The sequence below is a fragment of the Dermacentor silvarum genome, chromosome 9 (assembly GCF_013339745.2).
Source record: "Dermacentor silvarum isolate Dsil-2018 chromosome 9, BIME_Dsil_1.4, whole genome shotgun sequence".
Lineage (NCBI taxonomy): Eukaryota > Metazoa > Arthropoda > Arachnida > Ixodida > Ixodidae > Dermacentor > Dermacentor silvarum.
The window spans coordinates 109,520,413-109,592,501 of NC_051162.1; the positions used below are offsets into that span (position 1 = coordinate 109,520,413).

The 72,089-nt window shown below is 45.6% G+C and overlaps 1 protein-coding gene and 1 long non-coding RNA gene across 2 annotated transcripts; both read left to right on the plus strand.

The window, feature by feature from the left end:
- The first annotated feature begins 6,971 nt into the window (after positions 1-6,971).
- Positions 6,972-19,673, plus strand: LOC125940032 (uncharacterized). The gene is made up of 4 exons (XM_049655688.1): positions 6,972-7,103; positions 11,781-11,921; positions 15,497-15,616; positions 19,398-19,673. Exons 1-4 carry the CDS (start codon positions 6,978-6,980, stop codon positions 19,539-19,541), a joined length of 531 nt encoding a protein of 176 aa, XP_049511645.1. The 5' UTR covers positions 6,972-6,977; the 3' UTR covers positions 19,542-19,673.
- A 6,050-nt stretch (positions 19,674-25,723) lies between these two features.
- On the plus strand, positions 25,724-29,847 carry LOC125939779 (uncharacterized). Its single transcript, XR_007463147.1, has 3 exons — positions 25,724-25,757; positions 26,086-26,105; positions 29,694-29,847. It is a non-coding gene; the product is annotated as an uncharacterized LOC125939779 (long non-coding RNA).
- Positions 29,848-72,089: the final 42,242 nt, after the last annotated feature.

Sequence of the window (72,089 nt, forward strand, 5' to 3'; positions counted from 1 at the left end):
TATGCGTTTTGGATCATTGTTTTGGGCTTGTTCTGTATTGAAACGATTGCTGGGCTGTGTTTTGGATGCGCGATACCTAAGAATGGGTGCACTTTTCGGTTCAATCGCTGAGAGTGTCTTTTCCAGGCAGGACGACGCCTCCAAAAATACCGAGCAACTAGATAGAGGCTAAACGATTCGCTGCAATTGGAGTTGACCTAACGTGCAAACTGCAGAACCGAAGAAACGGAAGTGGGAGTGCTGGGCTTCAACAGAGCGTGGCGAGATAGATGTATACGACAGGCACACCCGAAAAGCTGAAGGGTGCGCGTATATTCGAAAATTTCATTTAACGAACCGAATAGTATATTAGTCGAATCGGTTTTTGAATCGAATAGTCACTACTCGTAAATGCGAATATTTTTTAGTATGTTTAAACTATTTGCAAGCGTCAAATGCACCCAAATAAACACTGAAATGGAACAAAAAAAAACAGTAAATTTTCACCCCCACGGGCATAGTCTAGACATAAAACATGAGCACTTGCGTAATAGAGCCGGTTATATTACATAGGTAGCCATACTTTGCAGGCTGCCCTGTCATCATTCGCACTCTCTCTCTCTCTCTCGCTTGCGAAGAAACTACTTCTTTGCTCCTAATGCTTCATTTGTGTTTTTAATCGACAACGCTTTATAGCGTACTATGTAATGAGAGAAACTTGCTAACTTGAAGAGTGCTGGGATGTGAACCTGGAATACTGGCACGGGAACATAGTTCAATAGATTATTGTGATAACGTATATTCATTACTCGAAAGATATTCGAAAGTATTCGATATTCGATTCGGTTAGCGCTTCTGGCGCTATTCGATTCGTATTCAATTCCGTCTCGAAAATCAATATTCGCACACCCCTAGAAGTTATTCGTAACTTAAACGCACAAACCGAAATTCCCGTGTGCACTAGAAAGTCGGCCATGCAAGGTTTGTACTGCAGCCCTATGTGTAAAGTTTGTCCTAAGTGGAGAAATATATCAGCTCTGTTGTGGAACCTTCGCTCTGTGTAATTAAGGTGACATGACAGTACAAATACATAGAGAATGATTCAACCACTCTCTTGAACACGCCAGCAAGTATAGAGGGTTCTAGCTTATAACTAAACGTATTATAGTTCACGCTGTAACGAAACACAGGAAGTGTTGAGCGCAGTGTCAGCGTTGGTAGTGCCATCATCTGACACTATTTAGGCTAAAACACACTTCAAAACATCTTGCATAGATTCACCACTCTTGCTGATGACACAAATGAAAAACAAATCCATTACCCGCCAAACATCGCTGTTGCTAGTCAGGTTACATTAGAAAGTAGGTAAACCGTCGTCGTTAGAATTATAGCGGCAGCACCTTGCACCATCAGCGTTTTCTGAAGTTTTGCGGCGTGAAAAATTTTGGTATGTTACTATATAAGGAAGCACCGCAGTTTTATCACTTTCTGAAGTCAGCCGGCATGGTGTTTTCAAGATCATGCTAAATTCTCCAAGTACATAGGTAGAGTAACTCATTTTGTTGAATTTCTGTGCATATTAATATGGCATGCATACTTTGTTGTGACTATAGTAATTGTTCTGTTTCATTTGCAGTTCATGAAAGATGTAATGGACATCAGAAGGTCAACACAAAAACCACGTAACGAAAAAAGGCCATATCTGCCGCCCACATTGGGCATTGGAATGACCGTGGAGAGCCGTGACCTCTTCGAGCCCATCTCAGAAGCCATGAAGTAAGCGTGTGGTTTTGTGGGCTACTATCCTTTGTTGCATTACTTGTGGCTTGCTATTACGTTTAACGACATTACTAAAGTTTTCTTCCCCCCACATCACAAATGTTTGTGCAAATTTGTCGGTCTGCCTCAGCCTCATATTTGTTGGAAACTGACAAGCTCGTGAACCGACATGGCAACTCAATCTTTCATGCGCATTACATACAATGTCTTTCGTTTCCCCTAAAAAAAACTAGCATCACTCTCCGCTGGCAGAAGTGGTATTATTATTTGAGATGTTAATGACAATCTTCAGTTTTCACTCGAAAGGACGGAACGGTGCCGAACTCTCCCGCTTCTCCCGTCTGTCCTTCCACATACGACGTAGTAATTATTAAAGGTGTCCTGAACCTTTCATTGCCCTGTAACATTGAGAAAAGCGCCGGTCCAGGTGGCATTCCTAATGAGTTTTTACGCCGGTACACTGAGTGGCTAGCTAAATACTTAGCTGTCATTTGTCAGCCATCCATTAGCTAAATTACTGTTCCTAGAGCTTAAAAAACATAAAGGTGGCATCACGACTAACGTAGGCAACTAACTACAGGCCCATCTCCCTTACGGGCAACTGCTCTAAGCTACTGGAGCGCATTGTGAGTAATCACCTCTCAAATTACCTCGAAACATATAATTTATTATCATTAATTCAGAGTGGATCGCGCAATGGTCTGTCTACCATAAGGCCACTTGTGGAATTACTTCGTAATCTCTCAGAAACAATCAATAACCGCGGACAGAAGGATCTCAATTTCTTGGATTTTACCACAGCATTTAAAAAGGTCTCCCACCCAAAACTGTTGCTGAAAATTGATGTTTTCTTTAAAAATTCGAATACAGCTAACTGGTTGAAATCTTATCTTCAATCACGGGAACAATACGCGGAAAAAGATGGCTGTAAACCAAACCTGCTGCCAGTAGAATCTGGGGTGCCCCATGGAAACGTACTGGGATCCCTACTATTCCTGGTATTAGTAATGATCTGTCATACTGTACAACTGTCCTACTGTAATTAGTTGCGGATGATTGTATTTTATACAATAGCACAAAAATACTCGGCGATCAAGCTGAATTCCAGGCTAATTCGTATTGGCATCGCCACGCTGACTCTTTAACTCCCTGTAATGCCAGAACTAACGTCTTTAAATATTCTTTTTTCCCACGCACTATTACGGATTGGAACAATTTACCTCAGTCGCTACTAACCAGCATTGGTTCCCTTGACAATCACAATAATTGACATGTTGCTCTCTTGTGAATTGATAGCTGAAGTTGATCTTTGCGTTATTGTTCTTTTACTTCGCTTAAACTGTATTGATGATTCATTTCTACGCAAGTTCTTTACTTTATTTGTTTTGGAAATTTCTTCATTACACGAGCAAGTGTTCTTTTCCATGCTTTGTACTCGCAGCTGATGGATTGGATTGGTATTCTGTGCACTCTTACTTTACGTCTGGTATTGTTATTATCTCTTATTATCATTGTATGCCGCTCCTGCTTGGGCCACGCCGAGGCCTGCAGTATTGTATAAATAAATGAATAATAATTTACAAAATATCAATTGGTGTGACCATGGCCAGATGACGCTCAACCCAAAGAAATCTTTGTGTATGTCATTAACGAGGAAAAAGGTAACACATGAATGCAGCTACAAAACTTGTGATGCAGATTTTGGAAAGTAACTGAACACAAATACTTGGTTGTGCTATTCACTGATGACCTGAGGTGGAACACACACATAGATACGGTAGTCTGCAGTGCAAGAAGAGCTCTGTGGAGCCTCAGATGCAACCTGCGCAGTGCTATTCCCGAAGTAAAGAACTTGGCATACAAGACCTTAACCCGACCTCTTGTAGAATACACTAAGATAGTATGGGACCTTCACACGGCGATAAACCGTCACAAATGAGATCGAGTCCAATGTCTGGCTGAAAGATTTATCTTCAATGAATATCGCCAGTGTCCCTTCCCTACAGAACTATTCCGCAACGCAAACCTCTATGCTTTAGAAAGCAGCCGCTTGGGGAATACGAACTCACGTAATCGTATTACGCGTGCGATGTTCATACCAATTGAGCTACCGTGGCGTTGTTTTCACATTCATTGAGGACTTGCCTTCACCTAGGGCACTAAGGCACCTAAGGTACGATCATATTTATTGTCCTGATTGGTGGTCATCGTGATGATAGGTACGCAGACATAGTCGCGTATCGCCTCTGTTATTAAATATGTGCGTTACTTAAGACAATGAGTGGCTCACACCCCCGTAAACGCGGCCTACCCATTACGACACAAGAGAAGTGAAATTCTGCGCTGGAATGATGAGTGGCAACGGAGCCAGCTGTGGAAGAAGACGACGTCGACGAACGCATGAGCAGTGGCACGAGAGCGTTCGCGCGGTTGTCATTCCCCAACGTTCTTGTCGGGAAAGAAGCGCATCAGCACATACACCGCCTTCTCCCGTCACTCTTCCGAACGCATGCCGTTGATTTCAGAGAGGTCGTTATCGAACCATAGGCGATCACATACGCGGCAGCTTTATCCGATGTTGCAATCGAGAAAGTCTCTTTGGAAGCTTGAGTAGGCGCCGTCGAATCCGGCCACCGTGTCCTCATCGCGTCGACGTCTCTTTGCGGCATTCTCGGCGTCGCGATATGCGTCGTCGGCTCACAGATGATAGAAGGGGGCGTAGGGAAGGGGTCGCAGGTATTCAGGCATTTGCTACAACGCGCGCATTGGCCCCACCGCGCGGCGCAATAACATATATATACCTCTTTTGGTTGGATAGGTCGAATTCAGAAAAGACGGTCTTAGCTGTGCGCAAACATCTCTTTCTCTTTTTTTTTTTTGGGGGGGGGGGGGGGGGGGCGGGCAGCTATGCCTAGTCGGGTATCTAAAAGCTTATGCTTTGCCCATGAGGCCGAATTAGTTTTACTTGGACTCGCAGAATTGAAGGCGTCTTTAAGGCTGTGTGCACTCTCACTGCTTTTCTTTCATTCTGTCACTGTTCCTTTGTAGGCAAGTATTCCTTCCACACATCTTCGTAAGCATCTCCCACCTGAAATACCAGGACGACACGCTGCCAGACTGCAGGATGAGGCCGCTCACAGTGCTGGAGTTCCCGCCGGGTAAACGCCCGAGCTACGGTCAAACGCTGGTGAGGATTCGCGCTTACCGAGCACCTGTGCCCAATAGTGCCATTAGGTATAGTTGAATAGCAAAGGCGATGAAGAGGGGCTCACCTTGTGTATATTCCTCGTGTTTTCTTTTTTCTCTTTTAAGCTTAGGAACAGTGCACATAGCACGCCGGAGAATGACGAGACAGTCAATGAAAAGTCGCACTTGTCGGTAAAGCCCAGCCTTGAGGACAATACAATTTCACTTGTCCCAGGAAAGTCCTACCACAGCGCAGGGGCTTCCAGAGGTACTTGCACGGCATGGTGTCAGCGCAACTTGTCGTGCAAGATTCTTACGCTATAGTGTCTCTGGAGGTCATTATGTTGTTGGGGGCCGTCAATCCCTTCACTCGGTCAAGTACCACGAATCTTTGAAATCTTGAAGTTCGAGCAAGGTGGCTGTCTGGGCTTGCTGCAAATTCATATAAAGCATCTGCAATGCAATAGGCATCACGGGGATGAAAACAAGCTGGGAGAAGCGCTCATCCAATCTCGTTTTTGATCCCCGTGTTGTCTCTACGCTCTCAAACGCGGAACTTTTTCGGCGAGTGCGACTTTTCTTCGCGTGGCTGATTGACTAAGATCGTACTCCTGCTTGTCGTGAAAACAACGCAAATCTACGTGGGTCACATTGTGATCATATTGGGGTTCAGGATCCCTCCAGGACTATATAGAGGCAGTAGGCAGAAGTACACAAAGACGTCATACTTGTATTAGACACTTTACACATAGAAACACCACACACGCGCGATGGTACCCAGAAGTAATTCCAGTGGACACGCGGCTATATATGAATTAGTCAAAGGTAATAATGCATCCTGCAGTTAATGTAGAAGAAGATGTAGCCTTGTTGGAAATGTCCTGTAAAGGGTGTCGGACAGCCAGATCGTACGACAGGCGTTGTCGTCGGGCCGCGTAGAGCTGAGGTGGCCCTGCACCAAGTCGACGAATAGGAGCGTCTGCGGGCCCGGTTTACCGACGGTGGGATTGTGCTGGGGTGCACACAGCAGCAGCCCACCGCATCGCTTCCAACAGCCGGCGAGGTAGCCCTGGTTCCGCTCTGTCAAACGCTCATTCAGCAAGGATGAGGAATGCCAGCCATCTTGGACCAATTGACCAGCAGGAGAACCGGCTGGGGCTGGTGAGAGCGTTACTTGGTGCACAGGCGTAATGAAGTGGGGGGTGATTACTCCTATAGGCCGGACGCCCAGCGCAGAAGCTCCGCCTTCCAATGCCGAATCTCTCGCACTGCACACGCCAGGAGACACGCTCTTTCAAGCCACGCTTCCCGAGCCGCCATTGCAGAAGCTTACAAATCGGTTTTCCCTAAGCCCCATCACGGCCCACTGTCATAATTTGTTCTGTTTAAAATGCGTGAGCATTTCTATGCTTACTCAACGAGGAAACCCGTGCGTCCGACACGTACGACAAATCACTATCAAGAAATTATTGTATAAAAGCGAATAAATTCGAAGAGAAAGAAACTTTGCGGAGGGCGCTTAAGCTTCACCTTTAAGATTGGAAACGATGTAACCGTAATGATTATCCGGACGCTAGCGGCGGATGCTATGCACGAAGGTGAGCTTTCTAGTAGAAACGCGGCCTCATACGTGGGCTGATCCCGGACCTGGTGCGCAGCCGTGCCAGTAGCATCACATGCTATTGCTTTTGCTGCGGCCACCGCCGGCGCTGTTCGACAGCGCGCTGTAGGGAGCCTACATGCAAAAACAGCGTTTACATGTAGGCTCCTTAGCACGCGCTGGCGCCTCACGATGGCCGTCTGCTGCCTATATACATAGCGAAGAGTGGCAGGGTAGCCAAAGAAGTACTCTCTAGATTGAAATGTACAAATTAGATGTCACAGTTCAGACACGAGTTAGGGCTTGTTAATCATCGTGTGCAGATATCATTAGAACTTTCAGTATTGTGCGTTAAAAAATGCTGTCTTATATTCCACAGGAGGAAGCGGTCACATGCTGCGATACTTGATAGAGAAGAAAATTGATGTCGTTTATGCGATATCGTTCAGCCTCGTGGGCCACTGGTACCGTCCACAGGGTGCGGTCTCTATGGCCGCGTTCAATTTCTTCGACTCATGCCAGAGCACACAGGGGTGGCTACGATATGGCTCCAATGAAGGTTAGCAAACGTAATATTCAAATCCCTTTGCGAAGGCTATAAACTTAGTTATTGCATGTCCTTTCATATTGACAGTCTATTCTGCCAGTAAGGTTGTTAAACAAGAGTTATCGTAAAATGCTCGGGAACAACTTTAATATGCCTACTGCCCAATACAAACTAAGTTGTTAGCTAAATATTGTTGACTAAAATGAACCATAAGCATTATATTTGGCAAGAACAGCCCAGCAATGTAGTGTCGTCTCTGCTTATGTCCCCGTGTTTGAATGTGCGCAGTTTTTCTTTCGCTTCCTTAGAGAAAGAAAGTAAGAAATGCTGATATTGGTAGTGGTTTAGACAAATTGATGGACCCAACTGTAGTTTGCTTGGTTGGTTAATATAAACATTATGTTTTATAGTGGTAACATTGTGATTATGTGCGGTACGTAGCAAACTTTTTGCGTTGTGTATTGTCTAGGAGGGGGGAGGTGTGAGGTAAAATTAGTAGCGTCTGTATGTGAGCACCTATGTCGGTTACCAATGAAATTAAATCAATCACAGTAATGTTAATTTTGGTGTTGAAAGAATTGACTGCGAACACGTCACTCCGGCACCAATGTCCAGTTTATTCTAAAATCCCGGTGCAGAGAAAAGTTCTGATCGCACTGTTCCCCGTTCTGCCACTGTGAACCTCTTGTGTGACATGGCTTCATGCTTGACAAGGTTGAAGTGTTTCCAAGAGCATGCTGCGACAAGTAGTTCTTGTTTCACTTTTTTGGAATTTGTGCTATTCTTCATGTATGCCATGCCATTTATTATCGCTTGTAAAGGTAACACGTAAAAAATTTGAGATTACTTTATTTACTTCAAAAATGACATTTTTAACGATCTCCTAGGTATGTCCTCGCATTGCACAAACAGAGGAGACATCTTAAATATTATAGGTCAATAGCCACGATGACGTTTTTTTTCTTTCCCTCTCTCCCTCTAAAATACCGCTGCGTGGCTAAAATATTACTAAAAATACGCCAAGTTTTCTCCCGTCAGAATCTGCACATTTTGTAACATGAATGTGGAAAACACAGGGTTAGTTTAGGCGTATAATTATTATCCTGTTCCTAAATTAAAACCTCAGCGTGTCGCAGAGTGCTAGCGAGAACAGTACTATATTGTGCTGCGCGGAAACATCAGGAATTCCACTTTTAAACCTCGCCTTTCTACACTGTATGACCTTATGCGTTATCGTTATTGTTATTAGGTTTTTCTCTCAATAATATACCATGCCCGAAAAATGACCCAGTATACAGCTGCGTACTTTCGAGACAGCTTGTGCGAAACATGGGATCATGGGCCCTATAACGTAAAACTATTCTAATCTGTTTTTGTTCCAATCGGAAGAAGTAAAATTTACGCAATCGTCGACGCAAGCATCAGGCGGCGGTCTGCAGGGTTGTTTCAACAGCCCCATCAAACGTTCTCCTCGTTTATGGGAAGTTACTGTTGCTCGCTTTCAAAGCAAATAGGGCTGCCTACCTGTGCAGGTTTTAGAGCGCAGCTCTTAATGGCCCGTTCCTGCGGCTAGCGTCGGCGGCTGCGTAACCGAGCGAACAAGCACAACAGCGAAAGAGGAAAAAGCGAACGCGGAGCGGCAGATAAAAGACGCGAGCCGCGAATGGCGGAGACCAATGAGCACAGCCCCTTTAGTGACGTGCGCGCGGGTAACTGGCTTCATGCGGACCCACCCGACCGCTCGATGCGTACTCGTATCTGGTCTCAGCCGTACTTCCCGTTCCGCTGTTTGGTTTGCTTAGTTTGGTCTCGTTCGCGCTGGTTTCGATTGTGATGGGTTGCGATTGTTTTGTAGTCTGATTGTGTGCACGACGCGAATTGCATAGTACTTTCTGGAAGCCAAGCGGCCCCAGCGATTACACGGGAATCTTCGACGAGTCACGTATGAAAGCCGACACGCTTGACCCGTAGATCAGATTTTCGTCGATTGCCGACTCTGCTAGATGTATCTCTCAAGTTCTTTGCCTCAATATATCGCGAAATGAAAACACGTATAGAGCTGCGCTGAAATTTCGCATTAGGGTGTATCGTAATCGTCTGTGAATTTTTTCTTGTCTTATTGGCTGAAAAAAGGAGAGGAGAACGAAGAAGTGGAGAGGGCTTCAGTGGGGCCGAGCTACCTCCGTGAACTTAGATAACCGGATGGTCAGGGCGCTGCCAGCGCGTACGGTTGGCGCGCTTCCCGTGGCCTAGCTTGCGGTGGTTGGTCTAAAATTGCAGTGGCGTTCAGTGGAAAGATAAAAATTGCTCTAACGGATCAGGGGATCCTTAGCGTAGAAGAGTTGGCAGAGCCATCTCTTATATGTTCAGAAACGGCTCAACGACGTTATCGTGCCACGCAAAGCTTTCCATTATACGCAAATAAATCCGTTCTTGTCGGCAACTCCGAGTAGCCACTGCCAGAGCGATCGGCGGGCCGCAATATTCTATTCCTTTCGGAACGGGGCACTCCCCGGTTATGCCACAAAAAATCAGTTTTGTTCGGCATATCAATGCATCTTTATTGCGTACACGTCACTTTGGCGTGGATCAGTTTTCATGGTTTTGTGAGGTCGCATTAGAGACAGGCGAAGTGGGCGCAGCCCGAAATCTTTTGACCAATACCGGAGGGATAATGGCGAAGAAAGCGTAGAATGGGAAGTTATTTTACTTGTATTCGGTGTAATAAAGGTTTACCGAAGTTGTATTAGCTTTTAGGTTTATTACTCACTTGGTCTCTCTCTCTCTCTCTCCCGCTGGTTTTCTCGCTCCTTCGCTTGCTCACTCTCGGTCTTTCCGTTCAGGTTATTCGCTGAAATGAACAATCGTTGACGGTTCCTAAACATGTTTTTATCCTTGCGGAAGTTTGCGGAAATCGTGAAAACCTTTTGGTCACTCCAATGTGACAATGAGAAATGACAGCAAGCCATGCATCCTCAATACCGCTCGACGGCCACATCTGTTGGACCATTGGGTCATAGTGTAAAGGTACCTTTATTGCGCAGTTTTGGAACTACGTGGATTCCTCTGTTTTTGCAAATGCCGTCGACCGTGTGTCACAACAGCCCCGTAAACGTAAACTTGTTAGCCGATGGTTCCATGGGGTTGGCTCTCCGCCCGCAGACAGGACACACTGCTTCCTGTCGTCTGCCCTCTATACGATATCAGTGCACGCGAAAGGGTTTTACCACGTCTGGGAAACTGCCGCAGGGAAAAGAAACAAAAGACTCGAAAGAAACAAAATTCTGGCCCACTACTATCGAACAAGGGTGCCCAGCACAGAATTCGCAGATTGTTACCTCAACGCTAAAAACGGCTAAATCGCAATCGCTTTGCCCACTGAGGCTCCTGTGGCGTGGTCGTTTGCTGAGTAACGCGTTTCTGAAGGCCAAGTATTGTACATTGTATGTACATTCTAACCTAAGCATTTCTGTATAGCGTAGGTATTGAGCGCGCAAAGCCACTTCCATAAGCCTGTTTTATTAAAAGAGCGACACCTCAACCGCGGTGGTTGCGACCGCCATCGAAGCAAGGTAGTGTGCGTAAATTCTCCCTCTCATTTGCTGAGACATGGTCGAGAATTCTTTTCATGGTATCAGAATCACGACGTCTCACATAAAACCGTTAACCAGCACTACCTATATATTTCCAAGTTTTTATTATGGGTCTACATAGCGGGTATGATTAATGAATTACCCGAAGAAGCGTGAAGAATGAATTGTCAGCAGCAAAGAAAGCCGTACAAAAAGGCTACCCCAGCCTGTTTGCGAACTAAACCCGAAGGTGACTTGAAAGCGGTCAGCAGAGACAACTTCTCGCAGAAGAATTGCGTCTCTGTGCTTTGGTAGGTTAACGTTTCTATTAATTTGTGGATCGCAATTTTGACTTCTACGTGCTCGTAATTGCGAAATGCTGCAATACGGGTGCATCAATACGGATGCATCACTGGTCCAGTTGCGACAAACACACGTTTTCATAGTATCACCGCGAGAAGCATCAAAATAAATTTTGCGTTTTAATTGCTGTGAAAGCACGCATCAACGCTTTAGAAAAGGGGCCAGATTCACAAAGCTTTTCTTTCGTAAGTTCGCTTTGCCATTGGCTGGATGCCTTCCCTAATCATATGTCTGGCATCCGGATTGGCTAAAATTGTTTCTTACGAAAACTTATAGCGTAACAAGTTTTTGTGAGGTCGGACCCAGATGCGTCAATTGTTGCAGCAATCGTGATCCCGCCGATTTGCACCAACTGCGCCCACTCAGGGACACTGCACTGCAACACGCAGGATGAATGCTGACGAGAAGGATGCGCATATTTAGAGTTTCAGTGAGATTTTTTCATACCCGCATTTCCTTACTTGAAAATTTGCTAAAAGTATATGTCAGATCTGTTTGCCGTAATATCTATCTGACATCTCAAGGCCCCTGCTGAAAAAAAATTTAAGGGATACGTCATACGTAACCTTAGCCACTATCAATGATATAGAATGTTGTTTTTTTCGTTATATGTGGTTTTTGCAAGCGACCACGTATCAGCGAATTGAAAAATGTTTCATGCAAAAAAAAATATGCATGCTTCTTACTAGAATTCTTTTGCCTGTGCCACCAACGAGCATACACGGCTTTTTTTTTTCTTTTCTTGTGTGCAAAGGCTTGCAAGGAACTGCCTGATAACTTCGCTGAGTTGAGCAGGAACTTGAAGTATGACGAAGGCGCTGCATCTCTTGTGACCTTTAGCGATACATTAAATCTGGCTCTTGTATTCGAAAATGAACATTCTATCCGACAAAAGGTAAGTCCTATATTATGCTTTCGACAATTGTACCTGAGATATTGTAATCATTTAATGTCTTTCGACAAGGTCTACTTCTCTATCGCAATATTTAGGTTCGCATCTAAGGACACATTACAAATGAAAAGTAAACGTAAGGACCTAAGACATATATTCCGTGTGAAAATTTGTACTGGTATTTTGCGTACTGATGACCTGTGACAAGCAAGCATCATCCTGGCATGCATATATATATACACACTTTCGAAGTGCCTTGCCTAAGAGGGTTCTGTTGTCAAAACTGTTGGCATGATAAGTTTATTGCGATAACAATTATATGGACACTTCAACCGGATTTCTGCCGTCGGCGTCGCTGTCGCCGTGAGGTTCCGTATAGATAAAATCTTCGCTGCGCACCGTATGCCCGAGCGGAAGCGTACGGGGACGCGCGCTATCACGGAGAGCGAATGCACTCAATCTCCCACGCTCTAGCAAGGAAGCGGGAAACCAGCGCCGGAGAGAGCGGGAGCGGGGGGGGGGGGCGCACTTCTACTCTGCCAACAACCGCGCTCGTCGCTCGCCCGCACCGTCTCTTATCTCCACACGGCTCTAACCTTTATGCGCTGTGCATTCGCCGCTCAGTTTCCGTTGAAGCGATAGACCGCACGTAACTTCGCACCTTCGCCCGCTGCGGCGTATGCGCTTGCTGCCAGCGTTTTGACAGTCGTTGTCTGCAGTCATACAGTGTAATCTATTCGTGTTTGTTTGTGCGCGCTCACACCACGCTTGTTCATTCAGTTAGTAATAGTCGGGCCACATTTGCCAACGCACGCTACACATGCAATGCTGCCCGGATCGGCAGTGCAGCGCTACAGGTGTGTCCCTTCGGACGCGCTGCCCACGGGAAGCGCTTCTCATCAACACCACCGTTTCACACGCGCCTTCTCGTGGTCATCGAGTCTCTCTTCATGTCGGTCTACTCATCTCATGTAATCAGCTCATGTTTACTACAATTCATATTTCTACCAAAGCCGCTCACCTTACTTCGTATGACATTGCTGTGTTGCTATCGCATTCATTGCTTCGCCCTTAGGGCGAAACTGTGACATTTTTTAGGTTCCGCTTGGACAACGCTGCCAGTGTGCCATCTATTCTTCAAATAACAGTTGGACCATTGATCTCCTGCCTTCTACTAGTGTATGCAAATATGGCCGTGATTAACAGACACAGACATTAAATACACACACACACACACACACACATATATATATATATATATATATACAGGGTGTTTCAGCGAACACTTTCAAAATTGAAGGTTGCCTGTGGCAGACAGCCCGATTCTAGTTAATGAGCGGGTCTACTTGAAGATGCGGACATTACTTGCACAAAGAAATGAAAAACATAATCGACTAATCAACAAAAATTTACTAATTAGGTTTTTCACTAATTGCCTGGTGCTCCATTTTGCACTTTACAAATTGTAGCCGTGGAGTTCGCAAGGCGGATCCACCTGGAACGAATTCTTGGGATGACACCAGTTTCGAGATAATAATTCCCGAACTTTGCGGGAAAATACATTGACGTTCCAGTTAATTTTGTGCTTCAATGCATAAAGCGACGTTTTGTTAAGAAACTAACTGGAACGCCAATGCATTTCTCCGCAAAGTTCGGAAATTAATATCTCGAAACTAGTGTCATCCCGGGAATTCGTTCTAAGTGAATCGGCCTTGCGAACTCCACGGCTACAATTAGTTAAAAACCTAATTGGTGAATTTTTTTAATTATTTGATTATACATTGCAATTTCTTGTGCAAGTAATGTCGGCCACGTCGAGCAGACCAGCTCATGAACTGGAATTGTGCTATCTGCCACAGGCAACCTTTAAGAATTTTGAAAGTGTTCGCTAAAGCACCCTGTACATATATACGTAATGCGAGGACGTGGGCTCGTATCCCTCCTGCGGCTAGTTGTCTGTTCAACCATTTTCATTTCCATTTAGTTATCACTTCTTTAATTCTATTAGGAATTACAAATAATTTTCCGTATACTGACCTTGTCGTCATTGTTTGCTGGCGGCTAATATTATATATATATATATATATATATATATATATATATATATATATATATATACATATTTATGTAGCGGCACGGCTTTCAATATTGAAGGTTACGTGCAACAGACGTGGACTAGCTCTATTTCGTGATCTAGAAGCATTCTGACACATTGTAAAAACTTTCCTCATAACCATTTCAATAACGACCAACCATGATTTCTACAAACTATCGGGTGTGTTTAACGTACTACAATTTTAATACCCACCTTCTTTTCTGAAAAGGTTACCTGCATGTTCTCATACAAAAATATTTACGGCGCAGGTTGTCTTTGCTTTGCGTTGTTTTTACGGACGCCCTATTTTAACCACCGTTGTTTCTCGCTGGCTTCATCATTTGTCCTTGCATTTGTCCAACCACCGCTCTATGACATCCTAGCATACCAGTATGCTAAAAGGACTTTTGTAACTTACACTTAATATATTTTTGAAAATCTGTCACTTCTTATGTTTACGTATTCATCCATTGGCTTCGCCTAAGTTATCGCGTACCGTGTTCAGCTGAAGAACAGTGTTTTCACGCCCACATAATGACGCGACTTTTTACTGGGGAATTGGCCTTGTCATTAGTTGATTGCGTTCTTGACCAAGGTCGTTATGCGGGAGACTGTAAAAAACGGGACGTTTTTAATAAACGTCCGGTTCACCACACTGCACTGGGGGAAGGCTTGGTGCTCGCGCCAGTTACATTCACGTAGTTGCCGGTTTGGCTAACGTAGACTTTTCCACAAGTCGGTAGAATCTCGTAAACGACGCCAATGGCACAAAAATAAATTGTTTCTATGCTTTTAAAGAGCAACCAGCAGTAGTTAACCTATGTGCGTTGCTCTAAATCACAGCGCAAGCCTTTCCAACTTTTGAGTTGGCGGGAAAATACACATCCACGTTGAAGCCTTCGGTAATTTATTCGAAGTGACGAGATAATCCTATAGACACATGCCATGACTGCCATTTTCTGGTGCCTTTGGTTTTCGCCAATTACGCCAGTTTCTCTTAAAGGACGGAATTTTATCTTTTCGGTAAATCCCTCAGGTGACTTCACCAGCACAAACGCAGGATAGCCAGCGCCTTTGAGACGCCGAACTGCTTCTGTAAACTATTATAACTACTGTGGGCACAAGGCTTGATAAGGACGGTATCTAAAGAATTGAAAGCAATATATACTGAAGATATTCAAGGAAAGAGCTTTAGGTTTAAATTTCACGTGTGAGTTTCCGAAAACACTCTTTGCAGTTTCTCAATTTACGCTCTTCTATCAAACAGCACGCCTGTGCTGGTCTTTTGCTTCTAGATCAAGAAAATGCCTTTAACTCAGTAGTGGGGTCATTCCAAGGCTATAAAAAATACCATCCCCTAAATTTTTATACTGCAATATGTTGGCAGGTAATTTTAGTAAAAGAGAAGCAGTCGTTTCTGAGGTCATGAATTCAATGCTCGCTGTTGAATGAATCTCACATTGGTCTTTCTCCCTCATTGCAGCTATGCGAATTCAAGGAACACTATATCTGGATGAACGTCTCTGTAGTCATGTATGACATGGAGGCTGACACCAACCGATATGCCACTAGCGTAGCGCGCTTTGGGGATTGCGAGCACAAGGTATGTTGACGTCGCATGCTTGAACGTGCTTCGAATGCACTTTCCTTTTTTTTTCAGAAAAATACGCAATATAAAGTTTCACGTTAATCGGTTGGCGGAATGTTTTAAGGGATCATGCACCGTCCCTAACGTGTGAGATAGTGCTCAATTAAGAGCGTCACTGACTTCGTGCAGCCCCAAAGAAGCATGCACCATAATTACAAGGACAATTTATGTATAATGGGAAACATAGAATGTATTGAATTTCTTTCCAAGAATGTCAATGGAGCAAGAAGTGCGAGTAAAAAACGCTATATCGTAATGCAAGGCATTAGAGCGACGAAATCAAAAGATAAGTAAAACATTCAATTTGCACCAATAAGAGCATAATGAAATATTTCATTCTGCACGCTCACTACAGTAAAGATTTAGGCGAAAACTCGATTCACGAAGTGCTCGCATGAGGCAACAATGCAAAGATTATATACGTAAAATATCATGCCCATTCGGAAAAACGTTTCAATGTTTGCTTTATTTAAAGAAAAACAAAGGCCTAATGCAGACATCATTATTTGCGTAAGATGAATATTTATGGCAGTTTCAGCTTCAGTGTCTGCTTTTAACATTTTGTTTTTCATGCGGAGACATTTCCTAATTTGATATTGCATTTACGGAACACAGCAGTTTCCTTTCAACATATAGATCAGGGAGGCAGGCCTACTTTATCTTTCATTTTTACTAAGAACTCGAACTTCAACGATGATGTCTCATGTGGCTCAAAATAGGTCTTGTTTCGCTCCGTAACCACAGATCTTGCTTTTAAATTCACAGATGAAAGTCACAAAATGGCTATATAAGCCGACGCGCATGTAAATAACGTAACGGAAATAAGATGCCGTGCCTACGTTCGTAGCAATGTTTACCTGTGCCTAATGTTAGCAGTACATGGAGTGAACGATCGTCTTCCAAGTGACGAACTTTGTACCGGGGTGATATCCACGCGCTCAGCGTCAAAATATCTGATGCAGGCTACCGGTATGGATTGGGAAACGGTTCTGAACATTGTCAAATTCTGGCATCCTGGTGAATTCATCATCTTTTCACCTCTCAGTAGCCCAGAGGGCAAGGACGGCTTCTTCAATTGAGTGTCTCAAAATGGCGCCACTGCAGAAAATGACAAGGTGGTATAATTCGACGATGACCGGAAAACCTTATGAATCTGGAATAGCATAAGGATATCCTTGCTTTCTTTCCAAACATCTTCATATCTATCTCGCTCTTCCACCCTGTCTGAGCCAGTGTCCTCAGCCATGTTCTTCCTAACTAGCGTGCGCATAGTGGCGAAGTATATAGACAACTTTCGGTTGTCCACGGCGCTTTCTACAACACGATAGACTACGCTGTACAGACATTGAGTGTCGCGTAGTGGTAAATGCGAGCGACATGCGTCAGCATTAAGTAGTACCTCTTTGATGTCCCGGATTCATGATTTAGAACACGTTCAGAACAATGCAAAATGTTCTTACGGCGATACTCGACTCACGCCCTGCCCCTCCGACGAGCGAAGTTACCGGTTTCCCATACTTCGCACACATACACTATTTTTTATCTTCGACACTCCTAGTTCTTGTGCAATTAAAAGGAGCTAAAAGACAGACCGGAAGAAGCGAAGCATCGTTCTGCTAAGACCGAGGATGGCGTTTGGTTCGGTTGGTGGTCGTCGAACTACACGGTTCATGCCCGATCTCGAGCGATAATTTTTGCCGATCGACACTGAAGCACGTAGTAAGCGTGGTGATGGAAGTAGTGGTCCATAGCGTCGGACCACGTTAGCAAGAACATAACTAACGGAGTACGCTTTCAGCCGGATATCCAGAGGCGACAAATAGGATGCGTCCACGGCACATCACCGGTTTTCGCTACTTAGCTTCTTTTCATAAAAACAAATCCGTGTAGACAAACTTCAGGGCTAGCCAGTTATTTTCGCAGGGCGAACGCCACCGCCGTAAGCATCCAACGGAGAGCGATGAACATGAACCAATCCTCGTGCAGAATTTCTCCCACCGTCACGCTTTTAATTGCGGTTACAGTTACAAACGGCGGACAAGTTTCAAGGCTGCACGAAAATAAATGACGATTTGAGCTTAATTGCTGGCATTGTATTGTACCTACAATTGCCTTTTCTAGAAAATTTGGCCTCGGCTTGGATCGGCATGCCAGACAAACAAGAACAAACGCGCATGTTGACCCAATGCACTCGTTGGAATCTGTGTGATGGTTTACCTGATTGTTTTACAAGTAATGGTGATGCGTACAATCTCAGTTACTTTCCTGCTACGCAACGTGAAATGTCGTAGCATATTTGTTTATCTGCCAGAAACGACACAACTTTATCGTCATGGGAATTTTAAGGTTTACCATTACGTCCGTTCACAAACTGTGCTAAATCATAAAGTCAAAATAAGGTGCACGCAGAGTGTGACGTGTATACGCAGCCATGTTACAAGGACGAAGGCGATGCATGATGGTTGTCGAGGGAAAAGTGCAAAGAGCGCTCCGGCAAAGAGCGCTCCGTTTGATGACGTGGTGACGGGTGGCGTGCTTCAAGAGGTAGGGCTTCAAGCGGAGTAGTGCTATATATCCTGTCTTCTCGCAAGTTATAGAAACATAGAGGCACAGTCATCTGGCGTGCGCAGCTTCTACACCATACTTAACCAGCAGTCATTCGCAAATCATGTAGTTGCGTCACGAACGACGCATCAATCCGATTTATGATGCCGTACTTCTGTAGAATTCCTTTTGTCAGTACATCGACTCCCCCAACTCATAAAAAACGAACAAAGGCGCATTAAGCAGCGATACCTGGTCCTACAGTTATGTTGTAGAGTTGTGCGCATAATTTGCCCAAAATGACAACGGGAGCGACAGCTTAAGAAAAGGAAATCGGTCACAGTGTTACCAACAATATTTTGCGTGTGAGACATCGTTGCAAATTCTCTGCTAAAGAGCCGCCATCTTGCCTTTGATTTTAGTGCAGTGGTACAGTCTCGGTGTCCCATGTGACATCCGTGGGTTGAAATCCTGCTTAAGTTGCTTCTTGTATTTCCGAGCAGTTAAGTATTAGACAGTTACTTGGATATAGTTAAACAATAATCAGCTGAACTAAACTGGACGCAGTTGTGAGACATCGTTTCGTGAAGCTTTCTTTGTGGCGGCTGCATGTGTAGATGCTATGGCATCTAGGTGCATCACTGTGATGAGCATTCTAAGCCTACTTCCCGCAATACAGAGTGCAAATAAAGGTGCCATTTTCAAAACGGTGTGTCGTTAAAGCACTTGAATGGTAACCGCATTAATGTCGACAATCATCATGCCATGTTTTTCGCCCGGATTTTTTCTAGTTACATGCAACAAAAGCCTGCGAATATTCTGCCACGTGTCGCTTTTTTCTTTTTTGTTGTTGTTGTAATTGTTGTAATTTGTTTCTACAGTGCTATAGTCAGTATGTTGAAGTAAATTCTTTAATACGGTTTACCCCTACCGACCAGCAACATCCGGCAGCTACCCTACCTCGAAAAGCGTACCTCGCTCTTTGCAAGAGATGATGACCTTCAGCAGTGCGGCGATGAACATTTAATGTAAATGACCAGTGTTTTTTGGGGGGGCTCACTCTCAGTGACTGTGTCATCGCACATCGCATAGCAGTGGTATAGTAGAGTGCTCAGTACTACATGCAATTCTGCACGATAAATTTCTTGTACTGCATTCGTTCACGCAAGAGATCTCGTTCTCTTCCATGCAGTTTAACCTCACCCAAGATGGATCCCGTGTTTACCTGGCCCGGCAGATGGAGGAATTCTTGCGCGTGAACATAACCACACCAGAAGACTTGCCGAAGTGCTACTCACTTCCAATTTACCAACCCCACTCTACTGGCTGGCTGTAGGCAGACCATGGGACACTCGTGCCACAACCACGTCCATGAACTTGCAGCGCAAGCTGCCGAAAAGGTCACTTTGGCGAGGAATGGACTTGGCATCATGAACTGTGCAGTTTAACTAAACCAGCCTGATCTCGAAATAAATATGGTTGTTTGCATCGGACGCCTAACGAAAATGTTCAGTTGGTTCAGTTCTTTCGCTTGCCCTTCATGATGAAACGCAAAACTGATGCATGCAGGAAATCATCGACAAGAGGACGGATGCACGGATGCAATGTAGTGTGCCCAATGGATGGCTGCGTGGGATGGTCTTCTTTTTTTTCTTTTTGAGATTTGTATAGCTGCCCGGACTCCGTTGGTGAGTTCGTTGAGCGGGGTGTGGCAGTGCGTTCAGTTGGCTTCGTCGCACTTGCAGTCAAGCGCATTGAGCGTCTGTGGCGACCTCTGTCGCCTAATCCTCCTCTCAGGGGAGCGCGCATGCGCGCCCGTAGCATGACAGCACGACAGTGGCGGCGCTAGCGTCGATGCAGAGGAAGGGCGTTGAGCGACCGTACAATTGTGATCGCAATAAAAACGTTGTCGATTTCTCTTGAATCTTAAGCATTTCTTTGCCTACTAGGAGCCAACGTCGGGATCAACGACGCGGTGAAGTTATCATGTAGCTGAAAAAGGGGGGATGATCCTCGAGATAGTGCAATCTGAAAACAAAAAGCAGGCTTGGGCGATCTTGCAGAATCACCACCTAATTTACAGTGTCCCTGCTTTATACGAGTATTTACAATAAGTGTTGTAGTTGCCTATAATTAAATCTGATACTTGGAAACGTTGCCGGTGCGGGAGGTGCAGGACTGCTCCTTTTTTGAGCCTTGCCCGCAAATAACGCTTTGCAGTGTTTTGCGAAGGAATTTTGACAAAGAGAGTTATGCATAAATGAACAATATATTTAGCCAGAACATAAACCATAGTGCCCCCCCCCCCCCTACATCACTTCTGCAAACCCAATTTTCGCCCCCCCCCCCCCCCCCCCACCGCTAAACTTAGTCTCGGTCGCATGCTCAATTCTCCCAGGGCAGCGGAAGCAATTCGTTGTTGTTCGTATAGAGCGCACTTGTTGCTGCAAATCGTAACTTATGGCGAAGGCAATAATTAGACCGGAGACTTTGAAACTTGCCTACACGTTACCCTTAACAAGCCCCTAATTTTGGCAGTTAGTTACAAGGTACAATGTCTAGTTCACCGAGGTCACTTCAGACAAATATAAACGTGGTTTGATCACACTATAATGAAAAAACAACGAGTGTTCACTATTGCTTCTTGCGAAATCAATTATATGGACACTCCATGGGCATTTATTCTGTCGCCGTGAGGTTCCGTATAAAGTCCACGGGTGATAATATCGTCGCCGCGCGCGGTATTATGTGCGAGCGACAGCGTGCGAGGGTGAGCCGGCAATCGCGGCTCAATGTCGCGAGCGAAAGATTGTGGTTTTCAGTGGCGTAGCCCGAAATTTTGTTCGGGCGGGGGGGGGGGGGGGGGTCACGTTGCGCCGCGGCCTCCTCCTTATAAAAATTGTCGAGGGTTCGAGTACACGAATAATAACTGCGTTACCATTGCCAATGCCATTGTGTATTGGATGTCAACGAATTCTTGAACGTCAAGACAAGTAAAATATTTATTAAATGCGAAGCATTACTTGGCAAACATTTGCTATTTTGACAGTATCTATCTGTCTATCTAGCCGCCTACGTCTTGGTGCTCTCATGGTCGTTTCGATAACTTGGTATATACCAAAATTAGTATACTATGAAAAGAGTCTATGACGAAGATAAATGATATGTCATGACAGGAATGTCATCACATGCGTGTCATGTAGGTCATGAAACAGCCGTCTAGGTCTTGGTGCTCTCATGGTCATTTCTTTAACTTGGTAGGTACCAAAATTGGCATAGTATGACAGGAGGGCATGACAAACATAAATAATAGGTCATGACATCAACGTCTTGACATGCATGTCATGTAGGTCATGCCAATGACCCAGCGATAAATATTAACGCTCATAAACCACTGAAATGGGTTCGGACGTGAGTACTTAGGGAAATAAACACTAAAGGATGATGGTAGAAATAGTCATGAGCATGACTCAGCAAATATGACAATGACTCAGCGAAAAAATATTAACACTCAAAAACCACTGAAATGGGTTTGGACGGGGGGGGGGGTACTAAGTGAAGGTAACTCGGAAGGATGTTGGTAGAAGTCGTAGTCATGTGCATGACTCAGCAAAAAGGTTAATGCCTCAGTGAAAAGATGACCACTCAACAGCCACTGAAATGGGTTCTGACGTGGGTAATAAGTGAAGGAAATATTAAGGATGATGGTAGAAGTCATAGTCATCACCATGACTGAGCAAAGCTGACAATGACTTAGCGAAAAAAGATGACTCAAAAACCATTGAAATGGGGTCCGGCGGGGGTACTAAGTGAAGGAAACACTGAAGTATTGTGGTAGCAGCCAGTCATGACCTTTACTCAGCAAAAATGAGGAGGACTCAGCGAAAAAGATTAACACTAAAAAAACCAATGGAATGGGTTCGGATGTGGTACTAGGTGACGGAAAAGGCTAAAGGTTGATGGTTGAAGTCATAGTCATGAGCATTACTAAGGCTTTCGCCTTAAGTTCTCTTAAGTGTGGCTAAAGTGACTCCTGAGGGCTCATGACATGAATGTCATGAGATGCGTGTCATGTAGGTCATGAAGGAGCCGCCTACGTCTCGCTGTTCTCACAGTCGTTTCATTACCTTGGTAGGCTCCCCGCACACAGCTTCGCATAACATCGATTCCCACAGGGCATGGGATCTGCCGACTTTTTTTTTCAATATGAAGATTGACCAGGAAACTTGGGGGGCATCTGATTGGAGACACTGATACGCATTATACCATCAATACTTACAGAACGCCGTGTGACGAAGGTGTCATTGGGTATCGTTCGTTTTATATCAACGATGCGCTGAATTGACAGCTGCGAAACCATCGTAGCGTTCATTATTTATTTTATTTACTGTATACTTCAACTTTTTCACAGGTTCATGCAGGAGGGAACATAAGAGGGGTACAAAATAAAGGTTTCTAAGAAATTACCACCCGTGGAAGTAAACGGTTCAACAAAGGCACTTAGTTAATGAAAACTAGAAAAAATATGTTAGCAAGTGATATACAGGCAATGAGAGGTATAAATGTCCATTCATATAAACAGATAAAGATAGATTCAACTAAATGGCACCCCATTTTACAGCAATCACAATATTTCTCCAACACGTCAACTAATAGGTGCTAAGATTGAGCATTCGCAATGCTCGACGCTAGACAATTTCAAGATGAAAGGTAAGTTACGTTATCTTGATCAAGTGTTCTTTAACAAGTTCTTTTTCGTTAAGTTCGCGGTCACCGGTTGATTTCCAGGGTATGAATTGGAAGTCGAACTTCCAATATTTGAATTTCGCACGTGATATTCGCGCGAAGCTCCATGGCTTCAGAAAGTCTTCCGTCAAGCGTCTGGGCTACACCTTCTTATATAGGGTGGTCTGGAACCAGGCGCATGAATCTTTAGGTGGAGATCCATACTACTGGCAGTGAAACAAAACGCTACATTGACAAGCCCAGAGACCTTTTGAAGTTATTACCAGTTGTCTGCCATAGCAACCCCTCTTGGAACGCCTAATAACCTCCGCTTATGTTCTTTCTGCATCGTTCACAGTCTTTTAGATGGAAATGATTTCGAGAAAGGAATAAAAGGAATTGCAGATAGCTGAAGATGTTATAATACGATTTCCTACCCTGAAAATGGGAATGATTTACAGTTTTGAAAACGCGATAGGCTAAAGTGTCGTTCCACTGGATTAGATGTGGTGTCGGCTGGGCCACCATAGACGCCGACGACGTAACAAAGGGAGGAACGTACGCCTGGACGGCGACCATAAGAGCAGGCAGGGACGCAGCTAGATACCAAGGCCAAGAACGATTCATTGTGGAGACAACCGGTTTTATAGACGCGGGCCGACTATTGCGGCGCCCTTGGGGCAAGTGAGAGAGAGAGAGAGATAATTTATTTGAAGGAAGGTAGAGAGGTTGGCCTGAGCTAGCATGCTCTAGCCTGCTACTCTGCACAGGGGGAGGGGGGAACGGGGACGTAAAGGCTGGATGAGGGGTGATGATGACATAGAAGAAGGATGTACAACGGTAAAGGCAAGTTGAGCATCCTCATGGCTATCAACAAAGTCCAAAAAGGTCATTCAAAAGTGTCATCTACCTTCCAGAGCTTATACGGAGTCACGAATGCAATTGAAAGTTCACAAAACCTCACCGCGAAGAAGAAGCTAAAGAAGAATTGAAACTAGTTTTGAAACCCACAGCATCGCATTATAAACACGTGTACTTGATGTGAAAGAGCAGAGAAAGAAGACCACGAGGTGCAATGCGCGGCCAATTTTTCACGAGGAGCAGAAGAAGAAGCACTAGTACTGAGGCTCGGACGCGTTCCCTCTCGGGTCTCTCTTCAAGCACCACTTTCCGTTGCCTTGCGCGGCTTTCCATCGCAGCCCGTCGCCTTTCTGCGCAGCAGGAGGTGACCACGGATCTCCTGCACTTGTTTCAACGCCGTGGGTGAGCATATTTCGGGTGCCTTCGCAGTTCTTCCACCCAAACGCTATAGGTTGGCCAGCTCATAAACATGCCTCTGAATTCTCGTTCATTGTCCTACAAATTGTCAGCATTATAATTTTTCCTGCGTCTACGTAATATGCAACTGAAGAGACAGTAATGAAAATAAAGGCAGCCTTCTCTTGGAGTATCGTCCAGAACTGAATTAAAGTTGGAAATAAATATAATCTCGCGCTTTTTTGTGTGACGCAGAAATGTAGAAGTGTAATTAAAGCTTATGTCGCCTGATGAACCCATTGAACTAGGGCCATTTCGCGATACTTGATGTTTATCCTTTCACGAGTAAGTCCTAAAGCGCGAGATGCTGCGTCCATTCCTAACTGAAGTTTGCGTTGCACTTGGGTTAGTTCTTAATTAAAAAATTGCTTCGCGCGGGGCGCTCTTTTACGGAATGCGCGCTTTTTTAAAAGCGCAGATTTTCTTTGTGAACCTCGCCGGGTACCGTCACCGTGGCCGCTCCGGCGTGGCCGAGACACGCTTTTGCCGAAAAAGCTAACCAATCATAGCGGAGTATGCGCGCCGATGTTTCTTGCACCACCACCAGGTGGCCCCGCATTCGCGGCAGCGGCGGCACCGGCAGGGTGGGGGACAAAAACAGAAAGGACCAGAAAGCTCTCCTTCGTGCATCCGCGGCTGCACGGTAAGGGGGAAGTAAAAGCTTCTTGCGTATAGAATGGATTCGATTTGCGCTACGTACGTATGCGCACGCTGCCTGTGATACCATGGTGCGTTCAATGCGTCTGTCGTACTCGTCAGCAGTCGGCAGTTCCACTTCACAAAACAACCGGTACAATTTGCATGCGCCCGCTCCCGTGCGTGCGTGCGTGGGTGCGTGCGTGCATGCGTGCGTGCATGTGTGTACTCGTGTTTCGACTTCATATTCACTCACACAAAGCGTCGCCGTATATAGATTCCAATTCATTAGATCGGCTGAATTTTTAAAGCACAAATCATAGGCCCCCATTTCTGATCTGAGCGTCGGCGTCCCTCGTCGTAACCGAGCGAACGAGCAAAGCGAAGGATGAAAGAGCGAACGCGGAGTGCAGTGGAGGGTAAGCGACGGCGATAGCGAAGAGAGCGCGAGGAGGAAAGTGGAGGGGGAGGGTGCAGCGGAAGCATGAGGCGGAAAACGAAGCAGGAGCGTATGGCGAAAGGGCAGAAGGCCGAGTGCCGCGAGAGACCCTGCCATTCAAAGTTATATGCTGCAAAGTGTCGCGAATTCAAAAACCCTTAACAGCGGCGCTCAAATTATGTATTAGGAAGTATCGTAATTGTCGCTGAACTTGTTTGGGGGGAGGGAGTGACTAAACGGTCCTCGTTCTGACCGTGACACCACAATTTCTTGCTCATCCTTATTATGTGAGATATTTTGAAGTCATCCTAAGTAGCGAACCATCCCGCTGCTGTACAATAATGAATACTCGTATTGCCAAGCGGAGAAATGTGTAATTCACAACGCTGGTTGTTATTTCAGGGGACATGAGCGAATCCGTGAGGAAACTTGAGGGTGAGTGAAGTTTAATCATGGTATGTTGCTATAATTGCGCTTTTACAGGAGTCGACTTCATTAGCTCGCTGCGCTTAAATAGTTTTCGATTCAGCGAACACCTAAGTGCAGTAGTACATGCCGGGTCAACAGTTGTACGAAAGCAGCAAATTTATTTAAAGAAGGCCTGTACCACATAATTATTGGGAATGAATGATAAAAAGCGCATGCAAAACTGTGTAAGTTACAATTTGGATCGCGTTTCTTAACTAGTAATGTATTCTACAAGCGACTGGCAACAAATTACCTAGGGATCATTTCCTTGATTCGGTTATTGGCTTTCTTCCAGGCCCCACCGTGCGTCCAACGGTAAGCATGTTGTAAACTACTTCCCTGCAGAGTAGTCCTTGTTTAATGGAACTTAGAAAGAAGCAATATATTGCGAAAGTGTATATATATGCTCTTTGTAACGAAATATACAAGAGTATCGAGAAGGAATAGTGTTGATTATGGGCAACGGCAACTATGCCATACCATGCACTTTGGTAAGATGCTCTGTCTTTCTGAGCGTCACTATAAGGTGCTATTTACACCGGCAAGTCGCAGAGGTTGCGCGAGCAAATTAATCGCAAGGCCACAGCCGCAGATGGTGTCTTTGGTCGAAAAGCGACACCATTTTCTTGACTGACCAAGTCGCCAGCTTCGCGATTAGAGGGGCAACGCTGCTGAACCAGTCAGTGACGCAGGTGTAGGACATCGGAATACGCTGATGGTTATTTTACGTTAAACGGTTGCGGACCAGAAGTGAACGGCAGCATTCGCGAGACACTGAAGTGTGGCGACCAGCAAGTCGCTCTCGTCGGTGGGAACATCCGTCGCCGTGAGCAGCTGCTCCGACCCTAACCGCAGTCGGTATGGGGACCTCTGTCAGTCGGTGGCGGGAATTCTGCCTAAGAGTGGCAAAGGGAGATCACCCAATAGTGAGGCTGCCTTTCTTTTTCTGAGGGCGAGCGTTAAAGCAGTGATGATGCAGTAAAATAAAAAGAATGACTCATTCTGGCATAAAGCTAAACAATACATGCAAATCAAGAAATATATTGAATGTCCTTTCACAGTGCAAGTAATCTAGCAAAATTTTGCTAAATTCTAGTGGAATTGCCAGGTGTGAATTTCAAATTTTCGAATTTTGTTCTAGCATGAACTGACGAGTGAACATGTGAAAACCAACTAGTAGGCATTGTTACGTTTCCAATGGTTGTCTGTATTTGTAACATTGACTAAAGTGAAGCCGCAAAATGCATGCTTCCGTTTCACATTTCACTGATGGTGCATGGACCATCATAATCCCCTTTCGTCTATGTCTGACCCGCCGTAGTTGCTTAGTGGTTATGGTGTCGGCCTGCTAAGCACGAGGTCGCGGGATCGAATCTCGGCCACGGCGGCTGCATTTCGATGGGGGCGAAAACGCAGAAAACACCCGTGTACTTAGATTCAGAGGCACTTTAAAGAACCCCAGGGTGTCTAAATTAATCCGGAGTCCTCCAACTACGGCGTGCCTCATACTCGGGTGGTGGTTTTTGCACGTAAAACCCCATGATTCAACTCTTCTTTGTATTCACTTTCGCACGTTCTTAAATAAAGCTTTCCTTGTTTTCAGCATTATGAGATGAGCAGGGTCAGAGGAAAAAAAAACAGGTTTGCTTCCAGAGCTGTCACTTCTGTGTTTCTGGATTAGGGAGTCCTGTTTTTGCAAAAATAGGTTAGTCAGGTAAGATGTCCCAGTTTTCAGCCATCCTCTAGCGCCTGCAGTTCTTGCAGGCAGACGAAAGTAGAGGCAGACGAAAGCATCTATACACTACACCTGATAAGTGAGGAAAAAACTAGGCTCAAATTTTAAGCAAAGCGCCAAGCCTTGGATGACTAGGCATGAATGTTTGCATTTATTGCGTGCGCTTTTCTGTGTTTGTAAGCAAAGTCATTTCGTGGTAGCCATAGGTAAGTACACCGCAATTTAAAAAAAGCTTTATTTGGAGAATGCACTGAATGTTCTTCACAAAAAAAAGTCGTAGTTTCGCCAAAAGACGATCGAAGCAACGACTGCGATAGCAAAATAGTGGACAGCAATACGAAATAAGGATAGTACAGCTTTATCGGCCGCATAAGCTTGTAAATATATGCATACTAACTAAATTAACAAGCATGATGTGATGCGTGCGCAAGCACACATGAACACATCTCCTTCCATGACCGAGGAAGCTTGCTGTCGAAACGCTGGAGTGACGAAGCGCGGTAGCAGCAGCGAGCGAAGCGACCTTCGCGTTGCGTCTTACATCAACGAGAACTAAGCCGCAAAAACACAACGCACGTCGGACTGTGCCCCGCCACAGATAGCTTTCAAGATACAGCGGCCTGGTGGGGCGTGCGGGGCCACCTTGAGTATAATCAGCACTCCCCACTCAACCTCCCCCCTCCCCCGCCCCCTCGGAGCGTTTCGCGCGACGGATGATGGCGCGCTTCCTTTCCGCTTTCCTCCCTTGCGTGCGAGAGTTTCAGCCGCGATCAGCGGCTTACCCTCGCACGCTTTCACTCTCACATACAGCATACAGCGCGCGGCGGTGGTTTTATCGCCATTGGACTTTACACGGAAGCTCACGGCGACAGCAGAAATGCGGCTGGAGTGTCCATGTAATTGCTATCGGAAGGAAAGGAAGATTATAAAAGTATACCTAAAATTTATCTCCACCGTATTCTTTTCCAGGTAATGCCAAAGTTGAAATATTTTGAGCATTAGACCTGTAGAGAAAAATATGCATTTCATATATAGCTGTGTAAATCGGTGTCCCCGTTCTATAACGTGCTTTTTTTGTTTGCCTCGGGATTTAGGTGCCAAATCAAAATAGGATTTTAAGGCACGCCATAGTGGGGGATTACGGAGTATATTGAAGACCGGGGTTTGTTAAATGCACACCTAAATATGTGTGCACGGGCGTTTTTGCATTTCACCCCTCAGGAAATGCGCCAGCTTTGGTTGGGTCTGAAACAAGATTCCCTGCCCAGCACTTCAATGGCATAGCTGCTAACCCGCCACATTGGATAATTTTGTCAACTTTACCTAAGCGTTTAAGGCGGACAGAAGTCATATCATATACATCGCTCTGCAAATAAGCAATGAAAGATTTTCGCTTATGCCCTCGAGAAAAGCTATCGGGCACGCTATGTCATCATTTTAAGGGGTACTTGTGGATGCTGCTTCCAAATTTGTGGTAAGTGACCCAAATGCAAAGTTAACATAACATTGACGCCTAACCGATACATTTAGCTTTGTGAGTCCTTATACTTGTGAATGAAACGTCGCCGTGACATTTTCGTCTTTTCATTTTCCCGCATTATTTGATGTTCAACATCTTTTAGCCGCTACAAGATATGCTGGCAAACGTCAGAGCGCCGTCTTTACATAACTGAATACTTCTTCCTGCAAACTAGTTTTGATTTCGGAAACGAAGAAAGGATGCGTCATGACGTCGTCATATACTGGCATGCACCGTTTTTTTACAATTGATGCAGAATGCGCGTGCAAGCACAGGCCAATGAAACGTACCCAGCACTCGTATTTTCTTTCGCAAACTCTTCCTACCTACCCTTACTTTTACACCACACGAATAGATTTTGCTCTGTCAATGCTACGATGACGTTGATGACGCCAGATTTGGAAATTCGGGACAACTTTAGTGTCTCAATAAAATAACTTCTCTTTCTAACCTTACTATACTTGCCGAGATGTCTTTTTAGGAGCGATAAACGTGTGGCAGTGGTTATGCAAACTCGGTAGCATGCCGTCAGCACTCCTTCGCCACAGTTATATCATCCAGAGTATATCGACGCCGGTTCAACGGTTCTCCGAACGACATTTCTGTTTTCACGTGCTTTGTGCTGAAAATCTTAGGCACGTTCGCGCAGGTGGCCGCATGTCGACGTGGAAAGGGCGAGCCCGCCGTTCCGGTGCTGGTCACCACTGCACATCCGAAGAGCACCCGGGGCCGTAAAAAGAGATCGAGACCATCAAAAGAAGCCAGTGCACCGGCCATGGATACCACGACCACCAAGGGGCGCACTGTTTCCTCACGAAGCCGGACAGATATGACGGTAAATACCTAAATGCCAAGAACCATAGACGACTGCTGGGGAGGTATTCTGTGAGAGTCCACCTAGTGGACATGTGAATTTCGATTTTGTATCTGTGCTCCCATTCTTTCTTTATCTCTACTTTCCTGTCACTTTACCTCCCCCTCCCCTCGCTCCCCAACGTACGGTAGGAAAGGACCTTCCCCTCTGAATAACCTCCCTGCCTCTCCCGTTTCTTCTGTCTCTCGCTCTCTCTCCTCTGCTGGAGACGTTCTGATCGGCTGGGCTGCGGTGAGTTTCAGCAGGAGCCAGGCACCACAGCCAATCAGCATTTCAGCAGCACACGAAACGGACATGTACACTAGGTGGACTCCTACAGAATACCGGCCCTGTTCTCTCAGTTGCTCCAAGCCGACCAGGAGCGTCGCTCGCTCTACATTTGCAATTTGATAGGTGTGTCTCTCGGCGTGCCTTCTGGGTTGCGCACGGGATTTGAGCGGTTGCAAGAATGCCGACGCGTTGCGTGGCCGTCGGGTACTTGAACATGTACTCGAGCACGAATGGTGGCTGTGCAGTACGCACGGCTGCAAAGAGGATGGCAGAACACGTTTTTCGTGTCCCAACTATGAGAACGCTAGCGTGCACCGAGCCGTAGCAGGCATGTGTGATGTGGACCCGCGTGTAAACTGCACTTGACGAAGCTGCATAGGCTACATTTCGCGAGCACAGTCACTTACTCTTGGCAGATCTGCTTTCCAAACGCTATCTCATGGTGACAATAAATACTATAAGCAGCGATGGGGCACGAAAAGCAAGTTTAAATTGTATTCCCGGGCAATATTCTGGAGCGATCATTTCCCGTAGTGCATCATCTTAGAGGCATTTCGCGCGTCTCTACATCGGACGCGTCGAAGTAGACGAACAGAAGTCTTTATCATAAGATACAGGGCCATAAACGCTGTCAAGAGGAACCACACGCTGCATTTGTCACGGAGAAGGCGACGCCGCGCCCATTGTGTAGATGCGACGGCAAGCGATACAGGAATGTGATACAGGAATGAGCGAAACAGGCGGAACTGTACCACGGCCGGAGTACGGCCTGGCTGGCCATGACTTTGTGCACACTTTACGCCGAGCCCACGGCTGAGCCAGCCCGGTCGTGTCTTGTTACACCTGCGTCTGCATTCTTTACGACACCCGCCGTGGTTTCTTAGTGGTTGTGGTGTTGGGCTGTTAAGTACGAGGTCGCGGGATCAAACCCCGGCCACGGCGGCCGCATTTCGATAGGGGCGAAATGCAGAAAACGCCCGTGTACTTAGATTTAGGTACACGTTAATGAACGCCAGGTGTTCCAAATTAATCCTGAGTCCCCCAACGCGGCGTGCCTCATAATCTGATGGTGGTTTTGGCACGCTAAACCCCATAATTTAGTACAGCGAAGCTGTTAACAGCTCAGTCTCCGATGGTCGTGTCCGCGTGTAGAAAATAACTCTCGTTGGCTCGAGCATTTTACGGCGAAGCGGTCAAGGGCTCATCTCCGATGGTTGTGTCCGCGTGTATAAAAAAATCTATCATTGGCTCGAGAATTTTTTGTTTCGCACTTTTAATATTTCAGTCTGAGAAGATTTACCATAAAAGGCATGCGCTGCCGGTGTTTTCTGCCGGTCATTCTCAAAATTCTGAGGATCTGTATATACTTGGACATGTAGCAGCACCAGCAACGCGTAGAACTGTTGTCGACGGCGGCGGCGTTTTGTCCGCGTTCGCACCGAACGCACGCGGCGTTGATGACGTGTATATGAAGCACGTGCCAACCTTTGCCGTACACCCTATGGCGGTGCACAGGTCTTTTACCGCGCTGCCTACCCAGTCTATGAATGCGTCTTATCGACACACATCTGACGCTCAGTGTATGTTTAAAAATACCAGAAGCAACCTTTTCCTTCAGATCAGCTTCTGTTTCATCAGGACTTTCAGGCAATCCATGTATAATTAGGTTTGACCTTCTATTTCTGTATTCTAGGTCACTGAGTTTCATTGCTTGAAATTTTGCATGTTAAAATGTTTTAAAAGCAGCTGAACCTGGTGATTTTGACAAGCAGGCGGTGAAGTTAGTACTCCTTATCTCAATCGTATTCTGAAGATCATTAATCAGTTTCATGTTGCTGGTGCCCAAAGCTCTAACTTCTGCAATTTTTTAGTGATGGCCCTTTGGCCTCCCAGCAATTCCTCGAACATAACATTGTGCATTGGACCTGGATTCTCTTCTACGTCACCACAAATTAGCAGTTTACAGACAAGAAAATAGTCATTGATAATACTAAGGCACTGTTGGGGGCACGGCACAAGCACAATAACACGAACATCACTACGAAATGAAACTGCAGAAACCGTAAAAGCACCACCTATGGGTGGGCCAACTTAAAATTTGGAGGTGGGCCAACTTGAAATTTGTGGGTGGTCTAATGGAAATTTTGGGTTGGGCTAGCTTGAAATTTTGGGGTTCGCCGAGTGAGCTTTGAGGGGGGGGGGGGCAATGCGCAATACGACTGTAATTATCTCCAAGGAAATACATAGCTTATATAGGATGTAAGGAAGCTCTTCAGTTACAGATGGCGCTGTAAACAATAATTTTTAAAGCTTTCTCACGCTATCTGGTAGCTTTCTTTCTTTTTTTTTGCTTCTTTTCTCATTAGCTATCCTGCTTTTATCCCCCTCCCAAATAATTGATTATGAACTGCCTTATCATGCGGATACAGCCACTCACAATTGATGTCGGAGAAGCTTCACAGTATTGCATAGCCATTGAATTCGAAGCCGCATGCGTCACCCTTCAAATTCGTACTGCGCTCGCGAAGCTGTCACTCATTGCAAACCATACCCTAATTAGGAAGTCGACGCAGATGAGCGAACGTGTGCACAAAACCAAGCTGCCGAGCCGTTGCAGTAGCAGCCGACGCGGCCAACCGGTAGCCGGACTAGAGAGACGGACTCGACTACAGCGCCCTTAGTTCTAACGACCACCGCGTGGCCCACATGCTCCCACTGGCCAATATGTGGAGCTTCGAAACTGAGTTTGATGTAGCAACGTTGATTTCACGGCAATCCCGTGGGCGCCGCCATATTTTATCACGTGGCGACACGTCCATTGGTTCCCTCAGCTACTTCCATTGCCTCAGTGTTTGCAATGGATCTGCATGACCCCCGTGCGTCTCAGTAAACCTGTTACGCCTGATATCGTAGGAAATGATTGGGTGGACGACACAAAACTTTGGGGGCAACTTCAGATGACATGTAAACATTTTATATGCTCATTACGCCATGCCCAAACAGCGCGAGCAGCGTATACGGTGGTTGTACTAAAAGTGGTGCTATAAATGCATTGCAAGCTGTCCAATCGTTCCGCTTATGAATTAAATCAGAAGCAGTGCAGCTTGCTATTCGTTCTTTGTTTGGAAATCACTTTGAAGCATCGGCTTGTCAGGTTTCTCACTCTGTAAAGTTCCTCGGTGCGGGAACTATCCGATTGTTTATTTCCTGTCTAACAGCTCGCGGTTGTGCTGAGTTGCGATAAATGTGTTCTTGCTGTGAACAAGGGCTTGCAACGTAATGATTTGTACTCTGTATTATCTTGTAGCAATGACGTATTATTGCTAGTCACTCGCTTAATTCCGTGGACTGTCACAAAATTCCAGCTTCGAACATTCTTGCGTAGTGGGTGTTGTCGCCGTCGCTAATGCTTAGGCGCATTGATTCAAAAGTGCGGCCATTCACTTATTCTCGACACGAGGGTGATATAGTGGGACTAAGCTTTACGTGTGAGTTGGGATGGATGTGCGTAAATAAAGTATGAGGAACTTACTATGCCAAGAAGCGGTGCTACTCCCTTTGTCCCTGTGTAACGAGCGGTACTCACTGTTGCAAATGTTCCGTGGTTGAAGTCTGGAGATTAGCGATGCAACCTTGGCTGAAGAGTGACTTTTTTTGTTCTCGAGGAAAGCCGTGCATCGCGAAGATTGGCCGGCAACACAGGCAGTCTTTATGTAGGAGCTGTTCGTGGACTTGGTCACAGAGGTTGAAGGCCCCTCACCTTCGCTCGGGGGTCCGCGAGCCGCGACCAGCATGACAAAGGACCAGCGGCGCAAGGAACAGAACCGACTTTAAAACGTAACGAAGCACTCAAACAGTCACCACAGTCTCGCGGTCGACAGTAGAAAGCACAAGGCGAAGCGGCAAGCAACGGAAGAGCGAGGCAAGCAACTGTACGGGCAAAGGGGCGACAAAATAACAGCCTTAGCATACAATCAATCGCCGCAATCTCACGACCGATAACAGGGCCGCGATTTTGTAGCGATGCCTTAAGACTTATTTTAGAATAGTCTTATCATCCACCGCTCACGGCCGGCTGATCCCGTTGATAACGCGAGCGGACCGTCGCTCTGACCACTGACAAAGCGCGATAAGCGCGAAAAGGCGTTATTACTTTAAAGGCATCGCTACAAAATACCGGCCCAGAACACGCAAGGCGAAAAGCAAGCGGCGAACCGGCTAGGCAAACACGGGTATTCGCAAATGCGTAAAACAAGGCCTTCGTTTTCAGACACTACGCAAAACGTTTTCCCTCGCTCCGCAGCACCCTCGGCAAAAACCTAGCCTAGCCGCCCCGACCAGCGCCTCACCAGGCTTCTTATCAGGCAACCGCCTTCCCGGCAACCCCCGCGTGAGTTCTTACGCCAACCCGATCGGTGTGCATGGTCCATGCGGCGCGCGTTTCAAAGGCTTCCACCGCGCGTGCTGCAGAGGAGGGCCCAAGGGCCCGACACTGTTCATTTCATTCCATAATTTGACTCTCACTAATTTTGCAGCCATCCTCTGCAGACGCCTTCCCTCTACCGTTCCACATGTTGCAGCATGAATAGAGCACAGTGCGTTAGCGAACCCCCATTTGCATTTCAGACAGCTGGTCGCAAAGTAGCAGGGCAGGAACGGGTCTAGTTTCGTATTCGTGCGCTTTCGCTGAGGGAATGTTCGGCGCGCCACCGAAAGTGCCATCTCGTTCCTCTAGAGTAAACTGCTCCTCTAACCAGCATGCTATGCTGCTGGTCAGCGAAGCTAGCGCGCGATGCACTCTGCTCCAGCGGCTCCAGCGTGATAGGACATGCTCTATTCCCGCGCCAGCCACGCTACACTGTCGATGGTCCAATTTTCAACGACGTAGCGTAACTGCGCGGTGGATAGATCGCATCCGCGTTAGGCGAGACTATATCCGCGCCTTTGACTTGCTCATCCCAATGCGCTCTTCATCTTGAGCGGAGACAGAACGCATCGAGGCCCTGCTCTTTGAACGTAGACAACCAGATACAGAAAACCGACTTGACTGGGCGAACAATAATTCGCAGAACATCGCGGGCGAGCCACGGCGTGCTCTGCAGTATCTGTTCTCTGGTACACGGGAACGGTGTACAAGCAAGGGAAGCAGATCACCTGGCCGATAGTTCGCTAGGGTCTAAGTTATACGTCACTTCCAGCAAGTGGTAATGGTGGCGTTTTTATTTTCCTTGTCTTTCGATATGAAAAACTTATTATTTCAAGCAGTTTTGTGACGCATCCACTCGTATTTCAAATTTCATATTTTGCACAAAGGAGACTACATATCATATATATCTGGAACTGGCCTTTTTACGTGGTTAATAGTTTGGTCCCAGATGGCCTTTAAGGTCTGGGAAAGATTTCCACACATGGCGGTCTCGATCAAGTAGCTCGTGGAGTCTGTCCGTCAGCCGATCCGATGCCTGCAAATTATTATTCCTTATCATTCCAGTTGTGTTCAAGTAACAGTTGTCCAGTCCTGACAACACTGCGCGACCGAATGCTTTCATGACGCAATACGTCGTTCGAAAGGACGTAATAAAATTTGACTCCACAATTCTATTGCTTTCCAGGTTGAAAAGTCAATACCGATTTACGATTTCAACGCCATGAAGCAAATCGTCGAGCGGCTAACCCTGTGACAGACTTCGTAGTGCAGGGTTCCGTGTAAACTTTGAGACTACGCTACTTTACCACACATCATATAACAAGGTACATGTGCGTGTGAGCAAGCATGTGTTATTTGCATTTCTCCTCTGTGGTATACTCGTTTGCAACCATCTCTTTTCAGAATTTCTCTGAGACTTCGCCCAATTTGCGAAGTTTTTAAGCACTTTGAGGGCTTCCTTCCGACCCCACATGCGAGACACGCAACAGTTAAGATGCACGCTTCCCGCGCCTCGTCATACATGCAACCGCCACGATGCTTCCTTGATCCGCCCGCCACAAACACTAAGCATGTCCGACAAGGCCTATACACACCTCGATAGAGGACCGCCGAGGTCACCCGTCTTGCCAGACGTGCGGGGCTACCCAAGCGTCCCCCACACCTCATGCACCTGTCGTCATGCTAAATGCTCATCGTAGTTTCCCAATTTTCCAAACCCTTTTCTGCTTTCCCCTTCACCTCCGCACTCGTCGGCGAGCTGCACCATTTCGCCCCAACATCTCCGCCCCATGATCTGATGACTCTTCGTGTAGCACATCAATCGCGTACAGGAAATTTCCAAACCTCAAAGCAAAACCTCACGTGTTACCATATTTCACACATAGAGCCGTTAATGCAATCAACTTCATCTCTTTCTCGACATTTGGCGTGGCGTGTACGTTGCGGTTACCGATTCCACTGCCACTTTTCTAAAGTGTGCATTTAACGCGTACTATCCTCGTGCTTCGCGGCTGGGCGTGTAGGAAGTGGACTCCCGGGTTGGCGACACGGGACGCAATGACAGCCTCGGCCTGACGGCGTACACCGACCGCGGAGACACCACCGTGGTCGGCATGGACACCACCGCTGGAGGCACCTCCGCGGGCACAGCCATGAGCTTGTTCACGTCGGCACCCTACGACAGCGACACGGCCAGCGACTTCATCGAAGCGTACAGAATAATGCGGCCCCGCAGGTGAGACCACTGTGTTCGGGCAATTCCCAAGTGGCAACTTGATCCCATTGACCTCCAGCGCACACTTCTGTTCGCGCCGTTTAATAACGATAGCATTTAAATCGACTCTCCTGGTGAATTTCCGTCGTCACGTTAGCCGTGATGTTTTGGATAAAGTGCATGTACGGTAAGATAGTGCTGCGACGCGCGTATGCGAGGGGATTGAGGGAAAGCATGAAAGGGTGAGCAGAGGAGGATGGTGGCTTGATGCTCAATTGGTTCAATCTTCGGCATCAGGTGATCAAGCACGCGCAAGAGCACAAGAGCCAGGTGAATCGATGCACAAAATGAGACCACCAGAAGTGTTTTAATATAGTTGAACAACCAGAACTTGTGCTCGGTACAAAGGCAATAACGTAAAAAAAAGATAAATATGCACTACTGTGCGCGAACAAAAATGAAGCCGAAGTACAGAAAATGCACAACTAAGAATAAAATTTATGTATAAATCTACCGATAATTACAAGAGCGAAAAAATACACATTTCTTAACTTCTGTCACAACACATTTCGCTAAGTTATTCTAATCATCGATTGTGGTAGAATACATTACGTGCGAAAAATGTCTCTTGCGTTTTTGGCAACGTTTAAAGCGTGATCTAAGCACCACGAGATATAATCGGGCCTGGCGCAAGTAAACTTCGAGATTTATTTGCGTTATGGAACAAAATATTTTGCGGAAAATTTTCAATCAGTTTTTCTCAGCGTGCATGCCATTGTTTACTAGTCGAGTCTTTTCCTAGCGCAAGATGTGGTGAAATGTTTATTAATCAGCGAATATTAACCTCACAGCATCACTTTGTGTCAGTTTCAACTTCTCTACACTGCAATATAATTTACACCCTTGTTCTCTAGTATGGGTAGCAAATTTTTATTGTCGATAGCAATTATACGGACACTCAAAGCGAATTTTCGCCGTCGTCGTCGCCGTGAGGTTCTGCATATATTTAGGTATATGTATGCTATATTCTATGGCATGCTCTATGAGATGCGGTCTATGATTACTAAAGTGTTTAACTCGCATAGTAATTCCTTAGTATTCAAAACAACCGTATTTTTCATTTCACACTACAATTCTAGTGTGAGAGAAGCCTTGTGACTTGTGCAATAATGTGACGGAGCAAGGAAATGTGAGAAGTAGATGACAAGGTATACATCAAAGACAACGAAGCATTATAAGCGAATTCTTACAGCATGCTTGAAGTACTAGTTGTCGATTGGCTGGCTCACGACCTTTATTGAATCCGCATTCCCTGCAACAACAATAGGGATGTAAGGCCCTGCATTCGAGCATGGTCTTAGCCGGGTGTTCCCACGCTGTATTCGTTCCAGGGCTACGCGTTGCTTCTTCTTTTGAGCATAGACGTGGCTTTTCCTTTTCAACGTAGGATGCGTTGGAACGCCATAGCGTCAGGTTTCACCGTTACAGCAGCACAAATGCCTAGCCAACCACCTATCCAAAGCCGGCCAACGTAAGACGCAACGTAAGAAAAAAAGTTGTCGCAGTTTCACCTGAAAGGCGAAGCATCAATTGCGATAGCAAATTTGTAGAGAGCTATACGGAGTAATGATATTAGCTTTATCAGCTGTATAAACTTGGACATGCAGCAGCACCGGCAACACGCAGAACTGTTGTCGACGCCGTCGTCGTTTTGCCCGCGTTCGCTCAAAATGCGTGCGGCGTTGGTGACTGTTGCCGGAGCCTCTGATATAAATAGGCACTTGGTGCCGCAGCTAAACGTCGCCTCCCTTCCCTCCCCCTCCCCCCCCCTCCCCCACGGCCTCTCGCGCGTCGGAAGAAGGCGCGTTTGCTCTACATATATGGTGATTTTAAAGGAGGAAAGAGACGCCTACTTTTGCAGCCCTTAAGGGAGCACGGCGCAGAACGCGCGTTTGTTCTCCGCCGTGTGTTCACTCCCCGTGAAAGCGCGCGCCCCTCGCGCCCTTTCACTCGCACATACAGCGTTCGGCGCGCGCTGAGCCGTGCTCCCTCAAGGGCTGCAGAAGATAGCGCCAACCTTTCCCTTTCCCTCAAGAACCACTTACTACGGCGATGATGATGATGCGACGATTTCATCTCCATTGACGTCATACGGAACCTCACGGCGACGGCGACGGCGACGCCGACGGCAGAAATCTGCTTTTTAGTGTCCCTATAATTGCTATCGCAATAAAAAAAATATTGCTTATAAAACAGTTGCAGTGACGTTTCACTTAGTGAACGCGGGTTACGCGCAAGGGTAGGGGCGCCGCGAACATGCACAGCTAGCACGGCGGCGTTGAAGCACAAACAAAAAGTTGTCGCAGTTTCACCTGAAAGGCGAAGCATCAATTGCGATAGCAAATTTGTAGAGAGCTATACGGAGTAATGATATTAGCTTTATCAGCTGTATAAACTTGGACATGCAGCAGCACCGGCAACACGCAGAACTTTTATCGACGCCGTCGGCGTTTTGTCCGCGTTCGCTCAAAATGCATGCGGCGTTGGTGACTGTTGCCGGAGCCTCTGATATAAATAGGCACTTGGTGCCGCAGCTAAACGTCGCCTCCCTTCCCTCCCCCTCCCCCCTCCCCCACGGCCTCTCGCGCGTCGGAAGAAGGCGCGTTTGCTCTACATATATGGTGATTGTAAAGGAGGAAAGAGACGCCTACTTCTGCAGCCCTTAAGGGAGCACGGCGCAGAGCGCGCGTTTGTTCTCCGCCGTGCGTTCATTCCTCGTAAAAGCGCGCGCCCATCGCGCTCTTTCACTCGCACATACAGCGTTCGACGCGCGGCGCCGATTTCATCTCCATTGACGTCATACGGAACCTCACGGCGACGGCGACGGCGACGGCGACGCCGACGGCAGAAATCTGCTTTTGAGTGTCCATATAATTGCTATCGCAATAATAAGAGCTTGAACGCGGTTGCGGACTTTACATTCATCTCGATGGTGTGATGCCTGGTGTGGCACAAGAAAAGCGCATATTGCTACGCATGCAAATAAGAGACGCCCCGAACACGCACAGCGGGCACCACAGCGGCGAAGTGGTGCTTTCTTTCTTTCCTTCTTTTGTCTACGATTAAATTCCATTTCAGGGCACTTCATACATTCCATAATTTTGATTAGCTAATTGCGCCAAAGGCGTCATATAATGCTTGACTAGGAGCCATTGAACCACGACAGGACAGAAAAAAAAATAAGAATAAGACACGTCAGCTGCGCAAAAAAACAAAAACAAAAATACAGCAAGATATAAAAACAATTGTAGCACAAGAGAAGCAGGCGGAATTTATACTATCTATTTGTAACCAGCAATGCGGAAAATAAAATTTCATTTTGACTAGGTTACCGTAGCGGGAATAAAATACAGGAGAAAAGACACACAAGGACACTCAAGGCGCTGTGTGTGTCCTTATTTGTCTTCCTTTGGCCTGACGAATTATCGCACTACGGTAACCTATTCAAGATGCGTAACCCACACTTTTGCCCTCATTGCAACCCCCGCGAACTTTATTTAAGAGACTCATTAGACACATTTTTTTCACCATAGCATCTGAACCCCAAACACGTGTGGCGAAATGTCATAGTTGCCATTTTGTTTTTCATATAAATACTGCTAAATTGACAATTAGGACCCGATAGAATCCATTCTAACTTTTTTCCCTGTGCGCTAGGCATCCGCCAAAATAAACAAGTCTCTCTCTCTCTCTATATATATATATATATATATATATTGCACTTTCCCATCCACTTTCTGGGGTATTTACGTCTTACAACTAGATACGATTTAAGACTTACCACCGTGATATGAGTAATAAAAATCTGGCCCCTCAGTTCCCTTTCTTCTCTCTCTCTCTCTCTCTCTCTCTGTATATATATATATATATATATATATATCAGTTCTGTCTCATAGCTGCGCACCAAAATGATATGCGCATAAACAGTGTTTTATGTGAGAATTCATAGCTTTGTCTTATCTTTAACTACATCTGCAACGTTTGGTCTTCCATGAATGATTTACTGCCTGCGAGCGCATGCATAAAGGGACTGCCTGTGCGGAAGATGTGCCATACATGTTGAATTTGAAATATATTGTGTACTCGTTCCTGTGTACTTGTTTACTGCGGTTGACTCTTGCTCTGTTGTAGCTATTAGATCTTAGCATTATATTTTTATCGCTAAACAAAGTTAGTGAAACAACCGTCATTGCAAAAATGATCCAGAAATCGGGCGTAGCGACTTGGATAACAATGCAGAGGATGCCAACTCACGCCCACAACCATTTTCTACAGCAGGCCCACTAAGAATAGGGCACATAGAGAGGACCATAACTGTAGGCTTCCCAATGAGAAATTTGAGTGCCGCTCTATACGTGTTTTTACTTCGCGATATAGTGGCTGGCGCAGACAATCTCTCTTGCGGCACGTTGCAAATGGAGCGAAGTGCAGCCCGACTGCCTCTCTAATCGCGAGATCGCGAGAAACAGCACGTGGAGGACGCCTGGGCGAGATTCACAGCAGCCGCCGTAGGCAGACCTCCGCTCATGCAGCGCTTTGTTTCCATATATGGTATCAGTGGCGTCATCGGTGAACTGACGACGGGCGCTACTCTGGCGCCATCTCGTAGCCGCCGTCGCCGCATAGCCCGTCTTGCTCGGCACTATGCTTTTCTTCTCAAGCTTTCGCCATATCCTCCTCCTCGGCTTTACGCCTCATGGTTCCGCAGTACCCTCCTCCGCTTCCCTCCTCGCACTGTCTTCGCTATCGCCGTCTTTCATACCCCCCTGCGCTTCGCGTTCGCTCTGTCGTCCTTCCCTGTGCTCGTTCCCTCGCCTACGAAGGACGCCGACGATTGCCGTATGAATGGCCGCCTTAGATCTGCACTCAAAAAGTAGAAGCACTGGTCATGTGCGCAAAAATGTCTTGAAGGCGTTTCACGGCGCAGAAAATTGAAGACGTTTAGCCAAGCTTTCAAAACTGGGGTCAGTCCTCCTTGTATTATAAGAAGCCAACAAACAATGACACCAAGGAGTATATATATATATATATATATATATATATATAGTTATTGACGTCACCACGCTCTCATTAATAAAAGGGAGACCCGTCTAGTAACTCATTCAGTTACTAAGACTGCCATGGGTAGACCCCGGCAATTCAAGACACCAGAAGAACAGTGTGAATGCAATGATCGACTATGCGTGGTGTTTGATACAGCTTCGCTGGACATTCACGTGCGTAGGGAGGGATGGCGGCCATTTTTTCTTTAAATTCATAAACAGCGTCAATCAATCAATCAATCAACCCATCAATTTAGAAAGCAATCTTCGATTCCTACTCATTGGAACTGGTGCTTGTCTGTACAGGGACGAAGAGGAAGTGGCCAGACGTCATTTGCATTGCGCCCTCTGCTGGTGCTGCACCCTGCTGGTGCTCCTGGGTGCCGGCTTGCTCTACTACACGTTGTATAGGATAAGTAAGTGCGATCACCTGCATAAATGACTCGGTTCGGCAATATGCATTAGGACTGTTCACAATCCTTTAGTAGGTTTAGTAGGACCTGACGCGCGTAATGAAGTGTATGGGCACTCCCTTCCAGAATTTGGTATTCGAGGGTCGTATTCACCATAGACTATCCATTGGAATAGCCGAAAACGGGTCCGAGTGCGGGTGGTACCAATGCCGCAACAGCTGCATTTATTGACGCGATAGCGCTAAGGGCCCTATGTCGCCGAAAATCCGGCGTCGGTGTCGGTGTCAGCGTCGGCGTCTGTGGCGGAGAACTGCCTCCCGAACCAACCCGACCACACAGGCCCTCCTCGAGGTGCAAGGCGTTAGTGAACCAAAATTGAATTTCTCAAAGTGAAATCAATCAGAAAATCGTAAAGTACGACTTAACTACAGCCTGCAGACAAGATAGTGTCGGAATGTCATTTGAATGTACTAGAAAATATAATTTTGTTACGAGTAAACTCAAACACAAACCCCTTTTCCAGAATTTGTACCATAACAGCCGCGCGCTCGGGTAGGTTTCTTGCGAAAACCCCACCCAGATGGCGCACGCCTCCTTGGTAGCGTAAAACGGTAGCGGCGCGCAGAGGCGAAGGTGGAGAAAAAAGGAAGCTGCAGTTGCCGGGAAGTCTGACAAGCATTCAGAGATCTTTGAATGATAAAGCGTCCAATTGATAAAATAAAGCCCACAATTGATAAAATAAAAAAAGGTCCTAGGGCGTTCACATTTCGATATAAGACGGCTTATAATGCCCCTGTAAAAATGCCTTCCCGCAATGCATTTGTGTTTAAAAGTCAAGCCTAATTTAAGGGGATCAGTGAAAGCTTGGTCTTTATAAACTGGCTTTCTCAAGCTGTGTTGCAGTGAAGCCTACTCATAAAGAAAAATGCGATGCGATCGCACGGGGCCCGATAACGCTATCGCGCTCGACTCTTAAGGCGAAGCTTAAGCGTGGTTCAATTTTACAGCGTAAGCTGTTATGGGCTCGTTCCTATAACCGTTTCGGTTCGCGATGATGCCGCCGCCGATGGTGCTTGCCGCCGTAACCGCTATCACCGGAAATGCGAAAAAAGTACCAGGTTCGCGCCGGGAGCGAGCCCGTGTCCGCTGCGTGGGAGCCAGATACTCTACCACTGAGTCACGCAAGCGCTTGCTATCGGACAGCGAAAAAATGCCCTTAAGGCAAGCGCGCAGGGGCAGACGACCCGAGTCTCCACCAGTATGGTGGCGTCATCTAGGTAAGGCGCCTGCAAACGCAACGTGCGCAGGCGCTGACGACGAGATGTGATTCAAACGAAGCGCGCAAAAAAAACGCGATCCCCAGCCTCGCCAGTATGGTGGCGCCATCTAGTTAAGGTGCGTGCAAACGCAGCATGCCCGGCTTGTAAGTTGCAGGTGTAAGGCTTGATCGGGCTCAGCAGACTGCTGTGCAGAGAGCATTACAAGCTGCAGCTCGCCGTCGATGCCGGGCGGACAGTTCAGGTCGTTTTTGATCAATCGATCAAGTTTTATTTTCGTCGTAGACAATACGTTGTTACGTCAAAACGAGGTGAACGGACTGCCGCGAAGACCCTGTTGTGCGTAGTGCCCAAATTGGAGCTACTCTTGAGCCGCTCCACCAGCTTATGCTGTGACTGTGCTGCGTGTGCCGCGCAGGCCTGTGATTTTTTTCTTCAATGAGCATAGCCCACGACGTTTGCTGTAATAGGTTACTTTTGTGCTTCAATGCAAAAAGCGACGTTTTTTTGAGCAAGTAACTGGAACGCCAATGCATTTCTCCGCAAAGTTCGGGAATTATTATCTCGAAACTGGTGTCATCCCGAGAATTCGTTTCAAGTGGATCCGCCTTGCCAACTCCACGGCTCCAATTTGTAAATTGCAATATGGGCCATCAGGTAATTAGTTTGAAACCTAATTAGTGCTTTTTTGTTATTAGTCAATTATGCATTTCAATTTCTTGTGCAAGTAATGTCCGCCTCTTCGAGTAGACCAGCTCATGGACTAGAATTGTGCTGTCTGCCACAGGCAACCTATAAGAGTTTTTGAAAGTGTTCGCTGAAACACCAGGTATATATACAACAACATCAGAGGGCCAACTTTAGTTATAAACAGTTATAGACAAAGCACAGCATAGCCGCACAGGGTGACAAGTTTTATTGTGCTTTCGGAACCAACACTAACGGCAGCAAAATAATCGATGCATTCGTTATCATTACCAGGGCGGCATAAATTATTTCCGTGCCAAAGTTTCTTTTTGCTGTCTATATTAGAGTGTGCAACTGAAAGGCTTCTCGGGTAATAACAAGAAGCAGGCGCTCATGGCGTTCTCCTTACGCCTGCGCAATGCATAGGCATGGCAACCACCTTTGCTCGTGGTTGTTATATTGCTTTCGAAATGAGCTGCCCGTGAAGTCTTCTTTGCTGCCTCTTCATCTGACATGGGAAATATGCTATCTGCTTTTTGAAGTAGCTCAATGAAGCTCAGAATCGCACAGAAAACGTTGAGACAAACTCTCAGGTGAAGATAACTAAAGTGTGCGGCTTTTGTTAACTAGGTTAATAAAACACGCATGCAAAACGAGTGAAAACAGAACAACATTGCTGACAATCAAATCATTTATTCGCCTTTCACAGTGGAAGCAGCCACCACGGAAGCGTTTAAAGGTGGTACAGTGAGACCCATTACGAGGCCCACCGTTTCTGTTACGAACACCGACGAAGCTACAACCACCTCGACGACCACAACGACTACGACTACCACCACGACTACGACTACAACTACAACCACAACAACTACCACCACAACTACCACAACAACGACTACAACGACAACCACCACCACCACTACAACAACAACCACTACAACAACCACCACTACAACAACCACCACTACAACCACTACAACAACCACCACCACCACGACTACAACAACCACTACAACCACCACCACGACTACAACAACTACAACAACCACCACCACCACCACTACAACAACCACTACAACCACCACCACGACTACAACAACTACAACAACCACCACTACTACTACTACCACCACAACTACCACTACAACGACGACAACGAAGGCTCCTCCAGATCCAGTACCCAGTAAGTTAATAATGTTGCCTCAAACTACACGCTCCGTTGCCGCCTCATTAAGACACTATCGTTGAACAATTCGTTCAACTTTATCTGACAACGCGCCTCGTCAATTCCACATTGTGAAAATTTATACTGACCTGCGCGAACTGATTGCCATAGCAATATGGATATATCGCGGGGAGTTCAAAATTCGAGCATGTTTTGCGTTTCTGTCCTGCAAGCCCCGACCATAAGCTGCTTCGCATCTAAAAGTAGTATTGCTTGTCCAGATGTTGACACAACAGGGCAATTATCTCGCCGAGTTGTTTTAAAGGTTCCATCAGCCAGAAGTATTCCAGAAGACGCGAAGCCTGTCGGGTGGTCTCGAACTTTGCCATGTGCAAGCAAATTCCCACGTAGAAGAGAAAGACTCGAATCGGTGTCAATTAGGGCTTCATAAACATGGGGCAAGTTTTGCTGTTGATTTTTTTGCTATGGGTAGCTTGGACTAGGTTCCTAAACAAAACAGGTGGGGTTGAGTGCGGTCGCTAGTGGCTGCTCTTGACGAATGCCAAGGCGAGTTTTCGAAAGGTAGAGACAGTGGACAGTCACGGGCCAGGTGTCTGGCCAGCACTTGTAATCCATCACAGCAGTGGAGCCCGTCGGAACTGCCTGGCAGCACGGTTACGGCACGGGGAACCTTGTTGAATTGGCGGCATTCAAAGATTTCTCAGAGCTGTACCATGTTGCTCGAGCACCTTGGATTCTAGAGAGAGAACCCGTGCTTATCGAACGCAGGAAGGATGACCTGGGTGCAGGAACCGTAGAGTATTGAAATCAGCTATTGCGTCGAATAATGCGTGGGTAGCAATGTGACTGACTGCCTTCTGACAGCATCTAGCGGTTGCTTATTGTGACAGACGTTTGACAACGCCCATCCACTTTCTGGCGTATTTATGTTTTAGAACTAAAGCTAACCCTGGGAGTGTTAGCCAGCGCCACCACTCACAAACCATAGCGGCGGATGTGGAACGTCCTGTATGCCGCAGGCTTCACGATCCCTTTCTTCTCTTTCTTCTCGTTCAATGTATATATATATATAGTTAGATATAGATTATTTTAGGTTTATTTACCCGACAGTTTACCCTACCGGAAGTGTTGGGTAAATAAACCTAAGAGAACCGCGAAGTGGTGTTTCTAATTTTGCTACATACGCTTGGTCCATTGAAAAATCTGGTTGCTATATATATAATATATATATATATATATATATATATATATATATATATATACAGAAGGTGCCAGAAATTAATCATCCGAAGTCATACTCTATGGAGACTGTTATAGCACGTCATTTCAGCTGGGATGGTCCATTGTGCCCTTTCAACGCTGATCAAAGGCAAGGTAAGGTACAAACGAGAGTCACATACTTTTTTTTTCTCTTTTCAGGGCGCCCAGACATGCCGCCGTACATCGTAAAGCGCAACTTACTGCTGTGTTCAGTAGGAAGTCTTTTCAAGGATGGCGATCGCGTGGGTGGTGCGTCTATGTGCGATTTCCTATTTTACGACTCGTTCTACAAAAACGGAAGAAACAACTTTCTTCGTGGTCCATGGAATGCACGGGGTTTCTTCAGCAAAGTTAACTTCTCTTCTTCTCTCACCGTATTTGGAGTCTCCTTTTCTACAGAGTAAGTTCATGTCCGTACTCGAAAGCATGGCGAAAGCTTGTCTTTTTCAAGGCGACATATGCTCTCCTGGGCACAGTATATGCAGGTACGGTTCTTCTAAGGGGAAGACAGGGTGAGGCAGGTGGGCGAGGTAGCGACCGAGGGCGTGTTAGTGGCGAGGGTGTAGAATTGAAAAGAAAGGTGTGCTACTCAACGTCGGTGGAAGAATGTGAGGTAGCGCGTGGTGTCAGCCGGTTGACGTGTCACCGTTGGTTCCTCTCTTCGTGCAAGGGGCCTGGACGACAAGGAACAGGGAGGGATTATCTGCTCCGCTGGAGGTCAGAGAACTATCGTCTGTCTGAAAGAGAGAATAAAAGTAGAGGCAGAAAATGGTTGTGGCAGATGCATGAGAGGTGCGGTGACTGCGGCGGCGCTTGTGTCGGTTATGTCAATTAATCAATGAAACATTTTGATTTCTCGTAGAATTTTCGCCGCCTCATCGAGTAATTTCGATCGAGTGTTGAAAATGTGCTTTTTGTGGCAAGTTACTTAAAAAATGGTGTAGATAATATGATTGAGGATCTTAACCGAGAAAGTTTAAGAGAGGGGTTTAAGATTAATATGTAGAAGAGAAGGATAATCTTCAATAACATGGCAAGCGAAGAAGAATTCAGAATCGCCAGCCAGCCTCTAGATTCTGTAAATGAGTACGTTTGCTTAGGTCAATTACTCACAGGGGACCCTGATCATGAGAAGGGAATTTACAGAAGAATAAAATTAGGTTGGAGTGCATACGGCAGGCATCGAGAAATCCTGACTGGGAGCTTACCACTGTTGTTGAAAAGAAAAGTGTACAATCATTGCATTCTACCGGTGCTAACATATGGAACAGAAACTTAGAGCTTAACAAAGAAGCTCCATACCAAGTATAGGTCCGCACACAGAGCGATGGAACTAAACATGTTAGGCCTTACGTTAAGAAACAGGAAGAGAGCGGTGTGGACCAGAGAGCAAACGGGAATAGCCAATACTCTAATTGACATTAGGATACGAAAAATGGAGCTGGGCAGGTTATGTAATGCGTAGGCTGAATAGGCGGTCGACCGTTAGAGTTGCATAATGGATACGAAGAGAAGGGAAGCGCAGTCGAGGACGACAGAAAACTAGGTGGGTGATGATTTCCAGGCGCAAGTTGGAATCAGCTAGTGCAAGACAGGGGGTAATATTGGAGATCGCAGGGGGAGGCCTTCGTCCTCAAGTGGACATAATTATAGGCTGGTATATATATATATATATATATATATATATATATATATATATATATATATATATAGTGCAACTGGCGGTGGTCTGCTCTGGGCCACCCTCAGTTGTATTTGGCTCCTCGAAAAGTCAGGACATGTGTCGAATGAGCTCCTAAACAACACTTGGCAATGTAGTTCAATGGCACGAGTCCATGACCTCAGAGAGGTTCGACGTAGTACTGATGTATTTTTCTCGCAGTTGCCGCTACATTACTACACAGTTTACATCAAAGCCGTCTTTTTTTCGGGCATTTGGGTTGACATGCTTCTATGAAGCACGCCTGAGTGCGTATGCAGAAGATGTCTTGCACGCATGGAATATTTACCGCAGATATATCTGTAGAAAGTTGTCAAGCAGCGACCATTGAATTCATCCGCGAGCAGCTACGATCAGAAGCTGGTCACTAAGCATGCCTGTTATGAGGGAAATTAACTGTAGTGTATACATTCCTGGACAGCTACAGAATCATTTTTGTCATCATCATGATGGTTTGTCTATATCATGTGGACTGCAGGAGAAACGCCTTTTTTCTTGTTGTCTAAAGAATTCGTGTACTTTGATAAACAAACACAATGGTATGTCCCCGAATTTCCTAAGTGGACTGGCTGTGGGCATGAAAAGTTGAATCTGATTTGAAGAAATTGCTGTTTGAGCAATTTCTCGCACAGCCGAGTTTCTTCTGTCTTTTTTTTTTAATTTGCCTATTGATATTTATGGAGAATATTATCATTCTGAAAAAGACAGTGCCGGTTGAGATCAGTTACACATTGTGGTGTTTTCCAGTTTGCCTAATAGGAAGGGCTACACTAAACATATGTGCAAGCAAGAAGACCTTTTTTTTATCCGCAATATACTGCACCGTCAGCATCGTGATGCCTTTGGGCGATACTGCAGTATGGCAAAGGAAATACAACATTTGCAGTGGATTTCAGGACTGGGTAGCACAGTCAAGCCCTGACGCTTTGAGCAAAGCCGCGTTACAGTCTCGCAATGCACGTCCGAAGTGCCTGATGTGTGACAACCATTACAGTGAGCGGTGAAGTGGTGGTACGGCAATCGGCCGAGCCCGGTGCAGTGCTCAAATTAAAAATTCATTTTTCGAGTGAAACATATATCAAACTCAACTAATGAATGAAATACAGGCAATGAAACAGGCCTGTCCTATACACGTCGTGTGATGTTTCTACATGGATCCCCTCTTTGGGAAAATCGGCGCATTAATGTGGGATGAAACCGATATTTGGGAATCTTTGTCATGTTTTTACAGAAACTAAGTTCTATGTGATGGTAAAAGATAGTATTTACTTTAATGTACAGCTTGATAACAATAATGCGAAATATTTGTGTTGAACAAATGAATAGTAAGTAGGCCGAAAGAAGGTTTCTAAATATCTGTCTAAACTCGGAGATTTTCACGAGCACTTATTTCGACCGAGTGTTCTAACTATTGCCTGCATATGCTGAAGAAAAAGCAGACTAAGCAGGGGACGTTTCCCAAGTTATGCCTTGTAAGAACTGTTATGATAAATTTCTCACCGAAATATATTCTACGTACTTAAGAAAATTTCGAAAGCATGTCACGTGACAATAAAGCGTTTCTTTAGCAAAAATGCATCGTGAAATGACTCTGAGCAAGCACGTAAATCACCGTGATTTACTACTGCAGAACCTGATATATTTTAACGCCACGTCTGTGGCATTAAGCGTGGAATGACCATACTGCGATAGTTTTGCTTGCGCCTTGTTTCATTTATTTGTCCTATTTAAAAGTGAGAATAAATACATTAAAATGAGGTAAAAATATAATGGCCTGGAAGTGCGTGCCATGCTTCATACAGACTCACGTTTAATAAGAACCAATCATCCTACTGCTGCTGTTTTTGTTTTTCTTTCTTTCTTTTGTTATTGCGATAGCAATTATATGGACACTTCAACCGGATTTCTGCCGTCGGCGTCGCCGTCGCCGTGAGGTTCCCTATAGATAAAAGCTTCGCCGCGCGCCGTATGCCCGAGCGGAAGCGTGCGGGGACGCGCGCTGTCACGGAGAGCGAACGCACTCAATCTCCCACGCGCAAGCAAGGAAGCGGGAAGCCAGCGCCGGAGGGAGCGGGGGGGGGGGGGGGCGCTTCTACTCTGCCAACAACCGCGCTCGTCGCTCCGCCCGCACCGTCTCTTATCTCCCCACGGCTCTGACCTTTATGCGCCGTGCATTCGCCGCTCAGTTTCCGTTGAAGCGATAGACCGCACGTACCTTCGCCGCTGCGGCGTTTGCGCTTGCTGCCAGCGTTTTGACAGTCGTTGTCTGCAGTCATTCAGTGTGATCTATTCATGTTTGTTTGTGCGCGCTCACACCACGCTTATTCATTCAGTTAGTAATAGTCGGGCCACATTTTCCAACGCACGCTACACATGCAATGCTGCCCGGATCGGCAGTGCAGCGCTACAGGTGTGTCCCTTCGCACGCGCTGCCCACGGGAAGCGCTTCTCATGAACACCACCGTTTCACAGGCGCCTTCTCGTGGTCATCGAGTCTCTCTTCATGTCGGTCTACTTACGCCGCAGCACACCTGCTTACTTAATCAGCTCATGTTTACTACAATTCATATTGCTACCAAAGCCGCTCACCTTACTTCGTATGACATTGCTGTGTTGCTATCGCATTCATTGCTTCGCCCTTAGGGCGAAACTGTGACATTTTTTCTTTCTTTTTCTTCTTTCTTTTTTTCTTTCTTTCTTTTTTTTACAATGGAGCTGTTAGCCTCTAGTTGGTTGTGTGCGCCGTGCTCAAACAAAAACAAACGGCAGCTGGCTAGGTTTTATCTTAGGTTTTCCGTATAACAGAAGAATGTTTTCTCGTATGTTCGAATTACAAACCGATGCTATCATCTTTGTAGGTTATGTTTAGGTCGTACTTTACAAATTTTCTGAAGTTTTCTACTTGAGAAGTGCAATTAGTACAAAAAAGGCTGTGCGCTAGATGGGAGGGCCTACAAGAACGAGGATATATGCTGTGCTAACGGTACCGCAGGCACTCTGACCGACCTCTAACGGCAGCTGTCTTCCTGTTTCAGCGTAACAGAATTGTTTTCTCGTATATTGAATTAATAATTCGAAGCTATCATGTCGGCAGCTTCTTTGTAAGTCGTACTTTACGCATTTTTCGGATTCAATTTTTCGGACTGAATCAATAATGCACTAGCGCTTGGCGGAGGGCCTAAAAGAATGAGGATACCAGCTTGACTTCCGCACACTTCCGTACGCGCGTGACATGCGACGCTTGTGGTGGTGGCCCTTGCCTAACATCGACAACACCTTAGATGCACATTCAATTTCATACGGTGGAATGGAGGCGGATATTTAAAATGCGTAAGCATTTCTATGCCTACCCAACGAGAATCCTGTCCGTGCATCACTTAAGCCGAATGCAATGGCTCATACCCCCCAAGAAAGGGCTCATACCGGCGTAAGCAAGCAAAACGTTGGCAGTCACTTTAGCATACGCTGAAAAGGATGAAGGCGAAAGCCTGCCCGCTCACGAGATATTCATTACAGTACTTCACAAATTTTTCTAATGCGTTGTTACTCCCTATTACTTGTTTTCTACAGCCAAAGGTGTGCGGTTTTGAGTGCCTTAATTCTACCCGTATTTAGTGCTTCATTCACACAAAATGTCGTGGTTTCGACTCCCACCAAAGGTAGTCGGTTCGACTCTCGACCTTCAGGATGTCAATTTGTATCCAACTTGGAGATATTGCCGGTTCGCTCATACCTCTAAAGGGATTCGACTCGCATCAAAGGTCGGGGGTACGACTCCAACCAAAGGTCATAGGTTCGAGTGCCTTAATTAACTCTAATCTTTATGAACTGCGCCTTAATTCACTTTGCCGTAATTAACACCAAAAGTCTAGGACTCGGCTCCCACCAATGGTCCAGCATTTCACCCCAATTTTCGTGCTATGAATTTTGGTGGCATAACACCGGATGGCTTAACGCCGGACTTCCGATTTTTCGTCCCATGAGCCGTCTAAGGCTTCCGCCTTAAAAATGCAATGTAAGGTACAGGCTACAAGCGGTCAGAAAAGTAAAGCCAACAGTTCATATATTCATTGAAATAGCCCATACAACATAAAGAACAGCATTCGTTCAATAACGCGCCGTGGTTGCTTAGTGGTTATGGTGCAGGGCTGCGAAGCATGAGGTCTCGGGATGAAATCCCGGCCAAGAGGGCCGCATTTCGATGGGGGCAAAATGCAGAAAAAAAAACACCCGTGTACTTAGATTTAGGTTAATGTTAAAGAACCCCAGGGGGTCTAAATTAATCCGGAGTCCCCCAACTACGGCGTGCCTCATAATTAGATGGTGATTTTGGCATGTAAAACCCCATAATTTAGTTTTAATTTTAATACGTTTCAATGAAGAACAAGCTCAAAACACGCATATGAACCGTCAATAATGCATTGAATACTCCCCTGAGCAAATGTAGTGGTGGTTTTGCAACAGATTTTCTGGACATACAGGGTGATAAGGAGCGATGGGAGTGGATAAGGATCGGATCATGTTCGATAAAGTTGATAACGACCGATGAGGGTTGATAAGGGTTTATGCTAGTCAGATCTAGTTTCATAACGTTGATCATGACACCGGGCTGCCTGGAGATGAGCAAGTGGCAGAATGCTTACCCAAACTTAGCTTCCAGATGAGTTACTGCGTGAAACTGTCTTGTTAGCCTTAGATTAGTCGTATTCACGATGCCTCAAAGTACTACGTCTTTCCTCCAGCGTTCTATGGAGCGTTAGCGGCCGCTACGGTAACAGTATATGGCTTACATTTCATCAGAGAAAAAAAATGGAGGTTTAACATATTAGGAAAAATTTCTGCCTGTCCTATTGTTGCCTAGCCGGGTGTCCTTCACGCCCTCTTCTTTGGGAAATAAAGTTTTACCACCACCACCACCTATTGTTTCTTCTTATTTTTCTTGACAGTAACGGCCACCTTTTCAAGGACTACTTGGTGGAGAAGTTCAAGTCCGGACTTGAGAACTTATACGGCAGTAAAAACTTCTTCTATGGAGTCATGGATTTGCGTGGTGAGCAAGCGTCAGCAGACACCCTCAGACGCGTGCTTAGTGTGTTGAAGGTACGTGTTGCATGCTGGAATTTATTGGTGTAGTTCAAATGGGCCTACGTTCATTACAGCATAATAATGTTATAGAAGGTATTTTGCTTTAAAGCAAATAATTTTTATAACAATCTATAAGCGTAGCGGACGTTCCGCTTTTGCAAAGGAGTTCCTAGGTGAAGCAGGCATACCATGTACTGGGAATAGGGCGCACAGGATAGAAGGAAGAAAAAAAAAAACGACTGTAGGACAGCGCATCAGGCGCAGTTGCGAGTGATGCACTGTGTCAATGTGAGTTTTTTTTTTCTTCCTATGTTTCTTTGCGTTGATTTCACTAGACCAACAACAAAACATGCGGAGCAGGCATACAAGAATAATTCCCCTACATTGACTATTGCCTTTTTAAGTGTACCTTGCAGGCCGCTAAATAGATAAAAAATTAGAATGCAGTTAAATTCTAATTCTTGCTCATTTTTAATACTAATAAAAATTCCACCTACTGCAAGATTGGGGATTTCCCAAATAAACAGTGGCTTCGATCAAGGGACGGAGAAAAATATTAATGAATAAATTATTGCAAATTAGTCTTCTGAAGCTCACGTTATAGCGGCGAGGGTTTACGCCCCACTTAGGATCTGCTTTGCGAGAACCCCACGTTTGCAGCGCGTATAGCTTTTGTTTCATTATTAAAAAGTTGATCTGGACTAAACAACACTGCATTTGTAACACGAAACGCACCTTTCAAAAAAGAGCTACTTCCAGCAACGACAACGCACAGAAAGAAGCTTGTACCCAGTAGAACAAGCTTTAGAGCACCACACTATGATTTGTAAAATTCAATCTCATAAACAACAAAACACTTTGTATTTAAGCAACGAAAATTCTCGCAGGTTGGTTATGCAGGAAGCTCGAGTAGTCTCAACCTACGCATCTAGTATATATCGAGCGCGTGAAGCAAAACAATTACACGTTTAACCCATTAGGGAGCACCGTACTTTTAAAAGTACAGTACCATTTTCATTCGTAAATAATTAAAAAAGTATACCGTACTCCTTAGTACGCTATTTTGGCTACGAAGGCTCTTGCCAAGACGACCACGTTGTAGTTTTTTTTTTTGTCGGCTGCATGATGTATTTGATTTATTCATCGACAAACTTGGAGAAGTGCTGAACATAGCAGTCGCATGCTGTACGGGCACCTTCTTAATTTGTTATCAAGCATAACATATGCTTTACGAAGCTGAGCTTTGTGTGAAACTTTTAGAGAGGAATGGCATTAACGATTAATGCATGATGTTCCATGTACAATACATATTTGCTGCGTCGTGAGAATATGAATGTAGGTGTGCACTGGGCCTGTGTGTATGCTAGAGGGGTGCACTTGTTCTCGTAGCACATACGATGGCTTTCTTACCATTATTTTTTGCTGATTATTTTTCGAATATTTTGCCGACTACAAACACTTCAAAAGACCATTTCGGGTAAAAAATATATTAAGGATTACATCAACATTGCAGTTATTCCTCCTTGGTCATGTCTTGCTGCCGAGAAATATGGTGACGCTCTTATCTTATCGACAGTCAATAATATAGCGAGCCGTGTTGCAGGAAATTTCGATAAGTAAAACCCATTTAGATATAATATTAACATTATTTAAAAAGGCTGAATTTGTGCTGGATTTTAATACAAATTGGAAAATAGGTGGGAGGAAACAGAAAACAACAAAGGTGACTTATATTCATCTGCAAATTGAGATGAGTGGTGCAATTAAAGTAGAGCAAACCCGTATTGGGGAACAAGACGTAGATCCCATCTCTTGAAAGGTCAGAAAATTCTAACGAAAATGTTGCCGACCAAATCATGCAACAGTACTGAAATGCAAGAACCGACTGTGAAATGCAAGGAGATGCCACCAGTCTGTTGAATGTTTCAACTACCACTGAACCAAATGCTGAATGCTTCAGTCTTGAAAACCTGCATTCAACGTAAGATATCACGTGAAGATCTGCATCAGTAACATATTTTCATCGCGCGCTTCTGAAAGCTACACCAAAGTCCTACCCCGTGAAATCATGCTACACACTGTAATACTTGAAACACCGCCCAGCAAAGAATATTTCCACTAAAATGCTCATTTTCCTACCCGAAGGTTATGAGGGCTTACGCGAAGTTTGTTTGATTCTTTTCTTCAAGCCTTTTTGCGTTTTGAAGCTCCAAAATATAGCATTCACATTTGGTGACCTACATCAGGTTTTGCCCCCCCCCCCCCAAAGAACCAGCGCACTTTTTAAAGTACACTACCGTAGCATTTCAAAGAACAAAGCGGCACTCGTAAAACTTTCACAATGTGTTTACAGTGTGAAAATATCATCTCACACAAAAATCAGCAAAATGTAACCGGTAGATTTCCTTGGTCCTTAATGGGTTAAGAACACGGAAAAAATGGAAAGGTCCCAAGGATGTCGAATATTGCCACTCGTCTTCCTATTAGATAGTACCTTTCAAGGCAGTAAACTGAGTTGAAGACAGCACCTTGTAACACAGGCATGTCTCTCTACGCTCAAACAGGAACTTGGAGCGATCACGCAGTTCGCAGAGAAGGCTAGCACCAAACGCTTTCCTTATCTAGGGCCACTCCCTTCTACGTGGACGCTGCCTTCCGCAAGACGCCCGACGATACGCGATCCGCAGTCGGAATACACCGCCTCGACGGTAGAACCACACGGGCCCATGCGTATGTATTCGGTAACATCACCTACTCCCAGTAGAACTGCTGGCTGTCTGTGACGCACTACGAAGCCCTCGATGAACTTCCAGCTACTTCACAAATTAAAATATATACCGACAGTCGGGCAGTGGTGCACGTGTTACACGCACCATCCCCTGACGCCATCGCAAGAAAGACAGCAGAGGCAAGCAGGAGGCTGCGCACGGTGCATGCAGTCGAAACTGGGTATGTTGAGTTTCCAGCCGCTTCGGAGTACCAGGTAACAAAACGGCTCACGCCGCTGCGAGCGCGATACTAACCTTAAACGGTCGCAGCGAAGTTGCAACTTTTGTGCCCCTGCAAAATGACGCAAATGAGACATCATTCCTAGAACAAGGACTGAGGCAATGACTGCTCTGTGCAACGCCTACAACAACATACGCCGAAGGAAGATTCACTGCCTGCAGACTTGTCGCGCGCGTGTGAAGTGCTCGTGCACAAGGCCCGCAGCACCAGTACTGCACTAACGCCGCATGTACTTGCACGCTGGTGTGCCCACAAGCAAAGCAGACTCCTTACGGACAACACGGCGGACGAGCTACCACCCATACAAACAGGTTGCCGAGCGTGTAAAATGGCAGCTGCGCCAACCATCGTGCACTTGCTTTGGGAGTGCCCAAAGTATGCAGCCCTCGGACGAAAGCACCGGGGGCAAGTGGCCAGCTTCGACGACTGGCTCCGCCCCTCAGCTGTCCGAGAGTGTACTGCGAGCGCTGTTCGCCTTTGCTGCGGAGTCGGGCAATCTCCGCGTGGTGTCGCCGTGCGGCGAAGCATTCCTCGGTGGCTTGCCCTGTCCTCATCTCCCAATTCCCCAACTCCATTACCCTCAATAGGACGATGAGCCATCCCTCGTTCAATAGCTACTCTGGTTACTTCTTGTGAAATGGTTCAGAATAATTCCACTCGTTTCATTCCCTCAAACTACGATCGTACTTCTAGCATAACTTTAATGAAAGCAACTTGTGTCTACCATCTTTATCACTGCGCAGAAAGCTTTTTCTCTTGTGCCTTTTTTCATAAAGTATTTCATCATCATATTCTTAGCAGTGAGCTCATTGAGCACCGACATATCTGTCATCTCGAGTTGGTCACTGTCATAAAGTAAGCGGCACGTTTTTTTGGTCACGCAAACAAGTTTTTATATTCGTTTATTCCACATACAACGAACGACTAGAACCACCTTCCTCATAATATCGTGTCAATCGAAGCGCACTTTTCCGCCGATCCTTGTTTTTTTTTTTCTACTGTGGCATGCACGTGGCCACATGCGCTGTACTTGCGCATGCGCTATAGCGCCGTATTTTCCTTTTGCCCAGTTCAGATGCCGCTAGGTTTGTATCATTTGAATTTCGTGGTATGTTTGTTATTTGGTTTCTTAATAATTACGTCCACTGCACATGTCGCTTGCATTATATAAATTCGTAATAATTGTTATTCTTTTACGCATGTACCCCACTCCCTTCTGTAATGCCTTGGCGCTTGAGGTTATGTACCATAAACAACTAAATAAATAAATAATTAAATAGAGGTTTACATACCATCTAGGGCCGGACCTCGCTCGTGAGCCTTCATTGTAGTCGTAACGAGAGAAAAAGAAGTGCATGTAAAATCACAGAAACGAGTGTTCGATTAGATTGCACGCGTGCGCTGTAAGTTGCCCTTGAAGGTTAGGGGATTTATTCTATAGTTCGGCCTAAACTGTTAGAATTTTTGCTTTGAGCATTTGCGAAATAATGTTCTAAAGTCGATTAAATGCTTAGAGCTCCAAAGTGAGCTAATCCTATAAAGTCGACTTCGGTCAGGTCTTCTTGTGAACTAACAAACAAATACAACGTTACAATCTGCACCGTTAACTAGAAATTTAGGAAACTGTCTGCTTTGCCGTCTAGAGATCACTGCGTAGGACGTCTGAAAAACATCTATTTCGGTGGCCGGCGAAAAAAAAAATCGAGTTGTCCTAACTTGCCACCTGCTGAACTGAAGAAACAGGAGTGGTAGTGCAGGGCTTCATCACAGGTGTGTCGAGAGAAATGCACTCTTGAACGAGTATACGCGGTAGATACACCTAATTAGAAAAGCGTATTGCAGGTACATACGACAGGCTCATCTGAAAAGCTGAAGTTGTTAGGGGTGTGCTAATACTCCGAACTTTCGAATAACTAACCGAATAGTGTCGTGGCCTATTCGAATCGGTCTTGGAATCTAATAGTCATTACTCGGAAATGCGAATGTTTATTTAATACGCTTAAACAACTGCGCACAACTAAACATAGAATTAATTGGAGGAAAAGTACCATACGTTTTCACCCCGATAGGCATTGTATCAACATAAAACATGAGACCTTGCGTAGTGGAGCAGGCTACGTTACATAGGTAGCCATAATTTGCAGCTGTACAGTAATCATCCGCACACTCTGGATTCCGCCAATGATGAGAAACAATTGCGAATTGATGATCAGAATGATTGAGAAAGAAGTTTCTTCGCACTCTCTGTGCATGCGAAGAAACTACTTGTTTGCTCCTAATGCTTCATTTGTGATTTTAATCAACAACGCCTCATAACGTACTATGCAGTGACAAAAACTTGCTAAGTTTAACAATAGTGGGATGTGAACATAGTTATATATTAACGTGATAATGTAGATTCAGTACTCGAAAATTTTCGAGTAGTATTCGATTCCATTCGGTTCTGGCACTATTCAATTCGTATTCTATTCGGTCTGAAAAATCGCTGTTCGCACCCCCCAGAAGTTATTCGTAATTCGGACTCACGAACCGAAATTCACGTGTGCACCGGAAAGTCAGCCATGTCAAGTTTTGACTGCAGTCTTATATGTATAGTTAATCCAAGGTGGCGAAATATATCGTCTTTATCGCTGCATCTCCGCTCCCTATAATCATGGTCACATAACAGTGAGAATACATAGACAACGATTCAACCATTCTGTTGAACACGCCTGCCAGTTTAGACGGTTCTAGCTTATCACTAAACGTGTTACAGTTCACGCTGTAACGAAACGCAGGAAGCGTTGAGGGCAGTGCCAGCGTTGGTAGCGTCATCATGTGGCCCGATTTAAGCTAAAACGCATTTCAAGACATCTTGCGCAGCTTCACCACTCTCGTAGACGAAACAAATGAAAAACAAATCCACTACACGCCAAACATCTCTGCTGCTAGTCACTTTACATCAGAAAAAAAAAATTTAAAGCGTTGTCCTTACAATTATAGCGGCATGACCTGCCACCATCAGCCCTGTTTTGTGCTTTTTCGGCATTCAGAAATTTCTAGTATGTTACTAAGAACGCACAGCAGTTATGTAGATTTCTGAAGACAGCCACCGTGGTGTTCTCAAGATCATATTGAATTCTCCAAACGCCTGGCTAGAGTCCCTCATTTTGTAGAATCTCTATGCATATTTATAAGGCATGAATACATTGTTGTGATTATAGTGGTTGCTCCGTTTCGCTTGCAGCAAATGAAACAATACTTGGATTTCAAGAGGATAACACAAAAATCATGGAAAAACTTGCAGCTGCCCACTTTCGGCATTGGAATGAGCGTGGAGAGCCGTGACCACTTCGAGAACATCTCTGAAGCCATGAAGTAAGTGCGTGTTTTGTGATCTACTCTCATTTGTTGAATAACTTGTGGCTTGCAGTTACGTCTAACGACATTCCTAATATTGGCTCTTCCCTTCACATAACAATTGTTTATTCGCATGTGCCGGTGTGCCTCAATCTCATATTTCTTGCAAACTGAGAAGCTTTTGAAAAGACTTGGCGGTTTAATCGTTCATGCGCATTACACTCAATGTTAGCGTTTCCCTTACAAAAAAAAAACGCCATCAGTCTCCGTTGGCAAAGGTGGTAATAAGACCTGAGATGTTAATGACAATCTGCAGTATTCACTAGAGATGACGCAACCCAACGGAACTTGTCTGGTTCTCCTGATCTTCCTTTCGGTTACGATGTCGTAAATATTAAAAAAGGTGCCTTGAACCTTATACTGCGCATTAACATTAGGAAAAGCTCCGGTCCAGATGGCATTCCTAATGACTTTTTATACGGGTACGGTGAGGGGCTAGCTGAGTACCTAATCATTTTTCAGTCCTAAATTAGCCAAAGTAACATTCCTAGAACTTGGAAACAGGCTAAAATAGTACGCATTCATAGAGGTGGCATTATGACCGACATAGGTAACTAGAGCCCCATCACCCTTACGAGCACCTGCTCTAAGCTACTGGAGCACATTGGCAGTAATCAACTTTCAAATTATCTCGAAACACATAATTTACTATCACCAATTCCGCATGGATCCCGTTAGGTACTGTTCAACATCACACTGCCTGTTGAATTAGTTCGTAATCTCTCAGACTAAATCAGTAACCGCGGACAGGCAGACCTCATTTTCGTGAATTTTGTCAAAGTGGTTGATAAGGTCTCCCACCCGAAACTATTGCTGAAGATTGATGTTTTATTTTAAAATTCGAATATCGCTAACTGGTTCATACATTACCTTCAGTCACGGGAACAGTACCTTGAAACAGGTGGCTGTAAATCGAACCTACTGCCATAAGAATCTTGGGTGCCCCAGGGCTGCGTACTGGGACCCCTCGTATTCCTATTTAATAATGAACTGTCATACTGTACTACTGTCCCGCTGCGATTATTTTCGGATGATTGTGTTTTGTACAATAGGATAAAAACACTCGGCGATCGACTTGAATTGCAGGCTAATTTACAAGAAATCTTCAATTGGTGTGACCATGGCAGATAACGCTCCTCAACCCAGAGAAATCTATGTCTATGTCATTAACGAGGACAAAGGTGACACAAGAATACAGCTAAAAAATTGATACCCATTTCGGAAAGTTACTGAAATTAAATACTTAGGTATACTATTAATTGATGACCTAATGTGGAACAGATATACAGATAGGTATTCGACAGTGCAAGCGGAGCTCTATAGAGCCTCAGAGGCAACGTGGGCAGTGCTATTCCTGAAGTAAGGAACTTGAGATATAAGACCTTAACGAGACCCATTCTAGAATACGCTAAGGAAGTATGAGACCTCCACACTGCGACAAAACGTCACAAATTACATCGAGTCTAGCGTCCGGTTTAATCAATATCGCCATTGTCACTCCCCTACGGAACTGTGCCTCAACGCAGGCATACCTGCTCTAGGAAAGCTTGCGGTTCTTAAGTGATTTAACGAAATGATAAATAGGTGGAAATGAAAATAGATGAAAAAAAAAATCACCGATGAGTACGATACTCCCTAATGCGATATTTGAGCGCAGCTCTTTACGTGTTTTAACTTCGCGATATATTGAGGCAAAGAATTTGGGAGAGACGTGTCTCAGAGTCGGCTATTGTCATACATCTGATCTGTGGGTCAAGCGCGTCGGCTTTTATACATGACTCGTCAAATGTTCCAGTGTAATCGCTGGTGCCGCTTGGCTTCCAGAGAGTACTACACAATTCGCGTCGTGCATACAATCAGACTACAAAACAATCGCAAACCATGACAATCGAAACAAGTGCGAACTGGACCAAATCAAGCAAACCAAACAAGCACGAGCGAGAGCTGACGCGAGCAGACGATAGTACGAAACTAACGGTCCGGCTGTGACCACATACGAGTGCGCATCGAGCTGTCGGGCGAGTGCACATGAAACCAGTCTCCCACGCACACGTGAATGAAGCGGCCGCTCTCATTGGTCTCCGCCGTTCGCGGCTCGCGTTTTCTTTCATTTTTCGCTGTTGTGCTCGTTCGCTCAGTTACGCCGCCGCCAACGTTCGCCGCAGGAGCTGCGCTTTAAAACAACTACCGCGGGGGAAATACGGACCCACGTCATTGCACTACGTGTGCAATAATGCTCTTGCCATTGGAGCTACCGCGGCGGCGTTTTCCCATCCATTGACCAGTTGCATTAACCCAGAGTTCACGTCGACGTGACCGCCCTGCGGCAGAAAGTATTTTCCACATCCGCCGCCAAGGCCATGTGTGGTGGTACTGGCTAACACTCCCAGGGTTAGTTCTCATAGATAAACATAAATACCCCAGAAAGGGATGGGAAAATGACGCCGTGGTGGCTCGATTGGTAAGAGCATCGCAAGCGTAATGCGAAGACGTGGGATCGTATCCTACCTGCGGCCAGTTTTCTTTCATGTAGTTTCATTTTCATTTATTTATCTATGCTTTAATTCAGTTAATAACTGCAGATAATTTCCCATATGCTGTCTTTGGTGTCATTGTTTGTTCGCGTCTTATGATATGACTAATGAAAATCAGGCCTCTCGGTTTCCCTTCTTCATCACACACACACACACACACACACACACACACACACACACACACACACACATATATATATATATATATATATATATATATATATATATTTGCAAGTACACTGGTAAGGATGAGATGGGTATGTTTACAGGTTGATTTAGGGGGCGTAGAGACGAGGTCGCAAGTAGTCGGGCATTTTTTACTACGCGTTCAGTTCTTCAATCTACTGTTTGGCCCACGTGCAATGCAACAATATATATATGTGCACCCCTTTTGTTGGATATGTCGAATTCAGAACACCGGGTCTTAACCTACAGCAAACTTCATTTTTTTGTGTCTGTGGGGAGTATGCCTATTAAGGTACCCAGAAGTTGAGCTTTTGCCCATAAGGTCTAATTAGTTTTACCTTGAACTAGCACAACTGAAGGCAGACATCTCCGGTCTTGGAGGTTACCAAAGAAGCCCGAGAACAAGTTAAGGACGGCACAAAGAGCGATAGTACGAACAATGTTAGGCCTAACGTTAACAAACCGGAAGAGAGCGGTGTGGATCATAGAGCAAACGGGGATAGCCGATACTCTAATAGACATTAAGATATAAAAAATGCAGCTGAGCAGGCCATGTAATGGGTAGGGTGGATCACCAGTGGACCATTAGAGTTACAGAATGGATACCTAGAGAAGGGAAGCGCAGTCGAGGACGGCAGAAAAGTAGGTGGGGTGATGAAGTTAGGAAAATGCAGGCGCAAGTTGGAATCAGCTAGTGCAAGACGGGTAATTGGAGATCACAGGGAGATTTATTCGTCCTGCAATGGACATAAACATAGGCCAACGATTTTGGTGATGATGATGATGATCTCAGGTCTTTAAGGCTTTAGTATAACATCACTGCTTGTCTTTAATTATTTCGCTGTTCTTTCTGTAGGCAAGTATTTTTGCCACACATCTTCGTAAGCATATCCCACCTGAATTACCAGGACGGCACGCTGCCAGACTGCAGGATGAGGCCACTCACAGTGCTCGAGTTCCCACCGGGTAAACGCCCCAGCTACGGCCAAACGCTGGTGAGGATTCACACTTACCGAGTACTTGTGCCCCATACTGGTCTTGAGTAGTCGGATAGCAAAGGCGATCAACAGGGGCTCACCTTATGTAAATTCTTCATCTTTCGTCTTTTGAGCTTAGTAATAGTGTGCAAAGCACGGATGAGAATGACAAAACAGTTCAACTTTTCTACCCGTGGTTCAACTTTTCTACCCGTGGTTGGTTCAGTATGATCGTGCTCCTGCTTGGCATGAAACGAGCGCAAACCAACGTGAATAAAAATAAATTTGTACCTGAGGGCATGGTGTAGCTGATGCGTAGTGCATGAAATAGATGACCGTTTCAATAAACGCCAGTTGGAAGTTAAGCGCCCGTCTTGTCGTATGTGCACCTTTCGTCTTCGTCTTTCGCGCAATTTTATGGAAACTGTGTATATCGTGCCTTGAAATTTTCTCCGCAACCGCTGTCGTGTCTAGCAGTGGCGTTTCCTTGCCTTGTCACATCGCGTTTTCCGTTTCTCGCCCTCTCCCATGAATGGGAGCAGCTAGCAAGAGTGGCGAGGCTGTTATTCACTCATAGCGCGATGGCGCTGGTTCTAATCATTCTCTGCCTTCTCACCCTACCCCCTCTCTACCGTTCTATCTACCTGCGCTCTTACGGAGGTCACAAATAATGAGAACTGTCAAGAAGGCATTGTTGAATTGAATTCTGGGGTTTTACAAGCCAAAACCGCGATTTTATTATGAGGCACGCCGTAGTGGGGGACTCCGGATAAATTTTGACCACCAGGGTATCTTTAAGATGCCCCTAACGCACGGCACACTCGCGTTTTTGCATGTCACCCCCATGGAATTGTGGTTGCTGCACGAGAGTATTGTGACGACACCCAGGGAACTTTATAGGGCATCGTAGCTACGACGCGATGGAAAGGTCCAAGCAAGTTTGGCCGCGTCGCCTTTCCTCTCTACCACGCTACTGTAAAGTATATGCATGCTCTGAACCACCTCCCCACGCGGCGTGCAAGACAGCAGCATCATCAGCAGTGGAAAAAAATTGAAAAAAGAGGCAATGAAAGCTTCACTTTAAAATTGTATATCAGAGAGGGGAAAAAAAGAGCGATGTAAGCAATAACAACCTGCTGAAACCGCATCTTGACTTGATTCCTGTCCCGTGGTCAATGGTTCACTATAGAGGTCGGCAGCCCGTGTAATAACAATATACAGAGTGACCTGGCGCGACGCAACACCGAAGTTTATCGATTGGACCTTTAAAATTTGTAATGCATGACGTATATCCTGTGTTGGCTTAGATTTAAAATTACCGTATTTCATGCAGGCGTATTGCCACAGAAAATGAAAATTGCTAAGGTAGGCATGCCATACAAAAGGGTGACAATTTGTATACTTCAAGTTACGCCCGATGTCATTAATCCCTAATTTCCTGAAGTTCTCGAAAAGAGGATACTAATTTGTCTTTTTTTCATTTTGTGATAAATTTAAGCAATTTACATATTCTGAATACTGCTTTCGTCAAAACAGATCATTCATTTAGCCGTTCTTGGTCAAAAAGCACCCACACAACTTCGAGCGTAAGCTTTTAACAATGACATATTCGTCTAATTTACACGGGCGTTTCATTACATAAATCTTGGTATTTCAATCTACAAACTACAGAAACAGAATTAGGGCCTTAAACTCAAACTACTAAAATCTTATCTGAATACAAATGCCATTTTTTCTGTTGGCAAAATTACATCGATAACTAAAGAAGAAAAGCTTGGCAGAACCCTTCTCACGACGAGTGTGGAAGGTAATATTCTTAGTATTGAAGCAATATAGCGAGACAATGTGTTGCAACGGTCAAAACGCCTTATGCATAAGGCGTGTACTTTTACGGGTGTCTTCTCTCGTGCTTCACTACTGACATCCGGAGCCGCCATGAAGTGGCACCGCCGCGAAGCCTGCGCATGGCCTCTCAAAATGCATACCACACCGGTGCGTGTGAACGCTAACAAATGCATCATGCGGCAACCGGGCTTCTCTGTAACGCTTCTTTTTGGACATGCTGCGATATCTAGTGGTGCTGGCGAGAAGTTCGCGCGTCACCTCCGAGATGCGCGGCGTGCCGTTGCCTGCGAACGCTGAGACGTACAGCCAGCGGCACATACGCGGTGACGCAAGTGGGCAAGAGGTTCACTGATGAGCGGCTCAGACCCAGCGCGCATGTGGCCCACCTCCTTAAAAGCGTCCCGCTGCTTTCCTGGTGGAACAATTGAGAAGTTCGTTCGTTTTGTCCAGCACGGGAGAAATGTTATTCCCGTGCTCAAAGAAAACGTCTTTCTATTCGTACAATAGGCTCGGCGAAATCGGCCAAACCGAAATCGGATGGTCGAAATGCAGCCGGCTCCTCTCCCGCGCATTCCACAGTTCACTCTTGTGTCGTCTAGAGGCACGGCTGTAAAGTCCACGGTCGGCGCGTGTTCAGTTCCGCTGGCCATCGATGAAATTAAAAGAATCTTTTTTTTTTTGTCATTGTAGGGCGGCACATTGCCAGGGGCAATTACCAAGTTGCCAATGTTGGCATCAAAGACGTTCACAGAAGAGCAGCACGCACCTGGTGGCACATTTCCCCGTGACCCAAGTTGGATACGAAGAGGTTCATTGAAAAGTAGCCCTGACCGAGTGGCACATAGAGTAATCCAAGTCACAGTCCAAGAGAGCGGTGTTCATCCAAGCACAATCACAAGAGTATTGCTGCCCTGTATACGAATTTGATGCTGGAGCATTTCGGTAGTAAATCCGTGTTTCAGTTTTAAGGTCACTGACCTTGAGGGGGGTTGGGCACCGTTGAATTTTCTGGTCAGCCACGTTTCCCTGCTCCCTTCCTCAATTTTTTCAAACGGTTACAGTGCTTTTCGTATGGCGTTGTCGCTGATATGGTAAGGGAGCCAGCGAAGCTTGATTCTCACCTGACTGCCGTTGGAATCGATGACAAGACATCTTTTACCTTTGAGGCGCAGTTCCGTTGTTCCTACGAGCACTTGCTTCGCGGCCATTGTATCTGTCGTTAGCGCCCAGATATGATTCATCTGGTAGGCACCTATCGACGCCACGTCCTTGACGACTTGTAGTTCAATTTTTTCTTCCAAGTCGTTGATTCGATATGGCCTGGCAGACACATCACAATCCAGAAACACAGTGTTCAGGGAGACGTTTCCAGTTGGAAGCTGGGCCAAAATAACCTTGTGGTGCTCAGCAACAACTGTAGAACCGTAGCCTGTGGCCGTTTACACCGCTCGGAGAGAGCACATGATCCCAGCGTCCGGCGCACGCAAAAACCGACGAAGGAATGAGGGCTAAACACTCACACTTGCAGAAGGTGAACATATCTGAACCATACGAATATGTTGCACCGGCGGTACAAACAGAATGACATAAGAGAATAGTTTCTATGAAGGCATTGTTGTACGATTTAGTGACGGTGCAATAAAAGCCATCTCTAGGACATGTAGGGCCGACTTGGAGCATTGTACACATCAGGAAAATTCCGATTTTGTGAAAATTTAATTCCAAACATGCCACGTCCCCGATGCGTTTCGGTGGTCACGTGATACGCCTTCCGTTGGTGTGTTCCTTCACCGACCGAAATGCCGTCGATCTCTGAGGGCTCGTGCGCTTCACATCACGCAATACACACAGATAAGCAGTCAGTGAGTTGATAAGGATGATAGGAGTGATGAGGGGTTATACGAGTCTCAACACGGTTTATAATGGTTCGACGCCATTGGATGAGGTGCTCAAGAGCCTCTTTCATTCCAGCTCAAGGAATGGAATTATACTGGTCGGATCAGGTTTCAAAAGATTAATCATTACACCCGGTGTCATGGAGAGGACCAAGTGGCACAATGCTTACGCATACTAAGACAACTATCAGAGGAGTTTCTGCCTGAATCTTTTTTCACCTCCTGCGTACCATATATCACACACATTGCAATTTGCAATATGCGCAACGAGTTTTCAAGGCGTATTCAATAGTAACAAATTTTGAGGTTGGTACGGATTTGTGCACTGTTGTTCCACTTATTTACCACAACACCCTTTTATGCCTTGAAGCACCAAAGCAACTGTAACGTCCATGCATTCCATCGCACACTTTGGCAATGAATATCTAGAAACTAGTGTCATCCTGAAATGTCGTTCTAAGTGGATATGCCTTGGAAACTAGCCGGCTACTCTTCGTTAATTACAATATGTGTTGTAAAGGAAATAATTAAGAATTACTTAGTGATGAAGTTTTGGTAATTAGCTGAATATGTGTTTTGATTTCTCGTGCAAGTAATATCTGCCTCTTTCACTAGAGCTCAAGGAATGGGATTATGCTATCTGCAACAGGTGATGATAAAAACTCTGTAAACCATAAAAATGATGCCCCAGTATATAGTACTTGATGCCCTGAACGTGACTTGCCTCTCACAAGCGGCGACCTTTTTCAAGAGCATACGCACGAAAAATGCATTTTGCAGTTCGTCAGGTCCTCGAAACCACCGTGCAGGTTCACTGGAAACACCGTGTCCACCGTGGCACCGTCGTCTACATCACATTCCATTGCTTTTGCTGCGGCCACTGGCGGCGCTGTTCGCCAGTGCGCTGCTGGCGCCTCACGATGGCCGCCTGGTGCCTATAGACATAGCGATGAGTGGCAGGATAACCGACAAAGTACTCTCTAGAATAAAACGCGGAGCTTACATGCAGCAGTGCACACGCGAGGAAGAAGGAACTTTTAATTATCGTGCGCAGATATCACAGGCACTTTCCAGTATTGTGCTTTCAAAATGCTGTTTTTATGTTCCGCAGGAGGAGGCCGGCCACATTTTGCGATACTTGATAGAGCAGAAAATTGATGTCGTTTATGCGATATCGTTCAGCCTCGTGGGCCACTGGTACCGTCCACGGGGTGCGGTCTCCGTGGCCGCGTTCAATTTCTTCGACTCATGCGAGGACACACAGCGGTCGTACGACATGGCTCCAATGAAGGTTAGCAAACGTAATATTCAAATCACGTTGCGGAGGCTATAAACTTGGTTATTGCATATCGTTTCATATTGGCAGTGCTATTTTGCCATTACGGGTGTTTAAACAAGAGAATACGTTAAATGCGTGGGAGCAGCTTTATTGCGCCTATTGTACCGTACGAGTTAAGTTGTTAGCTGACGATTCTTGACTGAAATGAACCTCAAGCATGATATTGTGGCGCAAGAACAGCCCAGAAATGCAGTGTCGTCTCTGCCTATGTCCCCGAGTTTGAACGTGCGCAGTTTTTCTGTCGCTTCCTTAGAGAAACAAAACAAGAAATGCGGATATTGGAAGCAGCCAGCTGCAAGTTTAGGCTCCATAGATGGACCAAACTCCGGGTTGCTCGGTTGGTTATTATAAGCATTATTCTTATTGTGGCGACGTGGCGATTATGTGCCGTCACAAACCTTTTTCGTTGTGTGTTGTCTAGGGGGGGGGGGGGGGGGGTGTATGTGGAGTAAAATTATTTGTTAGCGTCTGTATGTAAGCATCTATGGCAGTCACCAATACAATGCAATCATAGTGATATACATTTTTGTGTTGGAATAATTCACTGCTAACAGGTTAGTCACGAACGTGTTAGCGTGTTCAGTTCATTCTAAATTACGGGTTGTAGAGAAAAATTAGATGGCATTGATCCCAGCTCTGCCACTGTTAGCCTTATGTATGACATGGCTTTCTGCTTAAGGGTGAAGTGCCTTGAAGAGCAAGCTCCGAGAAGTAGTTCTTGTTTCACATTTTGGGAATTTGTGCTATTCCTCATCCCTCCATGCCATATATTATCGCTTGTAAAGGTAACACATAAAAAAGTTCACATGACTTCTTTAATTGGAAAATGAAGTGTTCTGGTGTTTAGTAATTGCCTACAATATCTAAATTCTTTTTTTTTCACTCGGCACAAGCGTCAAATTCACGTAATGGCATTGTTAATGATCGCCTAGACACGTCGTCACACTGCACAAAGGAGACTTCTTAAATATGAAAGGTTAAGGGCCATGATGACGTTTTTTTTTTCTTCAAATACCTCCGTATGGTTAAAACATTTGCTAAATATACGCTGTTTTCTTTCATCAGAATCTGCACATTTGGTAACGTGAATGTGGAATACACATGGATAGTGTAGGTGTATAATTATTATCCTGTACCTAAATTAAAATCTCAGCGTGTCGCAGAGTGCCAGCGCGAACAGTACTATTTAGTGCTGCGCGGAAATATCAAGAATTGCACTTTCAAACCTCGCCTTTCTGCATTGTGGGACCTTAGGCGTTACCGTTAAGAGGTTCTTCTCTGAATGATATAGCTTTCCCGAAAAGTGATCCAGGTATACAGCCGCACACTTTCGAGATAGCTTATGCGAGAGTTGGAATCGCAGGCCCCATAACGTAAAACTATTTCAATCTGTTTTTATTCCAATCGGATGACGTCAATTTACGCAAAATTTACGCAAGGTCACCGCCCGATGCAAGCATCAGGCGGTGACCTGCAGCGTTTTTCGAACAGCCAAACGTTTACAAGAATCGTCCTTCGAAGCGCCGAAATCAACAAAAATGCTGCGGAACAGAGAGGAACATTTTGCAAAAAGTGGTTAATATTATAACGAGAGAGTACCGGGTAAGCTTATGCAATGGTGTCACGATACTGTCTCAGATTGTCATGCTGAGGTTCAGAGTACGATACTAGACGCCGCATGTGTTCTTTCATTTATTATTTATTTTAATTGTGAATAGGCTCGATCTTTCGGCTCTTTCGGCCTTTTTCTTGGTGGGTCGGTGGTGGGTACATCGGTGGTCGATGGCTGCTTGTCGGACTCGCAAAGCAAAACGTTCATTCACTCTCTTGCTCTCTCTCACTCTCACTCGCTCTTTCTCCTCCATTAGCTCACTTGCTCTTTCGTTCAGGTTATTCGCTTAAATTGACAATCGTCGATGCTTCCTAAAGAATTGTTTTATCCTTGCGGAAGTTTCTGGAAGTGGTGAAAGCCTCTTCGCCACTTCAATCTTACAATGACAAATGACAGCAAGTCATGTATACTCAATACCGCTCGACGGCCACATCTGTTGGATCATCGGGTCATGGTGTATAGGTATGTTTATTGCGCGGTTTTGACACTACGTTTATTCCCCTGTTTTTACATATGCCGTCTACCGTATGTCAAATCAGTGCCGTAAACATAAACGTGTTACCCGATGGTCCAACGGGGGTGGCTGTCCGGCCGCAGAAAGGGCACCCTGCTTCTTCTCGTCTGCCCTCTTACGAAGTGCCGCGAGAAAGATTTTTACCACGTCTCGCAAACTGCCACAGGGAAAAGAAAAGGCATGAAAGAAAAAAAATTCTGGCCCACTGGTATCGAACCCAGGTGCCCAGCACAGAATTCAGATTTTTACCTCAACGATAACAACGGCCAATTCGCAATCGTTTTCGTTACTTCAAAGATTGCCCCCTGAGGCTCCTGTGGCGTAGTCGTTTGTTGAGTTACGCGTTTCTGAAGGCCAATTATTGCACACTTGACGTACATTCTAACCTAAGCATTTCTGTATAACTTATTGAGCGCCTAAAGCGACTTCCATACGCCTGCTCTATTAAAGGAATGATACCTCAGCCGCGATGGCTTAGGCTGCCATCGAAGTGAGGTAGAGTGCGTAAGTTCTCCCTCTCACTTGCCGGGACACGGCCGACAATTCTTTTCATGGTAGCAGAATCACGACGTCTCACGTCGCGCCGTTAACAAGCACCACCTGTTTCCAACTTTTACAGCGAAGGCGTATATGCCTAGGCTGAAACACTCGTGGTCCGACCACAGAAACCCTCCAGCGGAAATAAACCTATCGAAAGCCTATCGAAAACTCGCGTCTCGTTCACTTCGTATATACCAAAATTGGCATGGAAGAGAACTACTGTATGACTAAGACGACTGATAGGTCCTGACATCAATATCATCACATGCTCGTCAGTTAGGTCCCGCATAACGATATTAAAATCACGCGTGGTGCATACCCGCATTGGATGTGCGGGTATGAACCAGGGACAAGAAAGAAAGAAAAAAAAAAGAAAGAAGAAGGAAGGAAAGAAAGAAACAAACAAAGAAGGAAAAAAAGATATCACGTGTGGCTCATACCGGGGCCGCACATTTCAGCTTCGCTGGTTTATCATCTGCACGGGGTGCATGGGCGGTGAAATTTTTTTATTAGTTTTCTGCATAGCGGTATTATTAAAGCGGTCTCCCGAAGAGGTCATCAAAACGAATTATTTGTCAGCGACAAAGGAAAACGTTCAACAAGGCCCACCCACGCCTGTTCACGGACTAAAACTGAACAGGACTTGGAAGAGCGGTCAGCAGAGATAATTGCTCGCAGCA

Bases quoted from the DNA above. Each gene is read 5' to 3' on its own strand.
- LOC125940032 (XM_049655688.1), top strand. From the start codon at position 6,978: ATGCGATATCGTTCAGCCTCGTGGGCCACTGGTACCGTCCACAGGGTG. The intron at 11,922-15,496 runs GTAAGTCCTATA...CCCTCATTGCAG, and splicing joins AACATTCTATCCGACAAAAG to CTATGCGAATTCAAGGAACA. The intron at 15,617-19,397 runs GTATGTTGACGT...TCTTCCATGCAG, and splicing joins TTGGGGATTGCGAGCACAAG to TTTAACCTCACCCAAGATGG.